The sequence below is a fragment of the Taurulus bubalis genome (genome assembly GCF_910589615.1).
Source record: "Taurulus bubalis genome assembly, chromosome: 1".
Taxonomy (NCBI): domain Eukaryota; kingdom Metazoa; phylum Chordata; class Actinopteri; order Perciformes; family Cottidae; genus Taurulus; species Taurulus bubalis.
Genome location: NC_136589.1, coordinates 14,645,001 through 14,706,543, shown reverse-complemented (window position 1 = coordinate 14,706,543; position 61,543 = coordinate 14,645,001). Strand labels below are relative to the sequence as shown.

The 61,543-nt window shown below is 43.5% G+C and overlaps 3 protein-coding genes across 3 annotated transcripts in view; all 3 read left to right on the top strand.

Annotated features, from left to right (window-relative positions):
- Positions 1 to 1,554: 1,554 nt before the first annotated feature.
- plppr3a (phospholipid phosphatase related 3a) lies at positions 1,555 to 12,434 on the top strand (the record flags this gene model as incomplete). The annotated part of the gene is made up of 8 exons (XM_079216706.1): positions 1,555 to 1,635; positions 2,013 to 2,198; positions 3,874 to 4,003; positions 4,971 to 5,166; positions 7,090 to 7,147; positions 9,188 to 9,361; positions 10,194 to 11,018; positions 11,487 to 12,434. The coding sequence occupies 8 exons, from the start codon at positions 1,555 to 1,557 to the stop codon at positions 12,432 to 12,434; spliced, it is 2,598 nt and encodes an 865-aa protein (XP_079072832.1).
- Positions 12,435 to 23,034: 10,600 nt separating this feature from the next.
- Positions 23,035 to 45,276, top strand: palm1b (paralemmin 1b). Its single transcript, XM_079231576.1, has 6 exons — positions 23,035 to 23,124; positions 37,187 to 37,229; positions 38,169 to 38,249; positions 42,459 to 42,574; positions 43,132 to 43,202; positions 43,456 to 45,276. The coding sequence occupies exons 2-6, from the start codon at positions 37,188 to 37,190 to the stop codon at positions 43,827 to 43,829; spliced, it is 684 nt and encodes a 227-aa protein (XP_079087702.1). The 5' UTR covers positions 23,035 to 23,124; position 37,187; the 3' UTR covers positions 43,830 to 45,276.
- Positions 45,277 to 49,722: 4,446 nt separating this feature from the next.
- Positions 49,723 to 61,543, top strand: part of ptbp1a (polypyrimidine tract binding protein 1a) — a 12,084-nt gene continuing 263 nt past the window's right edge. Inside the window, exons 1-16 of the mRNA XM_079218563.1 lie at positions 49,723 to 49,763; positions 50,559 to 50,612; positions 50,895 to 50,925; positions 54,381 to 54,441; positions 54,605 to 54,777; positions 55,174 to 55,320; positions 55,476 to 55,646; positions 55,881 to 55,991; positions 56,186 to 56,366; positions 56,800 to 56,877; positions 57,059 to 57,216; positions 58,592 to 58,625; positions 59,698 to 59,790; positions 59,980 to 60,196; positions 60,489 to 60,566; positions 60,763 to 61,543. The exon at positions 60,763 to 61,543 is cut by the window's right edge and continues 263 nt beyond it. Coding sequence (XP_079074689.1) covers positions 49,756 to 49,763; positions 50,559 to 50,612; positions 50,895 to 50,925; positions 54,381 to 54,441; positions 54,605 to 54,777; positions 55,174 to 55,320; positions 55,476 to 55,646; positions 55,881 to 55,991; positions 56,186 to 56,366; positions 56,800 to 56,877; positions 57,059 to 57,216; positions 58,592 to 58,625; positions 59,698 to 59,790; positions 59,980 to 60,196; positions 60,489 to 60,566; positions 60,763 to 60,895 — 1,728 coding nt within the window. The 5' untranslated portion in view covers positions 49,723 to 49,755 and the 3' untranslated portion in view covers positions 60,896 to 61,543. The remainder of the gene's footprint in view (positions 49,764 to 50,558; positions 50,613 to 50,894; positions 50,926 to 54,380; positions 54,442 to 54,604; positions 54,778 to 55,173; positions 55,321 to 55,475; positions 55,647 to 55,880; positions 55,992 to 56,185; positions 56,367 to 56,799; positions 56,878 to 57,058; positions 57,217 to 58,591; positions 58,626 to 59,697; positions 59,791 to 59,979; positions 60,197 to 60,488; positions 60,567 to 60,762) is intronic.

The following is a 61,543-nucleotide window of genomic DNA, read 5'->3' as shown; positions in this document are numbered from 1 at the left end:
AAAGGGAAATTGCAAGAAGAGAAAACGTCATTTACACAAAAATGGGAAGACCGAGACTCCACTGACACTCGTTCTTAATCGTGTAATTACATTTTTTTGTCGGCTCAGCAGGTCGGTGACACAATGTGCAGCAGGTTTCAGGGAGAGTGACACTCACCTGAGGCTTTGGGTGCCAAAGCAGATTCTCACATTCATCATATTAGCTAGTATGGAATTTCTATTAAAAAGGTCAATACTGACAAAACAAAAGCAACAAAAAGAATATTAATAGAAAAGGAGCCGGGAACTAGAGGTAATACAGTGAGAGAGAAAAGAAGTCAGGAAAAAAGTGTTGGTAAAAGGAAGGCAGATTGGGAGGAAGAGGAAGGGATAGATAGAAGGTGATAAGGAAAATGGGGTGAGATTGAGCGAGCGAGAAGGAATGAAATGTGTAGCGGACAGATGTAGAGATAGAAGGACAGACAGGAGGGAGAGAAAGAGAGAGAGAGAGAGAGAGAGAGAGAGAGAGAGAGAGAGAGAGAGAGAGAGAGAGCTGTGGGGAGAGCTGTGAATATTTCACTCTATTTAGTTTTCCATTCAGGCCCTTGGCTCCGACGTCTCTCTGAGGCCGTTTGACCGCCTACAGGTTACTGATGGCAGGAGACGTTGTGTGTATGTGTGTGTGTGTGTGTGTGTGTGTGTGTGTGTGTGTGTGTGTGTGTGTGTGTGTGTGTGTGTGTGTGTGTGTGTGTGTGCGTGCGTGTGCGTGTGTGTATTTATAAGTATGAGAGGAAGATGAATTTAGTGTGTGGAAAAACATTCGGAAGTTAAAAGTTTCCTTTTTTAATTAGAATTTTATATTCTGCTTGCAGATTTGGCCGTGACTTTTCAACATCTTAATAACCGTGTACGTGCTAGTGTCCTTTGTGCACGGCTCTACAAACACTAATAATGCACCTCATTAACACACAACACTATGTACAAAAATGCTCAGAATACATTTTATGAGCAAGAGGTCTCATTCTTCAAACTAATGCATGTTAATGTGTGCACTACAAAACCTTTCAGCCTTAAAGGGACAGTTCACCCTAAAATCAAAAATACATATTTTTCCTCTCACCTGTAGTGCTATTTATCAGTCTAGATTGTTTTGGTATCAGTTGTCTAATTTTGGAGTTATGGGTCATAGAGATGCTGGCGTCCTCTTGAATATAATATAATAAATATGAAAAGAAATCATGACCCTGTTTACTCAAGTTAAGCCCACAGACCTCGTTGGGCGCAGTTTCATTGTTCCTAAATCAAACTCAATAACAATCTTGATAAATAGCTCCACGGTTAACAGGGTCAAATATTGGTTTGTTTTTGTTTTGGGGTGAACTGTCCCTGTTAACCAGCCTTTGAAAACCTCTCCAACCTATGTTTCATAGATCAGATAGGTCCAGGCCTGGCAGAAGTTAGAAGGTCTTCTTTTTGATGCGTTCAGAAAGATTGATTGAAATCTTTGAAAGCGCTTTCTGACATCTCTCTTTGCAATCTGTTCTCCCGACAGGCCTCGACTGGTCCCACCCCAAGATGACTTCCCCCAAAAACAAAGCCAAGAAGAAACAGCCCAAAGACAGCATGACGCTGCTGCCATGCTTTTATTTTGTAGAGGTATGTGATAGATTAAAAAATCACCTTTATTTGATATACCAACACTTGGTCATCATGACTCATGAATCACTCTCTCTCTGTATGCTATCATACTAGTCATGTGTTATTTTTAATAATATTAATTGCATCTTGAAGCACCTGACCTCTACTGAAATAAGAGTTTGATGTTTTTCACAAGGATATGTTATGGCGTCATCACTTTCTTCTTCTGTGTGTTTGAAGGTGTGTGTTAGTTGTTGTGGGCGTTGAGATAAAACATTGGATGAATCACCCCTCCAGGAAAATATTAAATGCTAGTCACTCTTTGCTTTGTCCTTGTCCTTGTCCGTGTGTGTGTGTGTGTGTGTGTGTGTGTGTGTGTGTGTGTGTGTGTGTAGCTCCCCATCGTCCTATCCTCCTTGGTGTCCTTGTACTTCCTGGAGCTGACAGATGTGTTGTCCCCGGCGATGGTGGGCTTTCGTTGCCGTGACCGTGACCTATCCATGCCCTACGTGGAGACGGGTGATGAGCTCATCCCTCTGCTGATGCTGCTGAGTTTGGCCTTCGCTGGTCCTGCAGCGTCCGTAAGTCCATATCTCACACACGCACACATACACACGTGAGGATTGTTGGTACGGATAAAAGGGAGTTCCCTGCAAAAAAAAGAGACTTTTTTACATTTTTTCCATAATTCTGTAAGGGTTTTAATGCTTTTCTCGGTGTAGCTGTAGAATGGTAGGTAAGGTAGTAGAGAGAGAGAGGAGAGATGACATTCAGCAAAGGACACCGCCAAGGACTCAGCCTACATGAGGCGCACGCTCTATCGAGGGAGCTTAGGGTCACCCCAAATGAAATTTGAGGCAATTTTGCACTTCTTCCTTGTTGCCAAGACTCTTGACGACACTCTCCTCCGTGCACATGCTGATGTCCATGGAACCATGTACCACATTTTCTGAAAAGTGGACTAATATGCTCTTAAATTTCTTCAAAGATTGATTTATGTATTCACATGTTTTTCCCAATCTAACTATAAAGCAAAGAAGAAACTTGGCATCTGTATTGCTGGACTCTCAACAGAGTGCAGTGTCAAATTTGGTGCAAATTGGACAAATAACACGATCGATATTAATAAATAATAAATAAGCAAACAACGTTCGGTGCATGGAGGCATGGGTTTCAAGTCTCTGCACTAGATAACAAAGAATTATGATTACATGAAGCCAATAATATTCCTGTTTGATATACATATTTTAGGCACAGTAGTTTAGGTAGCACAGCAGTTGTTAGGCAGCATACATAATTATATAAACCTGGTGTTCTCCTTTTAGCCCAGTTTTGGTCTCCACCAACTTCTGAGAAAAGCATCTTGATCTTTCACCTGCTGGGTGATCAACCTTTTCACTAGCTAGTCACTAACATTGCCGTTTGGTGCTAAGCAGGTAGCACATATTTGGTTTAGTGGACCCTTGTTTCACTGCTGGAAACTGGACTGATGAGAGCTGAATTCACTAGCAAAAAGCTTGAAATAATTCCCTGTGATTGTGTCGCTGAGCATTGACTGAACATTTTTTTTACACTGCTTATGCAAAAATGTTGACTGGCGAAGCTTCACAAGAACACAAATCTTCCCGTTTTGGAGTCAGAAGGATAAACCTTGTCTCAGAGGATGAGTTATCTCATGTGTCTAGGGGTTTTGGGGGTTTGTTTGTGCGTTCTACGCCTTGTGTGCAGACAAAGAAACAAATCACACAAATATGCAAACGTACAGCTTCTCCAGCACTCACAAAGCAAATTCAATCTGTCCCTCAGGAATGCAAAATCAATGGACACATTGATAAATACACACCTGGCATTCCAATACACACCATCAAGCATGCCACAGGCACCCCTCAATCAATACACACACACACACGCACACACGCACGCACACACACACGAGTGCGCACGCTGCTAATCCATCACCAGCATAGAAACGAGCAGCGCTCTCCAACACTCATCTATCACTCAGATTGGAAGTGATCACTATTCGATAACACCTTGCCTCCATTCTCACACTCTCTCTCACCGTAGATCACAATCACACGAATGGATATTTTACATTAATGGCGCTTTTACTCTTTTTCCTCTCTTATTCTGTTATGTTTCTCTCTGTTGTTTTTTTATATATATTTATCTCTCAGCGCCTTACATTGTCTCCTATAGCTCCCCCCCCCCCCCCCCCCCCCCACATGTCACATACACTTCTCTTCCTGTCTCTAGATCATGATGGGGGAGGGCCTCATGTACTGCATGCAGTCCAAACTGAAGACATGTCCCAAGTCAGAGAGCAGCATCAACGCTGGAGGCTGCAGCTTCAACTCCTTCCTTCGCAGAACCGTGCGCTTTGTGGGTATGTCCAACGACCGATCCTTTTCGGGGGTTTAGGGTTTGGAGGCTACATTGCCGTTACTGTAATAGCTGTGGTTGCAGCTTGCCCTCAGGGTCCATCTTCTTTAGAGGGTCCCATTCACCGCAGGGTTTGTCAAACAGCATTATTTTCCCACAGATGTTTATTTTGGCGGTGAGGAAGACGCGTATGAAAAGCTTTTTAAGTGCCTCTCTGAAGCACTGGCGTGTGCGGTGTGTCTAAGTTAGTTGGTAGCTGCGTAAGTGTGACAGCATTGCAGAAGCAGTGTGATATTTTTCAGCTAAACCATATATATCACCATATATTTGCCTCTTTGTTTTTCACTCTTTTTCTTTGTGGGAAGACTGTCAAAATATCTAAAATATGGTAGTAAAGGTCAATCATATTGCTGAACCTTTAACGATTAACTTCAAGGGTTATGGTTTTGCTCAACGTTGACATATGGTTATATTGGTTGGACTAATCCTTCATAGTAAGGTCAAGGGGAGATTATCATGTCCCCGTGTGAAGCTACATTTGGTCCTCTGGGCTGAAACAACAGCGTTAACTTCGTAAAGAACGAAACGCTGTTGTTTTGAAGATGTAAATCAGTTTTTGGGCTCAGACAAATTGCTCCATTTACCAGCTGAGCCCCCCGACTTGATTCCACTTTTTAGAGAAGGGGAAATAAGCTAATTACATGAATTAACGGGAAGGTGATAAGGAAATATCTCCGGGCAAACTTTGAGCTTTGAAGTGAAAAGAGTAATTAATTCACCTTGCCAAATTCCACTGTTTGCGTAAAAGCCTGACAACGTTACAAACTGGATGCTTGTGGTGTCACTTCCAGTTGTTGCTTCAACTGCAGGTGTTCCTAAGTGAACAGCTCACAGTGAAGACGTCCTCGGGGGCTTTCGGCTCATCTCTCTGCCTCATCGTCTATCTCTGTGTTTCGCCTCCGTCCCCTCAGGTGTTCACGTGTTCGGTCTCCTGGCAACAGCCTTGGTGACAGATGTCATCCAGTTGGCCACCGGTTACCATGCCCCTTTCTTCCTCACTGTCTGCCAGCCCAATTACACGGCTCCAGGAGTGTCATGTGACAACAACGCCTACGTCACGCGGGACGTTTGTATGGGGAAAGACCAATATGCCATCATGTCAGCCAGGTAGGACACAGAGATGCAGGTGCAGAGTAAAAAACAGCATCCATCTGTTTGGATTAAAAAATCTGCACCTGCTTATACAAAAGAATAGAAAACATGTGATGCACAGTGCTTTCATTATACAGGATATCAGTTTAGCTTCTTATCTGTCTCGTCGATGACGTTATCGGGAATTATTTTGGTCATGATCATCATGTCGTGTAAATCTGATATCAGAACCGCCCCTAATCGCTCCATATCCCTTTCTCGCAGGAGTGTTTGTACAAACTAAGGCGAGGAGTCGTCAAATAAAATTTGCATTTGAAGAGGATTATAGGAGATTAAAAATAGCGAAAGAAGGAAATTATTGTTACAGTTTTTTTAATAATACAATATTTGCTTAGTGGTGATATGCTGCTTCGTAAAGTTAAGTGATTATTTATACAACAAGACTTGCAATGCCCTTACAAATTCTAAATATAGCTGATAAATAGCTGATATACGGATAATCTTAGTAGCACAAACATACACATGTGTGTACTTCTATACTTGTGCGGACCCATATTTTTGTAATGCATTCCCTAGCTTCTAACCCCTGAAGCCTTAAAGGAATAGTTCAACATTTTTGATAATCCACGTATTTGCTTCCTGGTGGCTAGTTAGATGAGCAGATTGACACCACTCTCTCTTCTCATCTAATGCCTTATGCCTAATGGTGCGTGTCCACAGGGGGCATTTTTGGGGAAGGTTCCACTTCCTGGCATCGGGCTCCCGACGAGCATGCCACTTGATAGATGATTGACAGGTGCTTTCCTTCTCTGAAACGGGAAACCAATACACAATCAAAGGTTTTCCCATTTTTATTTCAAGCATTGGAGGGACAGTAGTGGTGTATAAATGCATGAAAACAGCCAGGCTTCTAAACCCTTCCTGGCTGCACCTGATTGGACAAACGCATTCACTTGTGGGCTGGTCTGATTTCTAAGAGAACCAACATGATGGCTCATTTGGAAAAGTTGTCTTATATTACAAAAATAGTTTTCAGGGAAAATCAGTTGCTAAATCTCTTTTCATTTTAGATCAACAATGGTTAAAAGTGTTTTTTGGGAGTTTCCAGAGGGCTGATTTGATTTACATTGTGTAGCCTAGACCTCAATTTTATGTAAATAAGGGAGCGGCCAACGTGATGCCCCATTTCTCAAAATATCCAGAATGCATTGCAAGGCTGCTTACATGGACAATGAATGGGAAGCGTGAAAATGAAGGAACCTGTGGACATTTTCCATAACGTCAATAATTAGTAATTCTAGCCTGAAGCCAAAAATCAACTCTTGACCCTTCAACAGACCTTTGTAAACACAAAGACCAGCCAAAATGTACTCGATTCAGAAAACAAATTCTTAAATTCTAAAACTCAGCTTGGGCGAACTCCCAACCAGCTCAACCAACACACACACACACACACACACACACACACACACACACACACACACACACACACACACACACACACACACAGGTTTAGCCCTGAATGAGTGGGAGAAGATAAACACACAAACGGTGCATCAGAAAGGAAAATTAAATCAGATTCATGATGCAGTTCTCGAAACTGTAAATTAGCGGCTTTGACCTCGGCTCATTCGCTCTCCCCTGATGTTGCCACTAATGCCCCATGGTATTCTGTTTGTGTGTTTATTAATGCTCACATACAAGAACGCATGCTCAGTTTGACAGACACATAGTCGAGCAATCACACAGGTTTCGATGTCGAATATGACCACGACATCACAAACCGCTTTATTCATATTTATATTCAAGAGGCAATAAACACTCAGAATGCACTCAGCTTTTTTTTTCTTTTTTCTGTGAAAACATAAATCTCACTTTGTCTCTTTGCCTTCACTCTTTCACACCTAACTTTCGCCTTTTTCTCCCTCTCCCCCCCAGGAAAACATTTCCGTCCCAGCATGCAACACTCTCTGGCTTCGCTGCTGTCTATATCTCCGTAAGCTCTTTTGTGTTTGGGTCCACTGAGTATGACGTGTTTGCACCATACACTGTATGCTTGTGTGTGTGTGTGTGTGTGTGTGTGTGTGTGTGTGTGTGTGTGTGTGTGTGTGTGTGTGTGTGTGTGTGCGTGTGTGTGAGGGGGGGGGGTATTGAGTGTCTCTCTCTTAGGAACAGTTCACTGTAACTTTTGTTAATCTTGTTTTGTTTTACATTTCGGTAAAATAGTTTGTGATACGTTAAAGGTGCTAAATTCCAAATTCAGATCATTAATATAGCAGCAAACAACTATTTTGCGATGTAAATATATAGTGGAGTAATGGCGAGAGAAAGTCTCTCTCCTAGTCTTGCGTCTTAGTGTGCGTGCCCTCCATGTTGAGAGCCGTACGGAGGCAATCCTGAAATCATAGATATGCTTTGAATTTGGAATTTAGCAACCGTAACGATACCTTTTTTGATCCTCAGAATTTTTGTTTGTGCCATTGACAATGTATCTGTTCAATTATCTGTTGATCACTACCCAGATGTTCTTCTACTTATTATTGATGAACGTATAGCTGCCGGCAACGTCAGATTAGTTCTTGCATATCAGAGGATGTCTAGCTGGAATGAAATCACTGTCACTTCATACATAAATCACAATTATGGTGTTTACTCACTGAGAGATATCCGAATTTCAGACTACAATGCCTTCGGGCATTTCGAGTCATCCAAATCTCACATAAAAAACACAACAGGAACTGTCATATTTCTGTTCGCTGTTATATCCTCATGCATATTGGTCATATCGTTTTGCTATTATGTTGTCCGGCGATGGCAGTAGCGGTATGAACTGTACAGCAAAGTAGCATTGTAATTTTCTATGAGACAACACCCTCCTACACACACACACACACACACACACACACACACACACACACACACACACACACACACACACACACAGTTAAAGCTCACCAGACCGTCTTCTGATATGAGAGAGAGAGAGAGAGAGAGAGAGAGAGAGAGAGAAATTGAGGAGAAGGAGGAGGAAAGCAGCTGTTTTAGTTGCTAGAGTTACAGCATGTTATCTAAAGGCTGCAAAGTTGAGAAGCAGTCCATTAACACTGCTGTCAGATAATTTTCCCTTTAATATTTGTCTCCACTGCCCACCACATTTATAAATATATCTCTATTATAATGACATTAAATAGTTCCACTTGTTTCCATACTTTCTCTGGACACTTTTTTTTTTGTCGATGAAACCTGACAGAAAAAGCTAATCACTTGATAAAATAGCCGTTTGTAAATGTCACCGTTCTGACAGATTCTTGCTTGAGGAAAAATTGTATTTAAATGCTCTCAACTAGACGGACACGCTTGTTAAAGTGGATATTTTTTGCAAAGCCTGCTTTTCTGTCATTCAGCTGTCCTCCACTTTATGTATTTGAAATAAAGTGTGCATGCAGGGAATTTCAATGTAAATATAGAACTACACTCTGTCTCCCCTCCCGTGCCCCTTCTGCTCACTTCCGCACTCAGTTTTACTGTCAAACAATATTCATCCTATTGGCCCAGTTTACCTCATATGTAGCACATTTTATTTTTCTTCAAACAGCTGTAGCAATCAATGGTTGGTATCATTGCCATGGAAGAGAAAATTATGTGTGACAGGTCATTTCACTTTTTCAATGTAATGTCAAATGAAAGAGAATTCTTCAAATAAATATGATTATTCCCTTTTTTCGCTTGGACAGAAATGACACAGTAAGCTAAGCTGCTTCTGGTCTTTATGCTAAGCTAAACTAACCAGCTGCTGACTGCGGCCTATTTGACAAACACAAATGTGCGTCGATCTTCCCGTTTACCTCTTGGCGAGTGTATTTCCACAAATGATTCCTTTATTAACAAAGATGAGTGTCCCACATTCCTTTTAAATTGAAAAATGTTCTCCTGCTGATGTGGAACGTGTGTTGCAGTGTGTTGTTCTGCCTTTTAATGACATATCCACTTTGCCATGCTGGCGTATTTATGTGCGCCTCTCTCTCTCTCTCTGCAGATGTATTTCAATGCCAGCATCAGCAGCACGACCAAGCTGCTGAAGCCGTTGCTGGTGTTTGCGTTCTGCATGGCGGCGGGCCTCGCCGGGCTGACGCAGATCACTCAGCACCGCAGCCACCCGATAGACGTCTACGTGGGATACGTCATCGGAGCCGGCATTGGAGTCTACCTGGTGAGTTAAAGATGACCAATATGACTGGAAAAATATATTAATGGGCCCAATTTATATGGCTGGTTTCAAGATGGCATTTTGTATGCCACTGTAACTTACTGAACAAGGGAAAGAGTCTTGAAATGGATTTAGTTTGTGAAATGACTACCTGCATATCTATGTAGGCCTTTGGGGAGCAGGTAGCAAGTAGCGTGATGGGAATGACCAAATACACATAAATAGATTATTTGTTGTTTTTAAATTAAGTGGTTTAGTTGTTTTGCTGTTACTGAATTGTTCCATTGTATTATTCTAACGCTATCACAGCATGTGCTAACAAACGCTTCTTTTTTTAATCACCTCTCCCCTCCGTGTGGCTTTCATACATTTGTCCCTGAGCATATTTTTTTTGGCAGGCGCTATATATAGCCTTTTCTATTACGGAGGGAAGGGAGAGAGAATGAATAATCCGATAAGAATTCTCTGGAACAATTTCACACTTCATTTTAAGAAAAACTTGTCGTTGCCATTTTCCACGCTCCCTTTCTCCTCCTCTCACTCTCTTCCTCTCTCGTCTTACACATTTTAAGAGGGGGAGCGTTTCTTTCTGTCATTAAAGGATGAATTCTGATAGAGGGGGGCGATAGTGAATCATGCTGGCCTCAGACTAAACAGCATGGAGGAAGGAGAAACGCTCATTCATGCACTTGCTCTCCGCTAATAGGAATATACATTTTCTTTCCCTCCCAGAGATTAAAGAAAACACATTTTCACGCGTCAGTCTTTATTTAACATGCTGGGTACTTCTCTCTCCTCATTTGTTTCTCCTCCCCCCCTCCTCTCTCTGTGTCAGGCGGTGTTTGCAGTGGGAAACTTCAAAGCGTCAGACGAAGATGCTCCCTCTTTCCAGAAACTGGCCCCGGCTCAGCCGAAGGACGGCCTGAGGATGCTAAACCAGCGGAGCCACGACTCCCTGTACAGGAAGACTCCCCGGGTGTCTGAGAGCAGGGAGGAGCTGGGGGCGGGGCTTGGGTCTGGGGCTCGCTGTAAGGTGAGGAGGGAAAAGGCCTCCCTGGCCTCCCTCAAGCGAGCGAGTGCTGACGTGGATCTCCTGGCTACCCGCGGTCCCATGGGCAAGGAAACCATGGTGACCTTCAGCAACACCTTGCCCCGGGTGGCAAACGGCAACAGCCCCATCTCCCCCTCAGACGAGCTCCCCGCCACGCAGCGGCACATGACCTTCCATGTGCCCTTTGACCCCCAGAGGTCTCGGCAGCTGGTGTCAGAGTGGAGGCAGCGCTCGCTGGAGATCCGCAGCCAGAGCTCACGAGACGAGGAGGAGGGGATGGACGGGAGGGACGGAGGGGAGGAAGGAGGAGTGGCAGCAGCGGGAGAGGGAGACCAGGAGATGCCTCCGTCTCTTTACCCCACGGTGCAGGCCAACAAGGGCATCGCCACGCCGACCGGAGCACGGATGGTGGTGGCACCCCCACTCGTTTACATCCCCGAGGAGGCCTCTCGCCCGCCGCCTGTCTCCCCAAAGAGCGCCAAGACCCGCGCCAAGTGGCTGTCGCTAACCGAGGGAGGAGGAGGCGGGAAAGAGCCGGGAGCGGGGCCGATCGCGGTGTCGACTCCCCGCGTTCCCAACACGCAGCCCGGCCAGCAGAGAGTCACTCAGGTGAGGAGGAAATTCGAAAATGAGTGCCTGCTAAATCACAATAATTACATTATTTTGAGCAGTCATTTTTCATTCTTTGATTTCGAGTGGCATGCTGCCCGGGTTCTGGAAAATATAGATTAGACAGGAGAAGAGATTTAATAGCCTCCAAACCCCGGAAGATTTATTTTGTTGGTGAAATCGAAACAGAACAACAAGCGCTGAGGCAATTTCCCAGATTACTTTACAATATGAAATACTCTCACAAGGGATCAAACACTTATTATCGTTACAGTAACATTAAAAATAATGTCTGTGAGGAATATTGCATATTTTACTATTACCTTGAACAGTGGTTATTGTATCCCTGAACTGAATTACTTAATTATTGGAAACAGCAGTTGACAAAAAAAGGTAGGTACCATTTGCACCACTTGAGCACTCTCCTCTCCTTTGTACACTCTGACTCGAGGCTGTTCTGTCCTCCAGGTGATAGCCATGTCCAAGCAGCAGGGTCAAGGAGTGACATCATCCACAAAGACGTCAGAAGGCGGCTCCTCCTCCGGCGGCGGGTCCAACTGCTCCGAGTCGCCCTATTACCGCATCCCGTCCGATCGAGACAGCTGCACCGGGAGCAACCCGGGGAGCATCGCCGGCAGCGGGAGCATCGTCACCATCGACGCTCACGCCCCTCACCACCCGGTGGTGCGCGTGTCGGCTGCCAACGGCAAGCCGTGGGAGTGGAGGAACACCATCAGCGGCAACATGATGGCTGCCGACTTGGCGGGGGACAAACACCGCGTGTCACTGCAGCGGCAGGACAATGTCAACCACTACCGGGATTACCGGACGCTGCCCGTGAAAACGGACTCGCTCTGCTCCTCCTCGGCCGGTGACAGCGCCGAAGGAGGACCGGAGTTGCCTCCCCCGCCTCTCCCGACCTCCTCCTCCCCTCTGCCTCACCCTCCTCTGCTGTTGTCATCCCCTCTGCCGCCACCGCCTCCTCACTCGTCTACTTCCCCCTTGCCTCCCCCTCCTCACCCAAGCTCCTCTCCAATATTTCCCCCGCTCCCTCACCCTGCCTCCTCTCACATGCCTCCCCCTCCTCACCTGTCCTCTCAGATGGCCCCACCGCCCCTTCCATCGTCCTCTCAAATGCCCCCACCTCCTCACCCGTTCTCCTGTCAAATGCCCCCGCCTCCGCGTCCATCCTCTTCCCCTTTGCCACCACCACCTCACCCGGCATCCTCCATGCCTCTACCTCCTCACCCGTCCTGCTCCAGCATGCTCCCCCCTCCTCCCCATCCCGACCTACTGATGGACGGCCACAACCAGGCGCTTTCCCGCTCCTCCACACTGCCTCGCCGGCCCTCCGCCCGCAGCCACGCCGAGCAGGAGCACTACTACAAGGCCATGCAGAACGAGCGGATGTTATAGTGAAGACATCGTTGTCGTCTCAATGGTTGTAAATCAGGAGACTCAGCTGAAAGAGACAGTGAAACAAAGTAGGTTGCGGCAGGTGAAGAGAGATTCATGATTTTTGAAAGAAATGACAAAAAAGGTTTAGAGACTCGAAATGTAGAGGCGGCAGGGGGCAGAGGACCACGGGGAGGTCTGGCAGCTCACACACACTCAGCGGGGGGGATCTCATTTACTCCTGCTCACATGTACTGCCCACAGCGCCGGCTCGGCGCTTCCGACTGGGAAAAGAACAGACGAGAGAAGAAAGGGGCGTGGCAAAGAATAATAAATTAAAAAAAGACCCTCGTTCACCTGATTTCGGCACATCCTCCGTGTTTCTCTCAGACACATTCGGAGGAGGAGTGGAAGAGGCTGCAGCTGAAAGAGAGATATGACAATGAACGGTCTGGGATTTGGTAATCAAGTTTCCCTCGAGAGGGGGGATAAGACCGAGAAAACAAAACAACTACAGGCAAAATATGCTCTGCTTACACTGGCGCAGCTGTTTCAGATCGCCAGCCACAATAAACAGTTCGTCGTTGAAACCAGCACCCAAAAGCTTAATAAAGAAAAGAATGCAGTAACGTCAAGTTCAACCACAGATTGAAGAGTATTAAGCCACAACCCACAAAAGCATGAGCGTATTTTTACCCCATCTGAATACACAAACCCAATGGGGAAATTTATGTTTGACACCAAGCAAATCTGTCAGCATCCACCAGACTGAGCCGGCTTAGAAAGCGTTGCTTTCTGGTTGGGGTGTGAGGAGGAGGAGGGGTGGGCATAAGGAGGATCACGCACAGTTGGGCGCCCCTATACAGACGTCACTGAATGGATTACTGTTGTAAACATGAGAGGCGGTGGAATGGAAGGAGAATTGTTCCTCAAGTGAGAGTGGAGCCAGCCAGCCAGCCACCCTCTTGAGCCTGTCTCTGCAAAAACCTGCCACGGAGCCCAGGAGCAGCACGAAGGAGGAGATTAGCGTTTGTTTATCAAGCCGTGCTCGTCCACTCTTCCCTCCGTTAGGGCCCCGATCGGGTTTTTGGGCCCTGTGGCCAACCACAATGGTGATGGGATTGGTAATGGAAGGCTGCCTGGCCAATAGTGCGGCCCGCCATCATCATCGGCGACGTGCACATTGGCTCAAGCTGGCCGGGTGCGATTGACACTCTCTGTTTAAACCTGTTAAAATTACAAAGGCTCTGGTGCCACTTTCTCACCATGCGTACTTCATAAGGGGCTTGTGAGTTGTCATTTGTGCTTTATATATCAGAAATAAGGTTGTATGAACGTATTCTATTTTAGCAAAAATATCTTTCATTGTCTTTTTATCTTGCTATTCCATTTTTTTCAGGTGTAGAGCTATGCAGGAAGGCGAATACAATATTTAGAGACTTACAGTCCTTTATTCATACATCTATTATCTAAACCCGTTTAACACCAGAGATGGCCAGTCTGTGACGGGGCTACCCTCCTTTAAGGATGCCTTAATAGAAAGTGATACCCCCGAAACAGCCAACCGACACCGTGACGGGGCAGCTAAACGTTTTTGAGATTTTTTAGACAAAACGATTAGTGATTAACCCTAGAATTAATCAAAGTATTAACTGATAATGAATATAATCAGTCGTTGCGGCCCTTAAGGAACACGCTTCAAATCCCAGAGTTGAGAGGAAGTGCGTGTTCTTCCTGCTTCTTCCTGATACTTGTTGTACTTAAACTGCGTTGTATAAAGTTGTTATCTGGTATACTTATAATTTCATACATCCCAATTTTTTTTTCTAACTGACAGAAAATATTTGGTCCAATGACAAGTGCTTTATTTTAGATCGTACCTAGATCATATTTCCAGTTGGTCTGAAGCCATGCACCAACACCTCTGAAGGGTATACGTCAACTGTTTTTTGTAAAGTCGTGCTAGGAAGGGGCGGGGCTTGTATTTTGTAGCGGCGCTCCTCACACGCGGAGCTGGTAGATGGTGTTGCTTGTCGGTTTGTGCTGCATGTGTGTACGAGCGTGTTTTTATAAACTTTACTTCTGTGGTTCAAGTTTGCGCCCGATAACTTTGACGAACGGGCTGGTTATCGTACTACCCCCCTCCCCCATTTTGACTGTAAAAATACTTGATATTACCTGTTATTAATAATACTATTAATATTCCGCAGTCCTCTTTTAAGGGCTAATGTTTTTTTTATCTGTGGTGATGTGTAACATTAATAACCCCGATTGAATAAAAAAACCAAGACTTCTTAACTGAGGTTTCATGTTGTGTTGCTTGACAGCGGCTCAATGCCGGGGTGGCTTTTACCGCCACTCTAATGAAAAGGATCTTCTCCATTGATTCTTGGCTTATGAGTACTTTGATGCTCATACTGTAATCTCGCACAGCGACACACTCTATTACACACAGCCACACTGATACGGCACACGCACATTTGCTCCTTTTTTTCTGTGGGCTAGTTTCAGGTTTCCATAATGAATTCTGCAAGAGTGTTGGCCCATCCCAGATGACCTGCAGGGTCAGAGTGTGTGTGTGTGTGTGTGTGTGTGTGTGTGTGTGTGTGTGACCTGTGTGACCCTTAGTTTATTCTGATATTTAAATTACAGCATTATTCAGGTGCATTAAGGTGGATAATGGTGCCGCTATATATGCGTCACATTTATGCATTTTTCCTCATCTGTATGCATGTTTGAGTGTTTGTTTGTTTGTTTCGGCTGTAATGCATATGTGTGTGCGTTCGTGTGTGTGTGTGTGTGTGTGTGTGTGTGTGTGTGTGTGTGTGTCTGTGTCCAGTGCTTCCGAGCATTGAGCTGTGTGATGAGGCCGTACAGGCAGTGAGGGTGCAGATGGTGTACCGAGGCCTGAGGACAGTCAGCCTGTCCATGACTCACACTCAGCAAGCCAGCAGCTCTCCCCCCCCCCGGTGTCCCAGAAAGCACTGTATTTGTGTGTGACGGCAGAAAGCAACAGAAAATGCGGACTGAGCTGTCTTTATGCATACATCTATTTTTGCCAGCCTGTGTACATGCTTATATCTGTGTGTGTGTGTGTGTGTGTGTGTGTGTGTGTGTGTGTGTGTGTGTGTGTGTGTGTGTGTGTGTGTGTGTGTTGCTGTCCAGGGGAAGCTGCTGACAGTCTTCTCGGGACTGATTTACCATGCAGAGCAGCACAAAGACCTTTTGTTCGCAGCTCTTCTTTTCTCCGCCTCACTTTGTCACTATTGCTCTACCTACTGCCGTCTCACCCAGCTCCTCGTGAACCTTTACTCATGGAGGAAGGGGATCTGGAGCTTATATACTGCTCTCCCTCCACTTCTGCAGCTTCTTGAATGAGGGATTAGGATTCAGATCAATACAATACAGGGCGTAATTGTTAAAAAAAAGCAGATACTTATTTATTTTTTGCATGAAAAGGTTGTCATATCTAACATATCTACAGAGATTGACAATAGACCCCATCTCTTAAAAGGTTATTCCTTCTCAGGTTCCACTGGTGGAAGGGTTGAGGAACTCCTTGTTTTAACAGCTCTCTTGAAGGGCTCCGTCAGTTATGAAATGGAGACGAAAGTAATGGTTTCATATTCCTACAGTGTAACGGTTGTTCAAATTCTCAGCTTGGGAACCAAAGTAAATTACGCAGAGTCTCACGAGGGCTTATTAAACCACGTTAGAAATCCTGTCATTTGCCGAGCCACCAGGCCCGGACCTTGTAGAGAGCTCTTTCCAAATGATAACCAGCCTTAATGTGCCAGTCAGCCGTCTACCGCTAAGGCTGGGGGCTAACGCTGACATTTCTGGGAGGCCGGCTTCACTGAGTCAGAGGCTGTATCTCCAAGTGTCTTTCTCCGGGTGAACTTTTTTTGTAATCTACATTTCATCAGTTTATTTTTTTATGCGACCAAACAGACAATAAAATCATGATGTATACCTGTCAAATTAGCTGCTAATGTAATATGACATCTTCAACATCCAGAACATCCCCAAATGCAAAATTTAAAGATTTCCAGACAAGAATGATTTCCCTCCATGAATATAGTCTTCATCCCCGAGGCTACCGAGGGTGATAAACGTCATATACCAAACTACATTTTCATCTCAGCTGGGAGCCTTACAATTTTATTGAGTTGTCTTCACAGGAGCTTAGTTTTCATCCACAATTGATTCCTTAAATATTCTCTCATGTGGACCTCTTTTTTTTCTCAACTGAACTCAGGGTAGCAAGCATTAGAAAACAAGAGTATTCTGTCATTCTAGCAGCTCTGTGAGGCTCTAATGAGACAGTGTTGCTCTGAGCCAAAAGCTAACGTCTGCAGGATAACAAGCTAATGCTAGGCTGGTTTCCGCCATCTTTGTTTCGTGTGCAAACACAAAGTACAGCTGAGGCTGTTGGGATTGTCCTTATAGTTTTGGAAGCATTTGGTCATGAATTGTTTGACCTGATGAAGAGCTAAACGATCACCAAAGTGATTACAATTAATCCTGAAGGGGGACATGAATATCTGTACTGAATTTCTTGGCAATTAATCCAATGATCATTCACACAAAACTACAAATGTCAACTGGTTAGGCTTGAGAGGAAAAGTCAGAGGAGAATCAATGCAGTATACAAGTCCATCCTCTAAATAGAAGATCAATGGAGTTGTTTAGATGTTTTTGTGTGGGTCAACAGGCTGACATGACACCACATGAAACTCATCGCTGGTAGAGTTTAGAATTGAAATAAAAGAAGTGGCTCAGAGTCTGTAAAAAAAAAAATACTGTTTCTAAAAATTCCTGGAAAGTTGACTTTGCAAAGATGCGCAGCTTTCATGTGACAGCTTAGAGATACTCTACAAAGCAAGGAAAGTATGCAAGCGGTTCGGTCCCCGCTCGCTCTCTCTGCTTCTCCAATTATACTCGACATGTCTGCTCGGCTGTCTCCTTTGAGAACTAAGCCGGTAAAGATGGCGATGGAGATGGAAACAACGTACCCCCTTTTACATGCATACACATGCATACACACAGTCATGCATGTGAACATAGGCAGCAAGACGCTCACTAAAAAACAGATCTTGAGATTTCAGACAAACACTGAATTCTACTGACAGAGACGTAAACGCGTACAAATTCACATTCATGCTCATGCATTTTGCCCTCGTGCTATTTCGTCATTGTGTAGATGCAGGGGGAGGGAGGGGCACAGTGTGTGTGTGTGTGTGTTTGTGTGTGTGTGTGTGCGCATGAGTGGGCTGATGTGGTTGTGGCCTTATATGCATGAGTAAGACTACAGTACATGGCTTCGATACCCTACAGGCCTATGGGTGTAACACACTGACACAGTTATCAGACCGGACTAATTTGGTCTGTGTGTGTGTGTGTGTGTGTGTGTGTGTGTGTGTGTGTGTGTGTGGGTGGGTGTGTGTGTTGGGTGTGGGTGTGTGTGTTAGCGTGGGTGTGTGTGTGTGTGTGTAGAGGAGATCCATGCATGTCTTAATATATGTGCGACCCTTTCTTGCGTTTGTGACCTACACACTATGTCTGTTCTCCTTCACTGCCCTCTCACCTCTCCTCAAATGTGGATTTATCTGCAAGGACTGCAGATGTCACATGAACAACCCCAGCCCCGTATATGTGCTGTCTTACCTCTACTCCCGTACGTCTCCTCAAATGCATGAAATGCCTCTCCGGGAAAATAAACTGTCAGATGTGTCAGAGTTTTCTAGGGGAGCTTTTGGCAGACGATCACACACTCGTGCAACCAGCTGACCCAGTTTTGGTGAAGATGCTGAGGGATATTATACATTATACACACACACACAAAACACACACAAACATTTAAAGAACTCTGCAGCGTTGCACGGACACGGTCACAATAAAATTGTACAATTTGTCAAAATCTGCAACACGTGCACATTTGTACTGGAGCAAATAAAAATAAATAAGAAGCTGTCGGTCCGGGAGCCTCAACGTAATGAGTAAATCAGAGCGCTGCAGCACTGAACTCATCTGTACTCATGACTGTGATGCATTCTATTTCATATCAGCTGTGAGCAGGGGAGCAAAGACAAAGGCTGCGTCTAAATGTTTCTGACTGCGTCTAAGTGTGTCTGACTGTTTCTGACTGTTTCTGAGTAGTTTCTCGGCCCGGTAGTCATGCTCCATCTTGTTATTGGTGAGTGATGATCAGGGGTTGAATAAGAATATGTACTAATTGATCAAAAATGGAACGTCTGGAGTAAGGAGGGAATGGGGGGAAAAGGGAAGGGAGGACAGGAATGAGGATTAAGAATGAAAGAGGAATGCAGAAAGGAAAGCAGAGAGAGAAGCAACACACAGAGAAGAAAGAAAGGAAGATACATTAATACACAGAAGAAATAAATGAAGGAATTATTAGATAAATGAGTAAAGTAATGAAGAGTGGAGAGAGGTTAAGTAAAATGAATCAAGGGTCAAGAGAAACAGGGAGGCATAGAAGGGGCAATTTAAAAAAAAAGAGGAAAGGAATGAACAGACAAATGAGAAGCACACGGAAGAATAACGGAAGGAGGGGAAAGAATCTGAGCAGAGAAGGAGGCAAAGGAGGGAATAGAAGACTGAGCGTGAGGATAAAAAAAAGGAATTAACAAAACAAGCCACAAGGGCCGAAGAAATGAAATGACGGGAGGAGAATTAAAAGGGTATCAATGGGTATGCAAAGAAAAAGAGGCAAAAAATAAGGGACGGGATTAAGGGATGAATGGATGGCATGGAAGGAAGGAACAAAAGAGAGAATGCCGTCGACTGGGAGGGATGTACATAAGAAATGAAGGTGAAAGCTAAAAAAAGTATGAATGACGGAATAAAGAAAAAGGATTCGGGGAGGGGAAACAAAAGAGAGAGAGGAGGAAATGGATAAAGCACAGGAGGAAAGAAGGCGGTAAGGAAAGGGAGAAGGAAGCAAAAATGACAAAATGACGAAAGGGAACAAAAAGTGAAAAAGCTTCAATGGACTTCATGGCTAAAAAGACGGAAACAAAAGAGCCGTCACTCCCAGTCCAGACGATGAATGGATCACCGGCTTCTCGCCACGACACTCGCTGACCTGCATAACAGCTATTAACACGTTGGCACATCTGTTGCCAACTTGATGCAGCACCAGAGGGGAGGGGGAGGGGGGCACAGTGTCAGCATGTATGACAGAGAGAAAGACAGACAGCTACTGAGAAAAAGAAGAAAATATGAATACTATAGTTTTTGTGTGTGTGTGTGTGTGGGGGGGGGGGGGGAGGGTATCTCTCCTCTGGATTTACAGCAGCAGACTGATGTGCGTTTTTATGCATATTCAAACGGGGAGCCAGATTATTAAAAGATGGGTAATGAGAGAGAGAAAAAAATGAAGAAAAATAAGGGATTCAGACAGAGACCAAGTGCTGATCTTTCATTATTCATGTCTGGTTTAGTGGCGGTGTTCTGCCGCCGTGGAGAGAAGGAGTAAAGAAGGGAAACGGAAGGAAGGAGAGAGAGAGAGAGAAGAGAGGAAGAAAGACACACAGTGGACAGGGACGAGGTAAAAAGGGGTTGGAGAGAAACATTGTCTTTTGATGCTTTCCAGTGGAACAGCTCATTACAAACCACAGCAACAAAAGACAAGTGCAAAATCTCTCCAACTCCCACTCTCACACACACACACACACACAGACACATACTCTCTCACACACGCACGACAGCATACAAAACAATCTACAGAAGCCCACAGAGGCGTAATTGACATTTTAAAGCACACAGGGAGACACAGATGGAGTTAGGTAGACAGAGAAAGTGGAAAGAGAAACATTTTGGCATTTTTCTGGCCTGACTGAGAGTATTCCAGTAAGGAGGAAACTCTTTCTACTCCTTTTCCCACCAGGCCTCGGTCTGCCTTTCAGCTCCCTCCGTCCCTACTCTCTCCCTCACTCTCTCTTATCCATTCACTTTCTCCACAGCCCTCCCCTGCTGTGGATTTACACCCGCCTCCTCCAAATTCCACTCAGTTATTTTCATGTTGGGTAATTTCTGATTCCGCCGATGTTTATTCATGCCCGAGGTTCTGAGAGAGAGATAAGAAGCCAAGTGCTGAGCTGGCCTCGAGGGCTGGGAGGGCATGTGCATCAACACCGGTGGAGCTTACAGCACATGTTTGCACTCACGTCGGTTAGAGATACTGAGAGAGTGTTCGGCTCGTGAAACACTGCTATTGTTTGTCGAGAGGGAAATGAATTTTTATTTTGTGAGATGTCAGTGACCCTCATCTGTCAAGCAATGTTCATCATGATGTCATGTTTTTATGTCACCCCATCGGTCTTCATTTCTCTACAGGGATGACATGATTTATTTTTCTATCCCAGGGGCAGTTGGAGGAGAAAGCAGGGCCATGGCAGCTAGCAGGCCTGGTTCCAGGCCGGTTCCATCAGCAGGGCCATGGTTGCATCAGCAGGGTTCCAGGCAGCCATGAATCAATGGAAAAAGAAAGTAGAGTTAGTAATATGCATTGAAGAGACAATCATTTATCCAGAAGGAGAGAAAGAAGAGGTGAAGAGGAGAGGAGGAGCGAAAGAGGAAGAGAACGAGAGGAGGAGCTCAGTGTATCCTAAGATGTCCCCCAGCAGTTTAGGCCTATAGCAGCATATCTAGGGGCTGGACCAGGGCAAACCTGAGCCAGCCCTAACTATAAGCCTGAAACAGCCCTAACTATAAGCGCCATCAAAGAGGAAAGTCTTAAGTCTACTCTTAAATGAGGTGACCGTGCCTGCCCCCCGGACTGAAAGTGGAAGCTGATTCCACAGAAGAGGAGCCCGATAACTGAAAGCTCTAGCCCCCAACCTACTTTTTAAGATTCTGGGAACCACAAGTAACCCTGCATTCAGTGAGCATAATGCTCTCATGGGGTAATATGGCACTATAAGGTCCTTAAGATATGATGGTGCATCACCAGTTAAGGCTTTGTAGGTAAGGAGAAGGATTTTAAATATGATTCTCGATCTTACAGGAAGCCAGTGGAGCCAGTGCTCCTAAAGGCCCTTGAAACATATTATCCTTAGACAGCCTCCTCGTATGAGAGATGGGGTCCTGCATGAACACATTATGTTATGTTGGAACAGTGTTTCTTATTTTACGTGATTTATTTTGTGCAGCATTTGATCTGAACTGAAAATCTTATGACACAGATCTGATGAAACCCGCTGCCACAATCCCATCAAAGAAGATTAGCTTAGTATTTTAATGTTAAACTCTCAACAAATAAAACTTCAAATGTTTTGACTCTAACTTTGCTTACTTAGCAATACATTTTAAATATGAAAGACTAACCCAGGTTTGTGTAGGCTTTATTATTCATTAATTATGAACTTAATAGGAAAATGTACCTGAGACATAAATACATTTTCAATATTTGCAGGGACAAACCTACATCAACCACATGGAATTGATATGTCATGTATATGACAGAACCCCATATAATGAAGATTACTAACACACAAATGTGTGACATAATGTTCATTCTGTCCCTTATATAGACTTAGTTTTATGATCTATAACTAATGTAGTCTAATACAACACTCCGACAGTAAATTCTACCTTCGTGCCATTGTACACATGTAAGAAAGTCTTCTTGGATGTAAAAAATGTAAACTATTTCTTGGTCTGCCCATTATCAATGAATTAGCAGAACAATGACGAGGGAACATGTCTGGAGCACGACCACCACCTGCTGGACGTTGAGTGCAGGTGCAACATATTTTGTCTGGATGCAGATGTGACAGAATAATTTGGGTCAGACGATAGTAGGCGGCTCCAAAAGAGTGGAAATATGTTTGTTATAGCACGGTCATTAATTTAGTGTATTTCTGACTCGATTTAAGAACATACAAATAAAAATAAATAATGGAATAATCCCCGCTCCCAATCACTGTAAAGACCTTAGCCTGATGTTATTTATGTAACAGAATGAAGACCCGCCTGGAGAAGTCTTGATACGGAGCCGTTCCACCGCTAGATGGAGAAGTGGGGCAGAACAGCGGGGGGAATGGTCCTTTCTCCTTCAGTAGGAGAGCTGGATTTGATCCAAATTCTCGGCTGCACGTATACACTCCTCTTCTGCAGCCCTGAAGCAGACCGCCTGGTTCCTTGGTCGTCATATGATAAGGCTGGAGGAGAGCCAGCGGGGGGCCCAAGTTTGGAGAGGAGGACCTATATCTCAGTCAACGCGCGCAGCCAGGGCCCCCCTTATCTCCACAAGGGAGGGAGGCGTATCCTTTCCCCTCTCCCACTCCCCTTCACATACCTCTCTCTCTCTCTCACCCATACACTAACTACACTACAACCTGCTACAGGCGACGCCCCACCGCCCATGAGAAATCCACTTAGGGCAGAGCCGAGTGCGCTGTGCGTCCTTTTCGCTCGAGAGGAAATCATTGGGGTCTTATTATTGTCGGGCTGCGCGCTCACGCTGCCCACGGCATCACCTCAGCAATAGCAGAAGGGGTGCCAGCCAGAAGAAGAAGAAGAAGAGGAGAAAGAGGAGGAGGAGGAGGAGAAGGAGGAGGAGGAGAAGGAGGAGGAGGAGGAGGGGGAGAGAGGAAGGGGTGTTAGCGTATTCCGAATTGACGCTCAGAAATAAACAGCCTGTTTTGGAAGACGCCCGTGGCGGGAAGGGAAAGGGATCTGCAACTGAGTAAGTCGTGATTTACAGTGTTTTCCTGAAGATGACCTGCTTTTTGGTGGCTTGTGCAGCGGCGCAATATTTAAGCCTCCAGCCCCGGCAGCATCCTTTTAGCTCGGGCTGGAGGCATGGCAGAGCGGGACGGAGGGATGGAGACGAGGTGTGTGTGTGTGTGTGTGTGTGTGTGTGTGTGTGTGTGTGTGTGTGTGTGTGTGTGTGTGTGTGTATGTGTGAATAAACAAGGACACTATTGCTGGTGTCATTCTGCACTGGTGAAATTCCTATCTGTAAACACGGCCGCTGCACTGTAATATGAGGTAACAACTATGTAATCACGAGAGGCGCAGCATCCTTCAAGAGACATGAATGCAAATTCGAGATAACACGAGCTCACAATAAAGTCACGCGCTGGTTTGCGGGTAAAAAATAGAAGAAGAAAAAAAGAAGAAGCTGCATGATCATGTCACGTCAAAAGCCCTATTCGATGCCCAAGAGGGCCGCTTCACTGTACTGCACTTTAGAGCCGTGACACAGCCAGGCCAAACAGGTGTAACGGGACGACATGTTGACGCGAGTCCTTTGGTAATGCATCATGTTGTATCGATCTGTGTGGCGAGGGGAGCAGAGGCGTTCAGGATGTCTGTTTTTTTGTGCCTCGACGGTGCATTTCTCAGCCCCGCGCACGGCCGTCGCTGCGCGGGCTGAGGGATGCTGACCGGCCCGCGGGCTGTGGAGGAGAGTAACGGGGTGTGTGTTGTGATGTGAGCAGCCTGCTCCAACATGGCGCTCGTGAGCAGAAAAAACCTTGGCCATTACATACTCCTGTTTGGAATTTACACTGTGCAGTGGACCAGGCGGGCGTTTTCTTCTGTGTGTTATTTTTTAGGATAGCAGAGAATGAGAGTGTGCATCCCCCATTTAGCTCAAATTCATTCCAGCTCATGTTGCCACTGGTGATAGAGTTTGGCCCCTCTGTCCTCCCAGAGTATCACATTTTCCTGTGTGTGTGTGTGTGTGTGTGTGTGTGTGTGTGTGTGTGTGTGTGTGTGTGTGTGTGTGTGTGTGTGCGTGTGCGTGTGTGCGTGCGTGCGTGTGTGTGATCTTTCGGTTTCTATTCCAGTCCATGAATAGAACAATATCATTTGGACCGACTCCTAAATTGTTTTACTCCGCTTTCGTGATAGTGTTTGATCACAGCAGGTGACATCAGACAAAAAGTGTGTGTTTTTGTTTGTGTGTGTGTTCTGTCCATTGTTTTGTCCCCTTGGTGTTTAGCCTGTGAACAGACGTCACCGTTGTGTACAAACGTCCTTGTTGACACACACCGCTGTGTTCACGATGATGGAGTCTGCAAACGTAACACACCCATTGCATTTCTGACACCAACTCGTTGTTTTAGTCTTCTTAGCTACACTGACACCTGTTTGAGTGACTCTTCTGTCATGACAGTTCCATCTGAGGTGAATTCAAGCAAAGCATCTCAGTTTGCAATGTCACAAATGCAAGGAATGTGTTTTGATGAAATGATTAGAAATAAAAGTGTTCACCACTGTCAGTATTCTGGCCTGTGTTTACTTTTTAGAAATCTGGCGGAAGAAAAGCACAAGAGAGGACCACATTTCTGATCAAGAGTCAATAAACAAAGTACATTAAGGAGAGATTATAAGATAAGCGACACGACTCTGCACCCTGTTTGTTGTCTGTTCTGTCCCCTGTATAGACCCCCGGCTGTGTGAGCCCAGGGTCTATATCCGGGCGGCCGCTCTGTGTTGTGTCAGCGACTGGCCGCATAGAGCTGACAGCACTTGTCTTGTCCAGCCAATCATCGTGCTGCATTATGAGTCTGGACAGCCACATTTTTGTGCGTCAGGTTTTGTGTGCTTTGTGTGCGCAATTTAGTCTGTCTTTGCTTGTTTGAAAGGAAAAAAAAGATGGTTGGTTTGTGGGTGTGTGTGCGTGTGCGTGTGTGCGTGTGTGTGTGTGTGTGTGTGTGTGTGTGTGTGTGTGTGTGTGTGTGTGTGTGTGTGTGTGTGGTTGTCTCCTGGTCCCAGTAGGATGGATCTGTGTTCATCAATTTAGATAGGGGAAATGGGCTGGCAACCGGAAGGTCATTCATCCTAATCTTGGACTATCAATGAAAAATGAGGTGAAATGTGAATAAGTGACCCTCTTTTCTACCAACCAACTACAGTCAAAGTCCCCAACAGAAGTCCTCTGTGAGCTGAACTGGAAGGAAACTGGTCCTATACTGGAGTGAAAGTGTGAAAGCATTGCCAAAAAGGGCCCATAACTGCCCTGATAAACACAGCTCAACGGGCAAGGCAACAGTTTTGTTGCTGATATTAATGCAAAAATACAACCTAATGCTCACGTACACTACAGTAAAGTCACACATGCAGCCCACACACATTTTTATCTTAACAATGAATCAAATTGCTGCATGCGTGTGGAAGGACAACAAAGCCTCCCGGCAGCTCGTGAAATAGTCACAATTTAGGTTTAGGCAACAAAAAGTAAGGTTTAGGAAAAACGTCATGGATTGGCTTAAAATAGTATACAGTTAGGTTAAGACAATACAGAATAGTGAGTTTGATTGAGGAAAACCATCACAGACGATATGTTAACGCAAAAAATCCTACCATAGGGGCCTTTCTCATTTAGCAGTTTCACATTTCCCCTTCAGGAGATAGTGATCAAACCCATCCCATAAACAACTGTTTGCTAATACGTTCATCATATCATCTTTCAGTAAAAGGCTAAGTAAGACAGTGCTGTGTTCACAGCTTGTTTCCACGGCACCCAAGAAGAAGAAAAAGCGTAAATGCATGTTTAATGAAAATGCCAGGGGGTTAAAGGTAACATCCACATTAAAAGTGACACAAAACTAATACTTTGCTTTCAGCATATCGCGCTACAACCACTTAATGCATGACTGCAATTTGCGAGCATTTCAGTGGCAGAGCTGGTTGGTTCAACACCATTAGCCTCTCGCGGGTTCACATCCTGACCCGCGCGAGTAGCCCCACAGTGATGGATATTGTTAATTATCCTCAATGACCTTACTTTCATTAAGAAACAAGGTATGCAGCGGTTATGAAATCACATCAGCGTGGTATAGTCGAGGAAGATGTATGTACGTGCTTTACGGAAGCCCTTATGGTTACTGTTGTGAGCTGAAAGATGGAAGTGGAAGGTAAAAGTGGGAGTGGAAGTGAAAGCTTTTATACGAGCAACATCTGGGCAGATGTTCGAGATGTGATTTGATAATGCGATGCAATCTGCCTTGGCCTTTCTGCCTCCTTTGTTTTTTTCTCTTTCTATTAATCTCTGCCTCCTCTTTTCTTCCTGGATAGTCACTTTTTATAACTTCTTTTTCCCGACTGTCTCTCATTACAACCCTCCTCCCTGTCCTCCTCCTTGCTGCTTTGTCATGACAGATAAGGCGAGAGAGGATTGTTTTTTTCTCTCTCTCTTCCAAGCAGATGGTCTTTCTTCTGATAAACTGTCATTTTTAGCCACTAAGTCATTTTAATCTCCTAGGGAAATGTGCTGTGTGTGTGTGTGTGTGTGTGTGTGTGTGTGTGTGTGTGTGTGTGTGTGTGTGTGTGTGTGTGTGTGTGTATTTCTGTCTGTGTGTGTGTGTGTCTTATGCACCCCTCCCTAAGCACACCCGTGCGCTCATATGACGGTCATCAGTGTTGTTGCAAAGATGCTATCAAGAGCACTATTGATAAGTAGACTGTAGATAACCTGAAACTAACACCACACACACATTCACATCTGGTTTAAGGGGAAAAGGAGGAGAATGAATGGAAGCTATTGTCCCCTTATAAATGAAGGATAGTTTTATTTTATTTTGTATGTACCCAGAAGAGATTGGACAGAGTGATATTGGACAAACATACTTAGCGTTAGCAATTCCTGAGCCTCTGGAGGGTCTTAAGTATGAATTGGGATCTTGCCATAAGGGAAGGCCCCTATTTGGCCTAATGGTTCCTGTGTTAACATTGAGAGGCTGCTCCAGTAATGCAGGTCCGAAGGCTTCCTCCATCCGGATATATAGAGTAAGCTGATTGACCAGAGAGCACACCGGACACCAGTCTGTAAACACAAAAGCGATGCTGTCAGCAGGTACCTTTGATGCTAATCGATACTTCGAACAACCAACCTATTTAAGCTGCTTTAACTCTCTGAGCTTCTTGAAATATGTGCTATCAAAATGGTCAGGACATTGGGTATTTATTCACCCAAGATGTTTTATTGCATTGCCTGTACGCATTCAAATTAAGGCGTGCGTGAACATTTCCACAAGGGACACATTGTCTCAATGTCGGCCTCTCTTCTGCCGTTTCTCTACCTGTCCACTCGGACTTTCCCACCTACTGCCACTCCTTCCTGCCTTGCAGAAACCCATTTCCTGCCATTCCCATCACCTGTCTCTCCTCGCCCGGCTGCTCAACTGTTCCCCATTTCACTCATTAATCTCCCAGTATGTATATATATATATATATATATATATATATATATATATATATATATATATATATATATATAAACCAGCTCATTTCCACCCACATTTTGCCAGATTGTCCAGTTTGCAACCATTTGTGAGTCGTGCTTTTGGGTTAGAGTTTTCTGTTATTTCTGAGCCGTTGCACGCATTGTAATAAATCCAGTTGCTCTAGTGTTGCTGTGTCGTGAGAAGCAGCAGCAGGGAGACTGAACCCTTGTTGTCAAGATGGCATGTTGTAGAGATACTGTTTTAGTTGCTAAACCAAGTGACAACCACGAGTGCAAAGTGCTGTAATGGGGAGTTCCTCCGATGGCCACGAGAAGCTGGTTTCAAAATAAAAGTCTCTGTTCTGACTTGATTGGCTTCCTTTGTCTCAGGGCTGCAACTAATTATTTTGAGCAATAAATCCTCCAATCATTGTCTTCATTAATCAATTGTGTTTATAAAATGTCAGAAATCTCCATAATCAATTCAAACTGCTGTTTTATTCAACAGTCTAAAACCCGAAACGGTGTTTGCTATCAAACATGACAAGAAAAGGATACAGTCTGCATATTAAAGAAGCCGTAAATTAGACAATATGTCATTTTTGCTTGAAAGATAATCTGTTTAATTGTTCATCAAAGTAGTTGGCACTTTTCAGTCAGTTGAATAATTGACTAACTACTAATTGTTGCAGCTCTACATTGTAGTATGGCTAGCATGCGTATGTCCATCTCCATTGCATTGTTTTTATTATGGTCATAGACCTTTTCAGAGCCTTTGTTTGTTGTCTTCTAGCAGCTTTGTGATGTTGCTCCACACAACCATGCCTTTAAGCCATGCTGGTTATTACCTCTCAATTTATGTCAACTTCTCCTTTCGTGTCCAGAAGCTGCAGGAACTTCTGCCTCTGTTGTCTCTTTGTTGTGATGCAGCTTGTAAAGCAGAACAGGTTGTTCACCAGGCGGGGAGCTAAACGACTGTTATTCCACTCAGGTGTCATGGTTGTCTCCCCTTCCCGTTGCCCAACCGAACACAGACCTAACTGTGACCTCAGAGACGCCATGCCTCTCCGTGCGGTGGCTGCAATCAAGACGCAGCGATCGATTAAAGTGTCACAAGAGCTGCAGACTCCCCGGATGTATAAAAATTAACAAGCAAACAGACTGAACAGATTTGAAGCGTAAAGGTTTACTGTCGTGAAAGTAATGAAGGTTGAGTGCGGTCAAGTGAAGAAATGAGATGAGTCCATGCGGAGGAATAAAGAAGAGAAGAGACGGGACTTACAAAGAGGCCGAACAAGACGGGGGGTTTCTAGAAGGAACTGATAAAGAACTTAAACTATAAATATGGTCCAACAGCGTCTGATGCACCCTTCCCCCACACCGATCTAACACAGGGCTTTACGAGGCTTCATCCAATCACTTGTCACTTTTCCGGACACCAAAAGTCTGACAATCACAGCCACTTGAAGGCATCGTTTTCTCAGGTGTGCACAGCTCACAAAGTAGGCCGGATTTGACCTCTCAAGCTCTCCTCTTCATTCTTTACACAACCACTGTCACGTGTTATGTGGGCAACGTAATGAAGGCCTTCAAGGAGAGATCGGTTGACATTTGAATCATGTTCCACACACCCGCGACACCAAAAGCAGGCATGATTGTTTGCTTGTCAGCTTGGGCTTGAAGATGTCTAGTGTTCGGGTTACACGTGAGGGCCGTGTACAAACCGCTATTTGCCGGTCAGCGTTTCTGGAGCTTGACCGAGGATAGAACACTACAGTAAGGAACTGAGAGGAGAGCCATCTCCTCCTGACCCCCTCATCCCGCCTGTGGATGTTTCACACCATGTATCTCCTCTGTACTGACAGAGCTTTATTTATGGGTGACCTCTTGGGGGGGTCGAAAGAGCTTTGCCCTCTGACCCCCGTAACACTAACATGTGACCTCAGCGAACTTCCTCAAATTTCTATTGACAGTGCACTGTTTACGTTCGGCAGAATTTGTGTTACGCCTCAGATAGAAGGACGTGGAGCTGCATGTGTGATGGGGAACAAGTCGTGGTGTGTGTGCTTACCCGAGACAAGTGTGTGTGTGTGTGTGTGTGTGTGTGTGTGTGTGTGTGTGTGTGTGTGTGTGTGTGTGTGTGTGTATGTGTGGCCTGGGCAAAAGAAAAGGCAGGGAGGAGTGTTGTTGTCCCTGTGCTCTTTTGGCCTGGAAGGAAGCGGTGGAAGTGGGGAGCAGAGAGGAGGAGAAAGAAGTGCCACTCCAACTCAGTGAGTGTGAAGGAGATTTCAGATTAGTTTCCTCTTTTAGACCCTCATAGTTCTCTAATGCCGGGTCTGGCTCATTAAGCTCAAGAGCCATTTTCACAGTGTTTTGCACTGTGTGACCTGACTAGTGTAAGTGAGCAGTATAGTTTATTTTGTCAAAACTGTTGCGTCACTCGGGTGTCCTTTGCCCGTTTATACACTGGTATTTGCTTTTTTAATTCAAGAATAGCTAGAAATCAAGTTCACATCTCGGATTTGTCCAGATTTTAAATAATAGCGCAGCACGTCGTGAGTAATTACTTTTGTCCTTGGGGAGGGGGGGGGGTCTTGCTGTTATGAATTAACACTTGAGTGAACACATTTATCTTCGCAAGGAGGGAAATGTAGAAATAGGTTATTACTGTAGATAACTAGAAGCTATTTTCAAGGTTTTTGTGGTAATTTGTGATATGAATAGTGAATAATGTCATTATTTTTTTTTCTGCTTGGCTTCTTGTCTCGTCTTCATAATGTACCTGTTACTGCAAGTCATCGCCTCTCTGTTCTCTGATTGGTGAACCAGACGGTTTCTAATTGGCCAACAAGCTTTTCAACAGTTCTTCACGTGTGCGGACATTTCAATACATATTTTATATGTTTGCCATAGTCAACCCATAAACATGAACAATACTAATCCTCAGCCTGTCTTCATTTACAGATTCAAAATATTTAAAAACATGTCATTAATAGATACCTTTTTACTTTTTTTTAATTATTCCTCAAACATGTGGACACTGTTGTTATTTTGTTAACATTACTCGAAGTTGTGGATTTAATGGGGACTATTTTCAGCAGCGGATTCAGTGCTTTATAGTGAGTTTTTAAGACAGCAGGATGGTGCCTTTTGGGATTGATTTAAAAGTACAATGCCCAGGTTTATCGTAATAAAGGGACATGTTAACAGCAACAGCGTGGCTCATTAATGTTTAAAATAGTTTTATCACATTTTTGTTTCAATTTTGGTCCCATGAGATTTATTGACGATAACAAAAATCATAAGACTCGTCCTTCAATAACTCCCCTTGTGAAAATGATTATATTCTTGTTTATTTTTGTTCATGTTTTCGTTCATGTCGCTTCGTCTAACATGGTTTGCATCGTTGTAGGTGTCGGGTCGATTCAGATGTTGTGCATTGTTTACTGATGAAGCACAGATCCAAGAAAACCAGCTCTGGAGAAAAATCCTGCTCATCTGAGTGCGTGCGATTGTGGGAGGCCGGATCAGAAGAAATCCAACTCCAGATTGTCGCGGCGTTTTCTTAAAATAATATGAGATTATAGCGACCGACAGAGAGACGCATTATGGATGTGTCCCGCAGTCACACGGTGTGACTGGTCTCATGCACAGATCAGTACAGTGTGTACTTGCTGACCTTTTCACTTCCAGACTGTAAATAATGAATACAATGTTTCTTAACCGACATTTCGGAACACATTAGTGCGATTGGATGTAACATACTTGGTTCCTTGTGTTGAATGTTTTAGTTGCCGCAAGGACACTCATTTTTGTAAAAAAATGGACAGAAAACCATTGCTTCTCACCATAGGCTTTTCAGCCCCATTCTCCCCCAGGTTCCCCGAGCCCATTTTTCGCAACAAAGAAAATCTTGTTTTTAAAAACGAAAATGTATCTCTGCAACCACATGGTTTATTAACTTCATTTAAATTGCTACAATACAGCAACCCTTGTGAGAAGATATAGATGGTTTAAAAGAAAATTAAAGTAACCGTTAAGTTTAAGTACTTACGTGAACTTGCCACAGCAACCGTAACGTTTCACTAAACTCGTGATAAGTATCCCTTACAACGTTGGATTTCACTAACAGACACATCCACGTAACTGTATGGGCTTGTGGGAGTCTAACAAAGCAATATATATATATATATATATATATATATATATATATATATCCTTATCAACCTTATATCAGTAGTAAAACGGCCAGAGGTTGGTGTTTTTTCTCTCCAGCGGATGTTTCTGAGTGCTGAGGCCTCCCTGGTCCGCGGATGTTTCATCATACAGCAAGTGCGGAAGCTGATGAACAGTTTGCTACCCAGCATGCCCAAATCGGCCAATGGTTTGCCATAAAATAAGTAATTTTTTAATCGAACGACACGGTTTGTTGACTGAAACTCCTTCCTAACAGGCCAATGCTTTGTTTTATTGTGATTCCGATTCTTTAGGTCCTACTCTTTCCAAAACAGTGTTTTATTAGTATGTGGGCTGTTGTTAAGGCCCTCAACCATACCGTTTAAAAAAACTCAGGGACCACTCAAGGAGGCATTTTTGGTGAATCTGGCTCATAATCATGCTAGATGTTCATAGTAATGATCAAAATATGGTATACAAGTAATTTCGCAGAAAATAAAATAAAAATTCGCTGAAAAATTCTGAAGAAAATCATATAAAATAACACAAGTATTGGAACTCATTTGGGGGTTCATACGACTACTTGAACATGGGGACCAAGATGTACAGAAGGAAAAGCATGCTTAAAAGGTTTTAAAGCAGTGGTTCTCAAACTGTGGGGCGCACCCCTCTAGTGGGATGCAGAGGTATTATTTATTTATAAACCTGTATTAATCCAACAGTGGGTAAATCATTCTCTGCATTTTCCCATCATAGTAGTTAAGGAGCACTGGGCTGCTGTGAAGCACCTGGGGAGCAACTGGGGTTCAGAGTCTTGCTAAAAAATCTTGCTAAAATATTCAGCATGGACCATTTTGTCACAATTTTGTTGGGGTGGTGGGGCATGGACATTTTTCTTCCTCCAAAGTGGGGCGTGCCAAAAAAAGTTTGAGAACCACTGCTTAGAGAGAGGACAGTTTTAAATCCATGTTGGCTTTTAGGTCATCATGATCTCCCTAAACAAATAAGCTCAACAGGATTATCATTCATTGAGCGCCTTGGACAGGAAGATAGTCACTTTTAGGGCATTTCAGGCCAGATAGGGAGAGTGTGCAAAGTGACTGCTAGTGCCAGAGGACCGTGATGCTATTAGAAGAGGCTGCTGGTTGCTCTATGCAGGAACGTAATGTGTTCCTGGAAATGCTACAGCAGCAGTGCACTCAACAAGGAATAGGACTGGTCATTAGTCCGTTTTTTCCCCCTGACTTCTCCTGCCCTGCACCGGCCTTGAGATATTGACAAGAAACATCCCTGGTTTTAGTTTGTTATTTGTATGCAGACTGCCAGAGAAGAGGGCTTTCTCCCTCAGTGCTGTTGATATTACATGTATCTGTCTCAATATGTTTCTGCTGGCCCGTCTGTGAGCGGCTCCCTGGATGTCTTCTTTTCTCGGTCATAAATGTAATTACTCTTCTAACCCATGCTGCACAGATGCTTGTCTTTGAGTCTGCTTTCCTTTCCCATTGTTTGTCCATAATTTATGAGGGAGGCGGCAAGACGCGAGCCTGTGATGTTCCGACAAGGTGGTTCACATCTTTCTCCCCCAATGCACCTTAAAAGATGCATTACAGCTGTAGGCCAGAGGTTACAGAAGCAGGGCTGTATGGGTTTGAGGGACAAGCTTTGATTGAACATCTGAGCACTGATCTATCAGTTGGTCAGTGGACATCTGTTGTTCACTTTGGCACGAGCTGGGTAGTTTTGATCGTAACTCACAGACCCACACAGCTGTTTTTACACTGTTGTTGAGGGTTGATTGTTTTGAGATACAGCGTTTTATGTTTTGGCATCCCAGAGCACCAAAGCCGTCAGATTTTTACTCTCAAAAAACATATTTTTTGAGCAGATAATTCCTAATTTGAATCTCACTTTTGATTTGACAAAGTAGTCTTAACTCAAGATCAACTAACTAAAACTCATCAGCGATACAGTTTGCAAAATTTTCATGGAGATGAGTCATGCTGTGATCTGTGGAGCTAGTCAGGGGATAGCAGCTAAAACAGGCGATAGCGTTGGAAAAAGCTTGTAAGTCAACTAGGGCCGCAACAACGAATCGATAAAATCGCTAAAGTTTGATTATCAAAAGAGTTGGCAACGAATTTCATTATTGATTCGTTGTGTCGCGCGATTATTACGCCAGTCAATAAGTCGCCGAGGAAAAAAAAGAGCGGAGCAGAGCAACTGGCCGGCCAGCGTTTCTGAGATTGGAGTGAGACACGAGAAAAGCTGAGGTTGAGATCTTCGCAATAAAACATCTTTGATGTGTCGAGTCTTGGCCAATCAGCGTTAAGATGTCTACAGCGTCTTCATCCACTTGTTTTTAATGGAAGCTAGTCAGCTTGCTATCACGTTAGCTAACGTGTTTGGGTTGTGTATTGTCGTTAAAGTTACTTCATGTTCCGCTACAGTTCAGTCTTGCTTGGAAAAAAACGTAACGTGATGAAACATGCCGTCACCCCCCGGTCTGGTTCAGTTCACCAGTCACTCGTTAACGTTAAACCGGCACACTGGTGGATCTGGCTGCAGGTTGTTTTTTTTACTCAAAGTAAATGAAGCAAATCACATAGTTGGGCTTAGCCAACAATGTGATTTTGTGGTCATAAGAGGCCCAGATATTGATCAGATGATGCGAATGAAAGAGTTTAAGGAAGAGGACGCTCTATATGCAGCGCAGCTTGATGCAGGGCGGAGACGAAGTGGAGCTGGACCTGAAGCTGTAGGTCAAAACAGACGTGAAAGGAGCAGTACAGCTTACCACTGTCCCAGTATTTCATACATATTGATAAAGCAGGGTATGCTAAATGCAGCCTCTGCTCCAAGGAGATTACTACAGTAAAAAGGGCTCACATTTGGCAGATGTAAAGCATATATTTTTGTGTTAGTCCTTTTTTATTTGATTTTTTTAATTAACAGCACAGGGATGTTCAAGGAGCAACCTGTTTGTGCACTTTCTGAAGATGTTTTGCACTGTGAATTTGCACTGTCATTTCTGTTTTTGAATAAAGGGTTGGAAATTATTGCTTGTTTGTTTTTAGTTTGTTTTTCTTCAATTCATCGAAAAATGTATCCATAGATTAATCGATTATCAAAATAATCGTTAGTTGCAGCCCTAAAGTCAACCACCGTTTCCCAAAATCAGGAAAGAACATTTTGTTGATTTTTGACTATTTTGTTGAGGCAAATATCTCATATAATTGCTTTGAGTCAAGACTAAATTTAACACCAATGGATATTAAAAGTTTGTCTTATTTTCTTAAAAATGGTTGAAGAAAAATAACATGTATATGGTCTCCAATTAGATGTTCATAGATGCTGATTGGCTTTGGAACAGAATTTTGTTTCATTACAATGACAAATTAGTAGCTTGGAAATATTAGGTTAAGTTGACTGAAGACTTTTGCTCATGTATAATTCACATGCAAATAAATCGTCTGTGAACTGATAAACCTGTTAATATGAAATAGTGTTAAAAATCACAAAAAGTTAGAAATTAAGAAAATGCAAGAACCTTGTGACATTTACTCTGTGTCAGACGTAACTCTCTTATTGGGACATTTTGCTGTCACCAATACACTTTTGAGTAGCGTGAACAAAATGTGATTTATAAACTGTTTTCTTTTTTCATGAGGGGGTACCCTGCATTTTTCACAACTGATGTTTCCAACAGCGGTTATTCATTAAAATAATATAAAAACCTGTCATAGCTGTGTTCTGCCTCGTCTCAGCTGATGCTCACGGTGACCTCTCTCGGGTCAGGGTGGCGGTTCCAGGCCTCCTTCATACCACCGATGAACTGATCCAGATGCTCAGTCAGCTAGCGGGTGTGTGTGTGTGTGTGGTTTTCCCTTTTCCCCATATGATGGTGATGTGGTTTTGATGTAAGAACAGAGATCAGTTGGGGGTTTGAATGAGTGCATTAATTCAGCATGTCACAAAGCATCCTCCCATAATAAACCCTGGAGGTGTTTGTGAGTCATACAGCTTCCTGTGATTGGAGAGTGTGGACTCACATGCATGACCAAATATGTATGCCTCTTTATGTTTTAAGAGGAGCCATTGTTGCTGCATTGCATGCTTTTGCGCGGTCGCAAGGGCAAGATAGAAATAATGTCCTCGATTGATTTGTTCACAATCCGAGCTTTGTTATTATTAATTTGGTGAAATGATGCAAACAAACTCACAGTAACAGTGGGCGTCCTGGCCACTCGTCAGGAGGAGTGACACGATCAAATGGTTTTAACACATTTTACTGGCTCTGCAGGGTGGGTGTGGAGCTGTGTAGTGGAGTTGTGTCATAGTTGTTTCGTAAGAGTTTGGTGTGGACCAGTGCAGAGGGTTCAAAACCCCATATGTGCTGTGATACAGTGATTCAGTTTGGGCTGGAAAAGGCGCCCTGCTGGTATGATGTTGCAGCGGCTTCGTGTGCTTCCTCAGCCACCTCCAATCTGTGGAAAGAGTGTCTTCACACATTATTGTCACACACTGTTTAGCGGCTCTTATCATGACAAAAATAATTAAATCAATGTAAAGGTAACATGTGTCATCCCTAATGGTTCTATATGAGTCATATGTTCCCCTCAACTAACTTCATCAAGTGAACAAGACGATCTCAACCATGCTTGAAAGAGTAATGTTTCATAAAACGAACGTCATCATGCATTGATTCAAATGATCCATGTGTCTTAAACTATACTCATTGAGGATTATTTTGCATTTGATTCTCAAGTTATCGATGGATCTTTTGGTCTATCTTTTGATATATAAAATGGCAGAAAAAAATGTTTAAAAAAAGTAAAACAACAGTAAATACCCCTCTCCAAAGCTGTAATGAAAGTAACACCCCTGTAAATAAATTATTGGTTAATTTTATATAGGAATGTCATTTAATTTCCTATTATAAAAACATCTTATCGAGAGATGAAGTCACCTATTAACTACAGGTAAAACAATACAACTTGATGTCAGATTTGTGATGTTTGAGGGAGCTGCACTGTTATAGCTCTGTCCCGTCTCAGAAGAGCAACAAGTGCCTCAGCTGTGCATCCGTCCATCCTACATCCCGGAGCTCATGATCTGGAACCCATTAGAGCAGGAATCTCCAGCAGCGCCCTGCTAGCACATTAGCATGCCTTCCCTGGCTCTCCCTAACAGGAAAGAGACACTGATTTAGTGCGAGCAGACAGATATTTAACCTCAGTCACCGGGGGAAGCCTCTGGAAGGTAAATGGCTGCTGAGCAAACGCGAGGAACGTTGTTTGTCACTGTGTGTCATGTCTGATGTCAGCGGTCATGTGGTTGAATATCTCTCTCTCTCTCTCTCTCTCTCTCTCTCTCTCTCTCTCTCTCTCTCTTTCTTAAGGATGGCTGAGGTGTCCCAAGAGGAGAAACTCCAGGCCATCGCTGTAAGTTATTTGTGTCTGTCTCGTCCTTTCTCTCTCTTGTATACACACACACATACACACACACACACACACACGCACACAGAGAGAGTGCACGTCAGGACACACTGATGGCTGTAGTAACAGCAAATCATTGCTGCTTGTCAGGATCTGACCGCCCGCCTTAATGACTCAACCTTTTAGATCCCATATCCCTCGACCATTAAGGACATGGAGAGCTAATGCAGCGGCTCTCAGCATCTCTCTTCCCTCGCTCTATTAGTTTCATCCTCTCTCCCTCTCCCTCTCTCTCTCTCCCTCTCTCTCTCTCTCTCTCTCTCTCTTTGTCTTTTCTGACAAACAACATCTATAGATTCTCTGCCCAGTGTAATTATGTTTGTTGAGATATACATCTACACAAACCGTTGAGAATCAATGGCAGACAATGTTACCGATGCACGTTTAAATTTGTTTTTGTGAGCGGTTTTAGAAAAGAATTGCACAACAATGTATTCTGAATCTGCTGAAACGTCAACACTTTGAGATATCCGTCCAGGTACTTCATGCAGTATGATGAATACACCTTCTGATATCAACGTTAGGATCGCAAAACAAATCAATATCAGTTCAATTCTTATCAAAATTTCAGACATTTTTTCCGAAAATTTACTTGTGACATGTGCCTATAAACATACAGCACATATACGGTAACTGTACACCGACTTTCCGCTCATTCTCTCTCACTCTTTTCAGAAACACTAGCAATAAACATTAACTGACACATAGTGTACTCAGTCATCAAAAGTTGCCATTAATACAGGCGGACATGTTTTCCTGTCAGTTTCAGTTCCAATACTTCATTTAGGACACAAATAAACATTGATGTTCTGTGCACTTGCACAGTAATGATGATATGTGTCGGTGCGTGTTTGTGTGCGTGTGTGTGTGTGTGTGCTGTAACAGGACAAAAGGAAGAGGCAGACAGAGATTGAAAACAAGAGGAGGCAGCTGGATGATGACCGACGACAACTCCAGCATCTCAAGGTACACACACAAACACACACACTCCCACTCCCACATGCAAACACATGCTCACCTTTTGCATGTGGCCTATTTGTACTATTGCACTTGTAAGAATAATTTTGCTTGCTTATTTGAAAATACAACTTTAAAAAGAAACAGGTGAAAACAGGTTTGCTAATGTTTGGAAGTGACTGAGTTTGTTAGCTCCAGCCCAGTCAGGGGGGTTGTGATGTTCTTCTTTATTGCAACCTTGCATTGTGTTTTTTTTAATCAGGCAGTTTACAACAAACACAATTAAACACTGGGATGTTCTCACAGGGAAAATTGTGGATCTGAGACCAATAAAGTTGCACCATATTGAGCTTTGATCACCACAGAGGACACAATCATAGAGTCCAGATTTGTGCACCGCGTGCTGAAAGGAGGGTGCAGGGATTTGAGACATGTTTCCAGTTTAGCTGTTATTTCCCTCGTTCTAGGGTCCCGGAATTTAAATGTGAACATTGTACAAACCAGTTTCTTTTTCTAGCCCATCCTGTTTGGATTAGGTACAAATGCAGTATAGGGTCCGGCAACCTTTTTGATATGAGGTGCCAATGTTACATTTTCTTGTTAATTAATGAGCCATATTTAGCATGAAGTTAAATTATGACAGCGCATCAACATTGTAATGTTCGTCCATCCATTGGCAAAGTGCATGGCATCATTTTTCTCCCATGATCAGGACATTGTAATTACAAATGAGAGCACTATGTAAGAAGGCCGGCCATCCTTATGAAAACATCCATTAGATTTGAAATCATTAAACCTCCCAACCCTCCATTAATTCTGTGAAGAAGCCAACGAGTACTGGCCAATCAGCTCCGTATTTGACATCCTCTGAGAACACTCCAATCCCACACTGATAAGATGAGTGTATTTATGAATACAACTCTTTCCAGGAGGTAACCTGAACCGTTACATGCCTTTTCAGAGCCTGAACCGAGCTCAATGTGTGAGTGTTACACTGCGGCCAAATGACCAAATCAGCAACTCCTTTTAAATCTATCAGTCCCACATAGTGAAATACTCCCCGACCGCTGCTGTCACGGAATGTTCAGAATGGACCGCAGATAACACCAGCAGCTCCTTCACATGTGGTTTATACGCACACACACACACACACACATACACACACACACACACACTCCCTAAAAAACACATTCAAATCTGCGTGCAAGTGGATACACACTCATAACATCAGAGCCAAGGCTTTTGTCAGTGTATGTGTCAGCACTATCAAAGCTATTTCAGCCCCAGACAATTGGGCAGGTCACAGATACGAGTGAAAGGTTGCGGCGTGTGTGTGCCCGCGCAGACGCGTGTGTTTGTGGCAATAGTGCCTGTGACCTGTGCCGCTGCCCAAGTTTGCGCCTTTGTGTGTGTGAGTAGGTGTGTAGGTGTATGTGTGTGTGTGTGTGTGTGTGTGTGTGTGTGTGTGTGTGTGTGTGTGTGTGTGTGTGTGTGTGTGTGTGTGTGTGTGTGTGTGTGTGTGTGTGTGTGGCTTCATGAAAGAACACAAAAAGCCTCAGACAATGCAGAGGGATTTGGCAGAGGAAACAGATTTTTGTCCCACTCCCACCAACAGGAAAGGGTTCCTACACCCACCGCACCCCGCTTTCGTCTCACACACACACACACACACACACACACACACACACACACACACATACACACACATACACACAGAGGGGAAGTGTAATCATGCTGTACAGGAGCATTAGAAGGCTCTTTGTGCAAACCACAGCATGTATTGCTTTTTCCAGAGGCGGCTTTCATGTGGAAAACCCAATAAATGTCTCCATTTACACACCACCTTTTTTATATGGGTGTACCTGCCCCACTGTTAAATCACACGAATACAGGATCATACACACACATGTGCAAACACACACACACACACACACACTCTCACAGTGCAGACGGAATGGCGAGATGAACTAATGCAATGTTGTTAACACAGAAAGCATTGATAGGAGTTCTGTTTTTAATTAGGCAGCCATGGCAGTTATGATTATGCATGCAGCAGCTGGCAGTCTCTTTAAATACAGCCTCTGCATGACAACATGCTTCGAATATGTGAAACGTGCGGTTTATAGGGGAGCATATGTAAAGCAATGCCCCAAAAGGAAATAACATAAGCCAGGCTAGCTGTTTCCCCATTACCAATGTGTATGCTAACCTAAGCTATGCTAACCATCTCCTGGCTGTAGTATATTTACCGTGGAGCCCTCATTTAGCTAACACCAAGAAAGCTTTTTCCCCAAAATGGTGAACTATTCTTAAACAAGTTTTAAAGGAAGACAATAGTTGATTATATAATTATTATTACTTGGGATGAAATCAATTACTTTTGGAGAAACTGACATTTTGGGATTACAATTTATATAGAAGGAAAGATGCTAAAATAATTTAGCTATAAAGCTCTTTTCCCTACAGCTGCTCAGTACATTTGGAGGTGTGTGTGTGTGTGTGTGTGTGTGTGTGTGTGTGTGTGTGTGTGTGTGTGTGTGTGTGTGTGTGTGTGTATCACAGTTCCGCCCTTTGTCTGCTACGTTAGCAGCTTTTACTCCAATGAACAATGGAGAGAGACATAACTTCAGTGGCTTTACAACTGGTGTGTGTGTGTGTGTGTGTGTGTGTGTGTGTGTGTGTGTGTGTGTGTGTGTGTGTGTGTGTGTGTGTGTGTGTGTGTACGTGCGCGCGTGAACATGAGTGAGTACATTACGTGATGGCGGGCGTTGGGGTAGTAGGGTGGGGCGAGAGAGTGAGGAAGATTGAGAGAGTAGAGAGAGAAAGGGAAACAGTGTAAGATCCAGCGCCCTAGAGACCATGCCGGGTATGAAGAGTGTTGAGTTACACCGTGAGAGCGTGTGTGCTGTAAAGCTCTGCTGAGCTGGATGTCTGGAGCTGAGTTACTCAACGGGGAAAGTAAGAGTGGAAACAGAACAACAGGCCCTGTAACACACACAAACAGATGCACCCTGGCATGTACAACCTCACCCAGAATCACATGCACAGACCACAAAGTTCATGAACTTTATGATGGTTACAGATGCATACAAGAGAAAAGGAATGGGCGGGCGTCGAGTCAGAGAGGAAGAAGAAAGAAGAAAAAAACGGGGTTTTTGCTGGAGAAATTCTTGTTGCATCACTGGAGAGGAATTCACATCAAGCTCAGGTCCAGATTTTCAGCCCAACTAGTGAAAGCGAGAGCTTTTTCTAAAAATGTTCCGTATTGGCCAAGCAGGGTTGAATTGTGCTGCACGGTCTAACAGCTGCTAGTAAGACACACTGTTGTATTTTCATCCAAGCATGCCAAGTATTTGCTTTGATTCAAGCTTATCTACAGGAGGGAATGTGCATGGGGGGGGGGGGTGGAAGGGCAAGGATACAGGGATGTTTGGAAATAGATAGAGGAAATATACAGACTGGGGAAGAGATGAGGAAGTGGAAGGTAAGAGAATATTAAAGTGAAAAAATCCACTTTAGAACAGAGGCTACATTTTATTCCCATGTCGTGCTTCATCATAATACATACGGGGGTATTTAATTATCTTGTAAAATTACCTTTCCAGTAATTATAATGAGACTAAATGTTTACAATCAGTACATTTAGGTCACAGTCGGTGCTCTCAACTCGCCCGTAAAGATGTCGGATGCACTTTAGGATTGGAACTATTTTGTCTTTGATCTTGATTTCTAATCCCATGCTCGATTGATTATAGGAGGAGTGCCCCATAGTTTGGGTCTTTTTCTGGCCACGTGCCACAGTCCACTTGGCACCAACCAGTTGGCAGCAGTTGAAGTGTGTGACAGAATCAGTGAGTGGCAGCAGTCAGCAGAGGAGCGCTGGACGCAGTCGCTGGTAGATATTTGTTGTAGATTAGCGAAAGGATTTGTCAAAATAACACTAATCTCTTCCAATTGAGAATGTGCCGCATTTTGTGGCGATTCAAGTTCTGCTAATGAATTCATCCGCTGCTCCTGATGAAGGAAACATGATTATTAAATGCCCTCGGCCTGCTCATGCTCTTTTCATCATATAGCTGTCGTACACACTCATACACATCCATCATGTTTTCTTCTTTTTGCCACAAAATGAAAAAGATCATCATTCTCTTATAGCTAATGCTTTGCCTCCGTGTTCATTCTCAACAACATGTCAGTATTTGTGATGTCCTCTTGCAGTCGAAGGCCCTGAGGGAGCGCTGGTTGTTAGATGGAGCTCCGGCGGAGGAGGAGACTCAGAACCGTCTGCATGAGGACGAGGTGAAGACCAAACTGCTGGAGCAGGTCATCCTCAGGTCAGAATGAAAAAAAATTGTCCAGACAATTGTTTTATCTGCAAGTGAACCAGTCAAATATGTGTTTGTCATGGTCAAAAACTGTCGGCATGCGTCACGTGAGGGTTGTGCATTGCTTTACAGGTGATGTCGTTCAAATTGAGTATCCAGCAATTGGTCATTGAAACCATAAATTATTGTGATTTATTTATTTGCATAGCGTTTGCAAAAAGAAACCTGATTCCAGTCTGTAGTGCCATGTCTAAGCATCAGTATGGTTTATACATAAGTCAGTATTTTTGTCCATTTTAATAATGCCTTAGATTGTCAAATAGTGGAAAGACACTGAGGCTATCATGTTCAGCTATATAAAATATTAAAGGGTCATATTTTTCATCTACTCAAAGGTTGCTATACGTGCAACATATAAGTCTCTGTGACATGGAGTGAATTGCAGATTTTTTTCAATCAGTGTGTGTGTGTGTGTGTGTGTGTGTGTGTGTGTGTGTGTGTGTGTGTGTGTGTGTGTGTGTGTGTGTGTGTGTGTGTGTGTGTGTGTGTGTGTGTTTCTGAGCCAGGCTGGAGCAAGAGATTGAAGAACTGGAGACAGACCCTCCAGCCAATAAGGGTGTGGCCAAAGAAAATGGAGGTAAGTTCAGTACCCATGGCAACATATGATCACACGGGAAACCATAGCAACACAGCCTGGGTACCTATGTCGGAAAGAGAAAGCGAGCCAATAACGGCGTCTTCATTTGCTCTATTAAATTGCTCCTCTCCTCCGGAGGTCATTAAAACAATATTTCCTTTCTTTCTTCATCGCTATGACTTTCCCCCTCTGACAACCTCCTTCCCTTTCGCTCTCCCCTCACCTCTCAATGACACTCTGGTGCCCCCTCTAGGTGAGAATGGAATAGTGCTGGGCTCAGGTCAGACCCCCAAGAGAGAGGTGACAGGGATCGAGGCCAAGCTGCTTGGTCCCAGTCCCGACCAAGCCAGTGCAGACAACCCCGTCACCCTGGTGTTCATGGGCTACAAAACCGTGGAGGAGGAGCAGGAGTCCCGTGCGGCGATGGAGGGCGTCGACGGCAACGTCAAGGCCGAGTTCGTCATGATCGAGGATGGCGAAGGGAAGGCCGGAGGGGAGGCGGCCACGGAGGAGCAGGCCCCGCCCAACGGGAGCATGGCGGATGAAGAAAAGGCCAACGGGGGCGGGGAGGATGGAGAGAAGGAAAAGGAGAAGAAACAGACCTGCAAGTGCTGCACGGTCATGTGAGCTGTGTGTGTGTGTGTGTGTGTGTGTGTGTGTGTGTGTGTGTGTGTGTGTGTGTGTGTGTGTGTGTGTGTGTGTGTGTGCGTGTGTGAGGTGTGAGGGTGAAGGTGTGGGTTAGTACACACCTGCACCTGTGCAGGCATGTGTGCTATGGCATGGGTCTGTATTTGCAGATGTGTGTAACTTTGTGTGTGTGTGTGTGTGTGTGTGTGTGTGTGTGTGTGTGTGTGTGTGTGTGTGTGTGTGTGTGTGTGTGTGTGTGTGTGTGTGTGTGTGTGTGTGTGTCGGGACTGGGGGGAAAAAAAAATCCGAAGTACAGTTACACCACCAATAGACCAACAATGAGAGCCAATACAAGCTCCAGCTACTACAACAAGAACCACAAAGACTCATAAGTACACTTTGCTCTGTATACTTTCTCTGATATGTATTTGACTTTTGATTTCTATTGATATTTTTCTATTTTTCTGTCTTGACATTTATATTGTATTCAGTATGTATATCTTTATTATGGGACTGTGTACTGTAAGTTCATTGTTATTATTGTTGGGGGGAAAAAGAAGATGTATTTGCTCTCTGGATTGTACTGCTACACCGACTGGGGGAAATCTGGAAACGTCAAATCATTTAAGTCAAAACACTAAACTATGAAGGGCACAGATACTTTAAAAAATATATATATACAGTATATATTCATCTGTGTCGGCAACTATTTATCGGTCAATTTCATATTGCAATATTGTCTAAGATATTATTTTAAATAGTATTTTAATATATTGATATGAAATTATGTTTTATACAAGGTATTTATTGTTTTTGGTCCTCTATATCATCTCCAACCATTAACTGCATGTAAGCTTGTGAGCACTACCAGAATGGCGTTACGATCATAACAAGTGTCCGTGCTTCCTCAGCCTCATACGTGCTCATATCTTTATAGTCACACACGTCTTTCTGTCAGTAGCAGTTTACGAAAAATTGGCAATTTTAGAGATGTGCATTCAGCGTCAAAATAAATCTACAGCACGGAGATTAGAACAGCGGCCATATTGCCAACCGCATTAGCTTCTCATAGATACTATATGTGACACATGTACATGAAGATCACAGCTTTTTGTATTTTTGAAATAAGATGGATACTACTTTATGATCAATGGAGTCATGGCGAATCATAACCGCACCGATTAGACATGCTTAAAATAATTTAGTTCTCACAACATGTAGAGTCAATGTGAATCTTATGAGTAGCACTGCATGAAGCCTTGCAACTGTTTTGACTTGTCTTGTCACTTGTTCGGTCTTAATTATACTCTATCACGTTCACATGAATGTAAATCAATCCAGGGGTTAAATTGGGATTAGTTATACCATGACGAGTGGAGGGCTTGCTCAGTTCACAGTAAAAAAAAAAAGCTTTTTGTCTCTTTATGAACCAAATAAAAATCGGATGATATACTATAATTTCACTGTCTGTTGGTCGGCTGCTGGTTTGTGTCCTGCTCGCTCCCAGTTTAACCCCTGACTCTTTGTCTGTAGACGCCGGCCTGACAGCGCTCGAATAGATTTGCAGCAAAAGGAAGATTTGGGGCCATTTTAATTTATTTCTCTAATAATAGTAATAATAATATGCTCAAGGGACCTTGAATCTTAAGTCTAAAAACACAATATAAAGAATTTGTTTGTGCCCAGGTCCCCACGCTTTTTTTGTTGCAATTATTGTATAAGAAACAGGCCTTATTCTAGAAGAAAAAACAGTCCAACCATTTTTTTTAAAGTGCAGGATGCAAGCAAGCTAAACCGTAAATGTACACGATTAAAAGGCCTGAAAGACAATTTAAAATACACTTTGGCCCCAGTTCACTCATTTGTTTTACAGACAGTATAGAGGCCATTCACGTTCTGGGTCGGTGATGCTATGACACCAATGCTTCCACTACTCCCACCCCATCACCCCGCTAAGGCTCATCCACGTCTCTGATTCACCCACACACCATCACCATCATCATCCTCATCGTCACACACACACTGGCCCGCCGCCTATGCTTGGAGACACGCGGCTCAAAAATCTCTAAAGTTGGTGCTACTCCTGGGTCTTGTGACTCGTCGAACACTCTCCATCCACCAACTGCCCTTCAGCTCTCCCTCCCTCTGTCTTACTCAACCCGCTGGTGAGGGGGATTGTGGGGATCTACTGCCTCCTGGATCCGTTGAATAAGAGTCTTTTCGCAACCATCAGTGCCGGATGCATTATCTCATGTCCCGCCTACATTTACCGCCAGAGAAATGATCCCTTCTCACATTCCAAAAGAAAGGTCAACGGGCGCGGACAGATGAATTATAGTCTCTGCTTTCCGTATGTACAGTTCCACTGTATTTGTACAACTTGCCCCTTTCAATATTGACTCGTTTTGCTTTCCTATGGCCTCTTTGCGAGGCGGTATATTGTATTTGATGTGTGTATTTCTTTTTCTTTTTTTAAGATGACTATTGTTGGTGCCTTTGTCAGGTTCAGTTGGTTGGATTTGTCGATCTGCAGCCATTTTTAGACCAGGGTTTTTCCTGCTCTGCTCCCGGTCATGATGACCCAATGGAAACACTGCCTTCTACTCTGGAGGGGTACAACACAACTATGGTAGAATATTATTCTCATTTTTCCTCACGATAACTATAAATAAATGCAGCTCAGATGATCGGTAATATGCAGTCTACTGTTGGTGTCTTGGAGAAGAAGAAAAAACGTTGTAACCTGTTGATTCTATTGTAACAGACGGATTACCTTTTTTATTCCACACAAATTTATCAAAAGCCAAACTATACATTTTTTTGGGGATACAAACTGTATGTGCAGTGTATACACATGTGTGGGTATCTATATGCATATGTATACATAGAAATACATGTAACTTTGTTGAGCTTAAAGCTTTGTTTAATTGTGGGTTCCCTGGGACAGCAGCAGAAAAAGCAACCTTGTGTTAGACCAATGCCTGTTCATCTATTCTGTGGTCGTCTCAATGTTTAATCTTGAATAAAACTACTGTTTGTTTACAGCAAGTCAGATAAGTGTGTATGTAATCAACTAAACATATACACACATAGAAGGGTGCATCTAAGTAATGGTTAATGGTGTGTGTGGTTGCGGCATCTCTGCTGATGGAGACAGATGGACGACCTTCTGTGGGAATGCAACTGTCTGTTAAAGAAAAATTAAGGAAAATAATTGTGTGTAATTGTAATCGTAATTGAAAATAGCACATGTATGGGGAACGAATCATTGTACAGTGAGGTGGGATTTGAAGAGAGATGTTAAAGATGAGAAACATGACATAGAGTTATAAAGAGCAGATCCACCGGTGGTAATGAGCATAAATGGCCTTGGATAGTCTATGTAGTGCATTACCCAAAATATGCCACTAGAGGGCATACTTCTTCTGGAGTGGAAGCTAATCCTGTTACAGAATTGTCAAATATACTGTGAAATAGGGAGACAAAGGCAGAGGGAGGCATTTAAACAGGGCATTCATCAGATGGAGGTCAGGTATGCACTATTCAACTAACAATAATGATACCGCTTTATGCTGCAGCAGTTCTGCCCCCAAAAACAACAATTAAAAGATTAATGTGAATGTGGCAGAATCAGTTTGTGGACATATTCCACAAACTGTGGAATGAATGTGGCAGATTCAGTTTGTGGACACATTCTCTGCGATGAGACAGATTGTGCCGTTCAATAGAAGCATAGCAGAGGTGTTCCACATCACGAGACAGATAATTGTTTTAGGCCACATCCCTGACGACGCTTTTCCACGTTCTCACAGACACAACAAGAAAAAGCACATTGGTGGAATATTAAAAAAAAGTCATTGGAAAGAAAAAGGGAGGTGACATTTCTTTCATTTAAAATTACTTTGTAAGGATAAGAAGTCCTGAGAAAGGAATCAGGTCAATAAGATGAGGACAAAGTCTTAGAACATATCAGTAAATTCCTTTCCTCTGTCATAATTTGTTAAAAGTAAACCTCTGCAGTATGAGACACACAAGATGGGCACACAAACAGAAACAATACAACTAATGTTCCTCAAATCCAACCTCATTCACCCCTTTCATTTGCCCAGAATACATGTGGGAACCATGCAGTGACATCGCCATGTCGTCCTTGGTGGTGCAACAGTGTTTCAGCATAAACACACACACACACACACGTATCACCATTACTGTGCACACACACACACACACATCTTATAGACACACATCATCAACTGTCACAAGTTGACACTTTGTGCTGCCGTGGTTATTCACTTGTTTTGGGTTTCTGTTATTTCTTAACTTAACATTTTAGGACAGGCTATATTATTCACTTCTTTCACCTCATGTCCCAAAATAATAATAATAAATAAATTCACAAGCCAGTGTGTATATAAGTGCCTCCCGCTTGTGTTGTGCTGCCCCCTCTGATGATACCAGTGTGTATACCTTTGCCTACTTTTATTGAGCTGTGCATCCTCACTTTAAACTGGTTATGTTGGTGACCTACTTCTGGTTTCTACATAGTAATAGTTGTGTCCTTCTTTCATTGTCATCCCAGAACTCTTTCCTTTCGCATTTTTAAACTATACTGTGTTTCTCTACAGGATACTTTTGACTGTTTGTCGACACAGTATCAGGGGAATTGCCAGCTTGATTGTGTTGTGCCCCACCAAAACCAGTAGTGTTTTTCACACGTTACACTAAGTGGTGATAAACTGAAGGCCGGGCATGCCCTGTATCGGAATACTTCAAACCACCAGCAAATTTGAATGGATCCACAGAGTTTCGGTCATAATGACTACATGTGTCCGGATTTGTTATTCCCCCAACATTCGATGACCAGTGTGGGATGAAGGTTCACCAGTATGCAAACATTAGCTTGACTCTACTCAAGTACTGTGCATTTAAAGTTGAGGTATTTCTTTTTTTTGCAACTTCAACTACATTTCAAGGGCCAATATTGTACTTTTTACTCCACCACATGCATGAGACAACTAAAAGTAAACCTACCTTACAGATGATTTTATATAGAAAACACATGGGCATCTTCTTTAGATATGATCCATTGTAGATTAATCTACTCAATAATATATCAAAGTAGCATTGGTCCCAGCTTCTCAATACATATTCTGATGCTACTTCCATATGACTGCACATTACTTTTTAAATAATACAATACATTGCACTCACACAGGCCATATTTCGGCATGATTTAAGATCATTTCGCTGATTCTGTACTCTTTCTGAGTACTTTTAAACCGGACACAACACCGATGTTGTGGCTTATTTTAAATGCGCCACAAAAGACACTTCCTTGGTTTTCATCTTTGAAGGTGTGTTTATGCTGCTGACTATAAGTATAATCATAAGATTGTATTAGAGCGCGGCTCAATATTGCCGCAACAGCCCCGTCTTCAGGACGAACTGAACATTACTGTTCTTCTTCTTCTTCTTCTTCTTCTTCTTCTTCTTCTTCTTCTTCTTCTTCTTCTTCTTCTTCTTCTTCTTCTTCTTCTTCTTCTTCTTCTTCTTCTTCTTCTTCTTCTTCTTCTTCTTCTTCTTCTTCTTCTTCTTCTTCTTCTTCTTCTTCTTTTATTTCATCAATACGTTGTTTTTCTTTTTCTCACAAATAACCAGGGTATACTCAAACAAACATGACTACTTGATATGATGTTCTGGAAATTTGCCGCGGCCTCCTTTTTTTCTGCTTTTGTCCTTCTATACAAAATGATAGTCGTCTTGTCCAATCACGACTCAAGGAGAAGCTTGTCCCCGCCTACTTTGGGCTCTTGAAAGTGGCTGGACTAATCAGCGCTCGCCCCCGTGTGTTCAGCCATTTTGTAAGAAAATCAAGCAAGTCTGCCGCCCTACCTTCGCTTCAGACCTGCAGTTTTTTTCTTGTGCAATGGACGGGTAAGTGAAAAAGAACCACACTTTAGACTTCTTTATTTAATGCAAACCCACCGCCGTGTTCACTATTTCCATATCTATGTTGCTTATTATGATATATTTTGATCGCGGCGGCTACTTCACGTAACCGTTAGACCGAGAAAGTTTTGAAACAGTTTTTTTCCTTTTTTTTTTTTTTCTTCTTCTCTCTGCCATCAAAACATGCAACAGTTAGCAGGAGCGTAAGCTAACTAGCTTGAACAGACATATATGATATACTTATTTTGTATAAAAAGACGCCAAGCGAACGTTACTCGACGAACGTATGTAGTCTGAATATTCGTTCGTTAACGGAACGTTGTGGCAGCACGCGGCGGCCGTTACATTATAGAACGTTGGCTAACTACCATGGTAACTCGCTTCCACTGGCGCTCGAACGCTATAGCTAAAGCAACGTGTCTCATTTCCGCATTCATTTGTCTGCGGAGTGCCAGGGCCATGTTTGAAGATGTCTGGCCTGAACGTTGTGCGTTGATTAAATTTGAGACTTCATTCTATACCTGGTTGTCCACACAGGGTAGGAGACAATAGGAAACGCAATATCGTTTTTTTTAAATCAAGCGTATTATAATTTGTTACCATTTTGAACCGATGCATTCTACAGTTTTAAAGGACTTCAAACGCAGCAACCAAGTGTTGCATTGAACCCGGTCAACAATACGCTCGACGTTTATTTGAGAGATTTGATCATTGTTTTATTATTGCTTATAAGCGTCCTATCTAAAGTTTGATCATATATATTTTTTTAATCCAATACAGCCGCCTAGACGCTGAATTGTACCCTTTGGGAACCGGCTACGTCCCTGAAATTGAGTAAGTATTTGTATATTGTTTTTGCACGGCAGACTTCAATTGAAAATATTCAAGTTTCTGCAATGCTTTTTGAATTTCACGCTTCGTAATGGATAAGGAAGTCCCTCTTTCTTCTTCTTTTTAAACCATACTAGGTTTATGTTGTCTCAATACTTGTTGTAAATGCATAGTTTCCAGAGTGTTATGCTGTTGTCATTAACTGTTAAATAAGATCCCATAATGTAGTATGGGTAATTTGCTTGCATTTCCTGTGTAATAATAAAGTGTCTTTCTCTTTCACAGCAGTGTCCATGACATATCCGTTGGCACAAAGGTAGGCACATTTTAGTCGTTGTCTTTTTGCAACTCTGCTTCTTTTCACTTTCCCTTATTTCACTGACTATACTACAGGATGAATGCCACATGTTCAAATGTGGGTGTAGACATGTAAAACGACTTACATGGCCTTTGCTAAGTAAATGCTGTCATTAGAATAACATCATAATCAAAATAGCTTTGAGATCATGAGAGCTTTCATTGCATTTACAAGTCAGTGAAAATGGAAAATAACTGTGCCCGACACTGGGGACTTGAAACGAATAGTCTGTCAGTTTGCAAGCGCTTCCTCTATAATTACAGAACTGCTGTCCAAAGCCATTTCTCATGCGTAATGAGTTTTCAGTTGCAGACTGCCTTTTTAAAGATTTATGATATGCAACAGTCGGCGCATTTATGTTGCGGCAACTCTCAAGACATGGGACTTTTGATAATTGAATTAGAATAGATTATATGATGTGGGGCTTTGTTTTTCTGTTTCGGTTGGGTTGTGTGGCTGCAGGGAAATGAAACTTCCTGCTGTTGTGTGTTCCTTAATAGCATGTTGGCCTTGCTGGAATGTTAAGAAAGCAGCTGAATCCTGCCCCGGCGCTTGCTATTTTTTCAGCCTAGTTTCTAGCACAAGCCTATTCGGCAAACGGCAGTGAAACAAACCAGCAAAGTATTGTCCCATGTTCCTCTTTTTGCACGCATGTATTATTTACATTTTATTATCTCCAGTGAAGTTGTGTGCGTATGTCTCTGGAATAGCAGCCCTTCTTGTTCATGTTTGTGTGCAAACTTGTTAAGCGACGAGCACAGTTGTTATTGGCAAACTGCTTGTTGTTAACTTGCGTACCCAATAAAAATGCCTGGCTAAGTAGTAATCCATGGCAACGGTGCCTCAGGCACATATGTGTAGGAGGTGTACTTGAACTCAACATAGGGCTGTAACCATCCCGTCTCAACTGTCTTCATCGTCCCGACCAAAGGTCTTTATATGTTTAAACAAACACCCCACCCCCTCTTAATTTCAGTAAAGCGTGTTTTTCAACTTTTTAACACCGCTGAAGTTAAGGCCCTAATTTGACTTCTGATACGATTTTTTTTATTCTGGATTTTATGTACTGTTGTAAGGATAATGCTGACTTATGGTGTACTGCCTTGCTGGATTCTGTAATTATTCCGTCTGGGCAGAGTGTCTGGCATTCCGCGGTCACATTCCAATCTCCCCCTCCGGTCCCATGGTGAGACTCCCTGCCCCCCACTGGCAAAGGCTGATCACAGTGAACAAACATGTCTGTACCTGTGCTCTTTGCCTTTGTTTTATCTTGAAGGATTACCTTTTACCAACCCCAACAAAGTCCCAAATAAGGCCCTTAAATGCTTAGAGTCCATGTTATTTTTTCCCTTCCTTTTGATGCAATGCAAACCAGGTGTGCAGGGAAACTGCCCCCAGTACATGTTGCCTTTTTTTAAAAAGGATATATAAAGGTAGGCCACTGCCATTGTTGGTAAGACACAGTTGCTCGTCAGCTTCAGCATGTGGGCCAGCAATGTGTCATCGTCTCCTAGCCAAAAGCTACTATTATACTGTCAACACCCCGCGAAAACAAAGGATGTGAACATGTCGATACGCATTTAGCGGATTTTTGTTTGAAAATGGGTTTGGCACTGTCTTGGAGTAGACTTTTTATACGCTCTCTTTTTCCTTAGCTTTGTAAATTATCTTTGTGCTGCTCTGCACTATCTGCCACACTAGTTATATTCTCAATTTATTTGTTCCATAGTCCTTTGTTTGGTATAATACTTTGATGTTTCGGCTCTGTTCTACACACTGTCTTAGCTCTGTGGCTATTTTTAGAATGGGGAAGTATGGGGGGAGAGAGTCCTGCCATGGAACAGTAACCATCAGTCCCAAAGAGGAAGTTTAGTCAAACCCTGGAAGCAGGCCTGATATCGCTGCTCTTCCTGTTTGGAAGTCTGCTGACAATGCCTGCCCAGCATCCAGTCAGGCGGGAGCCACTTCCTTCATTTCTCATTGCTTGCATCTGGGCATGGCCCATTTATCAAGCAAAAAGCTAAAATGTTTTTTTCTTTTACGATTTCCTCCCAACAAGAACATATCACTTGTCGTTTGGTATTCTTATTTCTACCATTAGGTATAAGTTAACTGGTCACTCCCATTAAAAATCAAACAAATTTGTAAGTCCTGTTTTATTTCCTTGTCTTGTCATACTTTGCACCTTTTTGTAATCATGTATGCATTCCATTTATGTATAGATTTGAACGTTTGCCAAAGTAGGAGGCCCCTGATCCCGAAGCTGCAGTTAAGTAGGCAAAGGAATGTCTCTTGCTGCTCCAAGTTGATGAATTTAGATAGCACACCCTGTTTGTGTGGGCCCCAGAGTGAGAGTGAGCGACTTAGGCCAACCATCTGGAAGTCAAAGGGTAGTTTATTCTACTGCGTACAGTGTTGTGCTCTCATAGCAACTAACTCTGTACCCGACACCAGTCGGCGGCATGACCAAATCTCTCTCAGATCACCATATTCCTCCTGCCGTTTGAGCAGACTTTGCAGCCTGACTGTAACCCCCACCAACTTGCATAATTAAAGGCCAAGATTCACAAGGTGGAGTAGAATGCTAGCAAACCTGCATGACTGGTTGTTGTAAAAGTGCTCCAGGACACTTCAACTCCTAGAGTGTATGTGTGTGTGCTGCCGTGTAACAATGCCCCTAGTCTCAGCTGGAACAGGACATTCATTGTGGAGTGTTGTAGAGCTTAGGCCGCTGAGCCACTTCTTGTGACTGCTGTACTTCATCTCGCACAACCACAAACATGAGAACAGCCCTGTAACAGCACTTTATATCTACTGGAGAGAGCAAGAGGGGACAGACGAGGCTGTTTCAGCAGACAGTAATCTAGTGTGGGCTGGGAGTATCCCCGTCTTGTCTTCCAATCCAGAGGGCTTTGGTGTGTTATCCTTCCTCCTAATACTGAATTATGAGAAGATGGTTTATACCGACTGACGGCTGCTGTCCAGCTAAGAGGTTATTGCTGACTGCTATGCTTCAGGTTGAATAGTAGCTTTTTCTCCCAGAGTGCGATTGACGTTATAAATTAATATTGTGGCACATTGCCCCGAGGTCAGAAATAATGGCCTATTTTTGCAGGTGGCTAAGGTTTGGAACTAGGAATTACTGTTGGAAGAGTATAAAATGGTACGGGAAGAAAAGAATATGATGAGAAGTCAAATATCCGTGCTGACAAGCCGGGTCATTTAATTATTTCTACCGAGGAAGGTGGGGTTCTTCTCAAGCGGGCTTGCTCGGTCCTCCTTTGGTTATCAGATTACTTCCTGCTCTATCGCACAATGGCTCAGTAATATGAGAGCTGTGCTCTCCACCTGCTATGCCGTGCCCTCATTGGTGAAGGCACTGAAGTGAACCATTGTTTTCTCTCTTCCTGCAGAGGGGATCCGACGAACTATTTTCTACCTGCATAGCCAACGGGCCCTATATCATGAACCCAGGTAAGGGGGGTTGTTGCCATGGAGGGTTGAATCCTTTTTTTACTGAAGTGCTTGTCGTTTGTGTCGGTTTGTGTTGCCATGACGATCAATCCATTATTCACGAAGAACCAGAGCCCTCTGTTCCCTCCCTGATTGTATCTGCTTCTGTTTTTTTTTCTTGCAGCCAATGGCAACGACAGCAAAAAATTCAAAGGTGACGTCCGCAGCCCTGGTGTTCCGTCACGTGTGGTCCACGTACGCAAGCTGCCCAACGACATAAATGAGGCTGAAGTTATTGGCCTGGGACTGCCTTTTGGAAAGGTCACTAATTTGCTGATGCTGAAAGGGAAAAACCAGGTAAGGACACTGATATGTGCAGGTCTTCTCACCAAACCGGTGTGACTTGCCCTCTTTAGGCATGGGATCAGAGAGCTTTGTAGGCCTTTGTCCTGAAAATGTTGACTGACCCTTTTGTTACAGCCTCATGGCATAGTGGGTAGAATGATAATTCTACTAGCTGAGACATTGAATCCATTTTTAAATGTCTTTATTTCCTGTTTTCCAATACCTGCCGTTATGTGTCGAAACCAATAAAGATGTCAAATGAGATTTGGCTAAACGTAGATGTGATGGGTAGTGAAAATGCTCGTATCAGACCTGATTATTTGGAACACTTAAACATTGCCATAGTGTGGCACCGTATACGTGATGGGACAGTCAAATGAAATGCATTTCTCTGGTCCTCCCCTGCAGGCATTCTTAGAAATGACCAGCGAGGAGTGTGCACAGACGATGGTGAGCTACTACTCCTCTGTAACCCCCGTCATCAGAAACCACCCCATTTACATGCAATACTCGACTCACAAGGAGCTCAAGACCGACAACTCCCCCAACCAAGTGGTAAGGATTTGCAATCTGACACGCACTTGATGTTTGGATTTCAGGCTTAAATTACTGTTGTCATTAATATTACTGCAAACTGATTTATTTATTAAATGGTTTGCATCCTTTCTCCATCTATGCTAAGAAGTTCCTCTTTTTTTCTTCTTTTTTAGCGTGCCCAGGCAGCTCTGCAGGCAGTCAATGCTCTGCATGGCGGTGGGATGGGAGGCATGGCCATTCCAGCAGATGTGGCTAGCATGGGAGGAGCCGGGTCCCAAAGCCCTGTGCTCAGAGTCATCGTGGAAAACCTCTTCTACCCCGTCACCCTGGATGTTCTTCACCAGGTACAGATTACAGTTACCTAGTTATTTCACACATTAGCTTGCTAGTGTGTAGGATTTGGCAGCATCTGGCTGTGAGGTTGCAGATTGCAACCAACAGAAACGTCTCCAGTTTCCCAAGTGTGGTGTTCGAAGAAAAAACATATACAAATGTATTCCCTTTGTTTATCTTCCAGTACAGTTTCAATGAAAGTGTGTGTTGTGGTTCACCCCTAATTGTGCTTTCTCCCCCTCCAGATTTTCTCTAAATTCGGCACCGTGCTGAAGATCATCACATTCACCAAGAACAACCAATTCCAGGCTCTTATCCAGTATGCCGATGGCTTGACAGCTCAGCACTCCAAACTGGTAAGACTGGTACAACTAATGCTCTGTCATGATGTTTCAGTCTGATGTTCTTACCACCACTTTTGCGGTAGGGTTGAGATTCAGTTTGCTGTAAACATCTTGGGACCCATAAAGATGACTGTGACGTGTTTTACACTGCCGAGTTTAAATACAGTTTCATGTTGGCTCAAGTCTAAATCCTCAATTTCTCTCAGTCTCTGGATGGACAGAACATCTACAATGCCTGCTGCACCCTGAGAATCAGCTTCTCCAAGCTCACCAGCCTCAATGTCAAGTACAACAACGACAAGAGCCGGGATTACACCCGTCCAGACCTCCCCACTGCTGATTCACAGGTCTCCCTTGACCACCAGACCATGGCAGCTGCTGCATTTGGTAAGATTGGGTACCCACTTCTTTTATAGAAGTATTACATTTCATATTCTTAAATGAAGGCCTTTAAAATGATTGCATTTTGTTTACAAAGGTCTTATTTGACTGATTGTACTAATAAAATAATATTGTGACACCATAAATATAAATTACTCTTGACCATGGAGTGTGCATGCGCTCTGGCGTGTGTCAGTCAGTTGTCAGGAAAGAAAGAAAAAAAATCCTCGCACCTGGCTACTAACAAGCTAACGTTAAAGGTGACGAACAAGTGTCATTTTAACAACAAAACTGGCTGGACAGATTAAGGGGCCAAGGGAGCAGAGAATTTTAAGTGGTATTAAAAAATGTCTTAAATTTCAAGAACCCTGGAAGAAATCTTTGTTCTTATTTGTGATGTTTTTTTTTGTTTTTTGTTTTTTGTTGCTTCTTCTCCTAGCTGCTCCAGGCTTAATCTCAGCCTCTCCTTATGGTGCAGCTCATGGCTTCCCCCAAGCCTTTGCCATCCAGCAGTCAGGTCAGTACACACTTTATTTTACCATGCTACCCTGTATCGCTTATCTAAATATTTGTCTGTCTTGACGTGAACATACTGGATATATATTACCCAGTATTTTCTTCTTACCAGATCTCTTCAGTGTGTAGAGCATGTAACGGTTTAAGTCACATCAATGAAATTAACACTTTGTCCCTCTTAGGACTGTCAATGCCTGGTATGCCTGGTGCCCTGGCGTCCCTGGGTGTGGGCCACGGCGGCATGGCTGCTGCCGCAGCTGCCGCTAGCCGGCTCGGCCTGGCGGGGTTCGCCACCGCTGGCGGACACCATGTGTTGTTGGTCAGCAATCTGAACCCTGAGGTCAGTACACTCACTAAGTTCAAACAGAGCTACATTCTGCCTCTTTCAGTGCAGTGCTGAGAAACGTTAGAATGTTACAGTGCCATTTGTTTACACTATGGTTAATTGACCTGGATCCACTTGTATAAGCGCTCCATTGTTTGGCTGCCCCCCACCCCCATTTCGCACCACCTCCCTGTGATCAGACTAGTCCCCATACCACAGTTTTTAATGAAAAGGGTTCATGGAGTCAAACGTCTTCTCTTTCAGGACCTCTCTGTTTGACCAAACCTGCTGCATTTCTGACCTGCCACTTTTGCTCACTGTGAATTTTAAGTTTATTCAAAACACTAACTTCTTTTTTTTTTTCTTTTTTTAAACCTACATTTCATATCTTCATTTTTGTCCATTAGTTGAAATCATTCTTGAGTTGTTGGAGAGACAATATTACTTTTTTCTTTGTATTTTGTAAAGAAACACACCGTGCCTGGATTTAGGTCTTTTTATATACATAGTTTGTAAAATGTATTGGTAGTCTGTCGCACTCATTACATTTACTGTAGTTATGTAGTCATTACGTTAAGCATGATAATTTCAGCAGGTAGTTGCAACAGGATAACTATAATTGACATTCAGATTTGACTGTTTTATTTTAATGTAACTGTAAATAATCTAAACAAACATAGCCTGTAATTACAAGTACATATTGTCTCTGCCTTTTTTCTGTATTTCATTGTTAATCTTTTTTCTCTTCTTTTTCTCCTAGTGTTCCCATAGTGACAGTGCATTTTAATTTAGCCAGTACTACTGTCTGAAGCACTACATTTCTTTGTGTATACTGACCTTGTTTTTTTACTTCCTTTTTTCCCTCTCTACTTTCTCTGTCCCCCTCTCCCTCCTTTGTTTTAAAACCCCTCACCTCTTGCCAACTGACTGCACGTCCCACGACCAATTGTTCCCTCTGTCCTCCTCCCCTCTGCCACTCTATTACTACAACCACCCCTCCCCAATCCATCATGCCCAATTTGGTCACCACCCACAAATTGTAAACTCAACAAAAACACAACATTGGCATCTCTCTCATTGGTCTCCCTCGATTTTGCAATCATCTGCCCCTCCACTTGTCGTCTTCTCCACAACCTCATCCCCCTCTTCCTCCTCTCTCATGCTGTTTGAATCCTCTCCCCTTGTCCTCTCTACATTCTCTTCGTCCCTCATGCCTCTCCTTCCTCCATGGTACTGTGGCCTTCCTGTGGACCTCGCTGCCTGTGGCCTGCGGATATGTCCCGACTCCACTCCACTGTCCTCCACTCCGCTCCGTCTCTTTTCCCCTGTCCCCTGTTCCCTTATCCCCCTTTGGCCCCCTGCCCCGCTACTCCCCCTGCTGTCTCTAAAGAGCGTTACGCCACACTGCCTCTTTATTCTTTTCGGTACGTTATCATCCTTTCATCTCCTTTTTTTTATTACTACTGTTACCTGGCAAGGTGGGCATGTCTTGTCTCATGTTGTTGGCTTTGTTTTTTAACCACTGATGGCTCGTCATCAGGCTACAGGGCTATGAAGGGTGGGGGTGTCTGTTTTGATTTTGGGAGTTTGTATGACCTGTTTTTGGTTGTTGTGGGTTTGTGTGAGGAATGTAAGGTGAGAACACCACACAAAGCGGCAGCATTTCATTTCTAACAGCGGTGGTTTACTGTCCATGGGCAACAAACATTTAGTTTTTCCAGCTTCAAAGAGCACAGCCCCTTAATGGAAACATTGCCTAACTAAATAGAAATATGGGGATAATTTTGTTTGCAACTGAGGCAGGAAGGCAATCTAAATTCTAAAGTATGACCCTCAGGAAGAGGATAAAAGTCAACACTATTTGATTCTGCACGGTCCAAGCCTAACCCATGAAATTTCAGCAAATACCATTTTTGCTAAGTAGATTTTTCTGCTGTTGCCTTGAGTCACTCAGCAATAGTTCATACAAAGATGAAATGCTGCTGCTTTTTAGTGATTTGTGAGTTGACATATCCCTCAGATTATGTCACCATATTACTCCTCTGCAGTTTGTCTCAGTTACTCTAATGTAGGTTTGTGCATGTTTAGTTTATTCCTGCATGTGTCATTTATTAAGCCCTCGAGTTGGTCAAGTAATCGATGCTTTCTTCACTGTATAGCTATCAAATCAACAAAACCGCTCATTTTGCCTTCAAATCACTACCTCTCCCTTCTCGGGCTTAACCATTTTAGTTGTCAGCATCTGTGTAATTGTAATCTGAGAGGGTTTACGTAGGATTAGTTCTAGAGATCCCATGCAGAATTGAACGGAAAAATTAGTAGGACAGCCTGACAATTACTGATTAATCAGACTGTCCATTTAGTAGCAGTATGAATATCATTGCCCCCGATGTGATGGTTTACATTGTTTTTGTTGCTGTGATTGGCTATGTAGGTCCTGTTAAGGCTGTGTTCTTTGTTGCACTCGTGTTGTGACCCCTTCCTCTTCCTCCCCAGGTGTGTACGGCGACGTGATGAGAGTGAAGATCCTGTTTAATAAAAAGGAGAATGCTCTAATCCAGATGTCTGATAGCACTCAGGCTCAGCTAGGTAGCTACACTCCAGCCCTGCAAATCAACATCAGCATAATTTTCTTTCTTTCTTATTTATTCCTCCTCATAATCTTAACGTACATTTTGTAGAGGACCGGTTTTCTTTTCTGATCATTAACTTAATGTTTTCACAAATGTGCTGCTCAATCAAGGATGGAAATGAATTAATCCTGTTCATGTTTCTCAGCTATGAGCCACCTGAATGGTCAGCGTCTCCATGGCCGTGCCATGCGTGTGACCTCATCGAAACACACCACAGTGCAGCTGCCCAGAGAAGGCCACGAGGACCAGGGCCTCACAAAGGACTACAGCAACTCACCGCTGCACCGCTTCAAGAAGCCCGGCTCCAAAAATTACTCCAACATCTTCCCACCCTCGGCAACACTCCACCTCTCCAACATACCGTGAGTTCATCCGCGAGAGCCTCATTTCCATTCCCACTCTCTCCCCAGCAGCTTTTGAGCTGTAAGCTTTTTCCTTTGTAGTCATGACTCATTCTTTTCTATATTTGGTGCTTGGGATTAAGAAGTTGTGCCCATATTTTCTAAACATGCTGCTCTAGAGGTGCATTTTTAGATTTAATCAGCCATCTTGTTTCACAATACCAGTAAATAAACCGGAAAATGCAAATAAATAAAGGGATTGTAAACTCCCGTAAAAGCTTTATGTAAATTTCCAGTTTTTCTCTCTTTTCAGGCCTTCGGTGGTGGAGGATGACCTCAGGAGGCTTTTTGCCAGCTCAGGAGCCACAGTTAAAGCCTTCAAGTTCTTTCAGTAAGTCCGAGTCCAGTCACTCTTAATCTTCTTCAATTGTTACGTCCTTATTGGTGTTTGACTTGTCTGTCTTTCTTCTATTTATTGTTTAGAGTCTGAATAAGATGTCTTAGCGCTCATAACGTAGCAAATGTCAAAAAAGTGGGCTACATGTTGACACTTTAAGAACCCATTGTTCCCTCTTTTTATCGAACAGGAAAGACCGCAAGATGGCCCTGATCCAGATGGGCTCAGTCGAGGAGGCAATCGAGTCCCTCATTGAGTTCCACAACCATGATCTGGGAGAGAACCACCACCTTCGAGTGTCCTTCTCAAAGTCCACCATCTGAGTGTCGTTCCTCCCTTCCTCCAAGTGTATTGCCATCTGAATGCTACTTTTATTGAGGTTTCCTTCAGTGGAAAATGGCCACCGTTGCATATTGATGGCCGTGGTTCTTTGTAGACTGTTGCGCCCGTCACCATTCTTAATCATTCCTCTCGTTAATCGGTTTGGGTATTGCATGTCTGGCGTCCCGATTCCTGGTTCCACTCGTTGTCGTATGTCACCGAAATATGTATACAAAAAATCAAACCTCAATTTTCTTTTGCAACCGATAACTCAGCAAAAAAATACAAGGTATTTTAAATTACCTCAATTCAATTTGAATGTTGACCAACAAAGCTTCATTGTTGCCGGTTTTACACTAATTTGTTTTGGAGTTAGTCCGGCCAACATCAGCCAATACTGACCGGGGGGGGACCACTAAAACCGGCATTCTTGTGCCGAGCCGCAGTATGTTAGAGAAGAGGGAGGACGCAGTTCCACTGAGTGATTACAATTTCCTGTATCACTACTCTCTTTTTTTGAAGCTATGCTCCACATAAACGTTAGGTTCTGCCCCGTAATGATGTAAACACTATTCACACACATTGGCCTGAGTGTGACAGACGACATAAACGGCCGAGTCCAAACTCGGCTCAGGAATCGGTAAATGGAA

Coding starts and splice junctions, on each gene's coding strand:
- palm1b (XM_079231576.1), top strand. CDS start 37,188: ATGGCTGAGGTGTCCCAAGAGGAGAAACTCCAGGCCATCGCT. Junction 38,250..42,458: donor GACAACTCCAGCATCTCAAG/GTACACACACAA, acceptor GTCCTCTTGCAG/TCGAAGGCCCTGAGGGAGCG. Junction 42,575..43,131: donor CTGGAGCAGGTCATCCTCAG/GTCAGAATGAAA, acceptor TTTCTGAGCCAG/GCTGGAGCAAGAGATTGAAG.